At 44.8% G+C, this 72,089-nt stretch overlaps 2 protein-coding genes across 11 annotated transcripts; both read left to right on the top strand.

Annotated features, from left to right (window-relative positions):
- The first annotated feature begins 28,374 nt into the window (after positions 1-28,374).
- On the top strand, positions 28,375-37,425 carry LOC123093259 (pentatricopeptide repeat-containing protein At5g01110). Of its 10 annotated transcripts, none has more exons than XM_044515171.1 (6): positions 28,377-30,561; positions 30,912-31,116; positions 31,537-31,619; positions 31,757-32,062; positions 32,142-32,147; positions 36,709-37,425. In XM_044515171.1, the coding sequence occupies exon 1, from the start codon at positions 28,482-28,484 to the stop codon at positions 30,429-30,431; it is 1,950 nt and encodes a 649-aa protein (XP_044371106.1). In that variant the 5' UTR covers positions 28,377-28,481; the 3' UTR covers positions 30,432-30,561; positions 30,912-31,116; positions 31,537-31,619; positions 31,757-32,062; positions 32,142-32,147; positions 36,709-37,425. The 10 variants fall into 10 exon arrangements, with proteins under 10 accessions (XP_044371107.1, XP_044371105.1, XP_044371102.1 ...); XM_044515168.1 differs by having other exon boundaries at positions 32,142-32,215; XM_044515172.1 differs by lacking the exon at positions 32,142-32,147 and having other exon boundaries at positions 28,375-30,606.
- A 2,297-nt stretch (positions 37,426-39,722) lies between these two features.
- LOC123093258 (DNA topoisomerase 3-alpha) lies at positions 39,723-49,006 on the top strand. The gene is made up of 24 exons (XM_044515165.1): positions 39,723-40,078; positions 41,447-41,625; positions 41,728-41,800; positions 42,125-42,247; positions 42,331-42,452; positions 42,520-42,592; positions 42,701-42,817; positions 42,940-43,023; positions 43,488-43,667; positions 43,798-43,926; positions 44,648-44,722; positions 45,180-45,269; positions 45,364-45,468; positions 46,182-46,216; positions 46,328-46,457; positions 46,570-46,622; positions 46,700-46,796; positions 46,879-46,996; positions 47,110-47,181; positions 47,291-47,374; positions 47,666-47,800; positions 47,902-48,090; positions 48,167-48,281; positions 48,633-49,006. Exons 1-24 carry the CDS (start codon positions 39,785-39,787, stop codon positions 48,886-48,888), a joined length of 2,928 nt encoding a protein of 975 aa, XP_044371100.1. The 5' UTR covers positions 39,723-39,784; the 3' UTR covers positions 48,889-49,006.
- The last annotated feature ends 23,083 nt before the right edge of the window (positions 49,007-72,089 follow it).

Genomic DNA, 72,089 nt, shown 5'->3' with positions numbered 1-72,089 from the left:
TATCATGCTGACACTCTGCTGATGTCATATTTTCCTTTTCTGATAATTTATTTAATTTCAGAATATGTTTTAAACTTGCAAAAATCATAGTAATTAAACCGTAACTCCGATGAAAATGTTGTCTATATGAAAGTTGCTCAGAAAAATCCAACGAATCCGATTACGCGGTCCGTTCATCTGTCACATGCCCTTGGCATGCTGAACATGGAACATTCCCCCTCCGGTCATTTGTGTGACACAGGTCCGGAACCGGGAAAAGATTCCCGGTTGAATTCCCCCTTCACTTTATCGTGTAGCCATACGATAGGTCACACCCGGCACATCATATTGCCATGTTATGCCTTGTGATGCATTGTTTGCTCTGTATTTACTGTTTCTTCCCCCTCTTCTCTCCGGTAGACCCCGAGACTGATGTTGCCCCTATGATCGACTACGTCGACGATGACCCCTCCTTGCCAGAGCAACCAGGCAAGCCCCCCCTTTGATCATCCCAATATCGCCCATTCCATTCTCTTATGCTTGCATTAGATTTTGCTACTGTTATTGATTGCTCCTATTCTGGTGCATAGCCTGCTTTTGTATCTGCTGCTGTACCTTACATGCTTATCCTAAACTGCTTAGTATAGGTTGGTTAGTAATCCATCAGTGACCCCCACCTTGTCCCTGTTGCCCCTGCTTCATCATTGAAGACCCGATCAACGAGATCGAAGACCAGGCCCTGGCACCTCACATCACTTTCCCCTTAGTTGCTCGACACTGCTGGGTTACTATCGAGTGCTGAGGGTGAGACCTCTACAACACTTCTGATGTTAACCCTGTAGTGTAGCTATTCGGTCATGGTCATCGAGGGTGATTCCGCCTTAACCACTTCTGATACGACTCTGTCGTGCAACCCCTCAAGTGTGAACCTCGGGGGTGATTCCTCTTACGTTCACCTTGATGATTACATCGACTGGAATTCACCGGGGGTGATTCCTCGGGTTTTCCCCTTGATGTTTGGACACACGGTTACTATGGTTACTATGACTTGACACTGAACCATGTTACTAAAGACGGGTCGACCATGAGGGGTACCCGCGCGAGCATAATTGCGAGTGATGTGGAGTCGGGTTGACCTGGAAGGTGCCCGTGAGATAATTACGAGGCGTGGCCGGGCATTCTTAGCCCTTGCCGCAAGTCCTCGAGACGGGGCAACGGGGTCACATCTTTCGTGAGTCTCTGTTTGTTACGCGCATTCCTAATCCACTACGATTTGGATATTTGACCCGAGGGGCCTCTGGCCTGATAGCACTAACCATCACGTGGGCATAGTATGGGCGTTCTGCGTCGTATGCATCAGCCGAAGCTTATTAGACGTCAGCGACTGAGCGCGCGCGCCGGGTTGGACTGGTAAGCTCCTACCTTTTTAAGGAGGTAGCTAGGTCTGCTCACCGACCGCCCACGCAACGTGCAGGAGTTCCCGGGGAGATGGCCCATGACCCTGGGGGCATAGGTTTAGTCCGGCGTGCTGACCTCTCTATTAAGCCTAGGTCGGGTTGCGGCGTATTGTTTGGTCGAGGCCAGGCATGACCCAGGACAGTGTGTCCGACCGGAGTTAATCAAGCATGGTGGGTAAGTTGGTGCACCCCTGCAGGGAAGAAAACATCTATCGAAAGCATGTCCTACGGTAACGGACACTTGGAGTTGTATCTCGATCGATACAACTAGAACTGGATACTTGTGATGAGAATTTAATGGTGATGATAACTGGATAGTATGGCTCTGGGATTTCTTTCTCGCAGGGAGTCGAGAAAGGATCTCTGGCCGAGGTTGATAACACTACTACTGCTTTACTTTATGCTACTCTACTCCCTCATGTTTGCTGCAAGAAGGTGGTTTCTAGAAGATGCTAGTCTTCAATAGGGCTTGGCCTTCTCTCTATTCTGGCATTTCTGCAGCCCAGTCCACATATACAGCCTTCCTTTGATAATGTTGCATTTGTAGTGTAGATCCTTGCTTGCGAGTACTTTGGATGAGTACTCACGGTTGCTTTGCTCCCTCTTTCCCCCCATTTCTTTTTCTTTCCGGTTGATGCAACCAGATGTCGGAGCCCAGGAGACAGATGCCACCGTCGATGCCTACTACTACGTGGAGACCGTCAACGACCAGGAGTAGTTAGGAGGATCCCAGGCAGGAGGCCTTGCCTTTTCGATTGTTTCGACTTTTGTGCTAGCCTTCTTAAGGCAAACTTGTTTAACTTATGTTTGTACTCAGATATTGTTGCTTCCGCTGACTCGTTTGTACTCAAGTTGATGTATTCGAGCCCTCGAGGCCCCTGGCTTGTAATATAAAGCTTGTATTATTTTAATTTGTGTCTAGAGTTGTGTTGTGATATCTTCCCTGAGTCCTTGATCTTGATCGTACACATTTGCGTGTATCATTAGTGTACGATTGAATCGAGGGTGTCACATAGTGTCAGGACCCCGATCCTAAGTCACACCGATCTAGCATGTAACACATCATATCACTTTGCGGCCTCACGCACGGTATTCCCACGGGTGCCACCTTACCTGGCCCGGGACCGTTTGCGCCTTTTGGCTCACGTATATGATAGTGCCGCTAGCATCCATATGACAAAGAACCCGGGCTGACATGGCTAGTCGTGAACCCAAAGTGGCACTAACTTACAGGGACAGGCATACATGACCCAACAACGAACGTGTCGGTCATCAGCGAGTGAATCCAGGCTGTAGCACTGGGCTAGCAGGACTCCGGTGAACCGGGCTGTAGCGGGCTAACAGGACTCCGGAATTCATCGCGTGACATTTCCCCGAGGGGACAGACACAGGAACAAAGAAGGACACATGCCGGCCAGCCTAAGTGTTCCGGAGCAGTAGCAAGCTACCATGGCTCAGTGGAAACACTAGGAGACATTTCCCGGTAAGAGAGGCTACTAAGGATAAACAACTAGATAGTCAGATCCCACACATACCAAGCATTTCAATAACATACACACAATATGCTCGATATGTGCAAATACAACATGGCATCACAACATGACCCTACAACTCAAGTATTTTATTCAATAGGCTCCAAGGAGCGAGATATTACAAACATGGGTCTCATGACCCAACAATCAGAGCATACAAGTCAAAGCACATGCGGAAGCTTAACATGTCTGAGTACAGACATCTACAAATGAAAAAGGCTGAGAAGCCTGACTATCTACCAGATCCTGCCGAGGGCACAAGATTGTAGCTGAGGTAACAAGCTAAACGTCGAAGTCCACGCGGTACTACTAGCGAGACTGAAGTCTCTCTGCAAAAACATAAATTAAGCAACGTGAGTACAAATGTACCCAGCAAGACTTACATCAAATCTAACTACATATGCATCATTATCAACAAGGGGTGGTGGGGTTTAACTGCAGCAAGCCAGCTTTGACTCGGTGGCTATCCTGAACTACGACTGCAAGTAACTCTTTTGAGGTGGCGCACACGAGTCCACATATTCACCATATCAATACACCACTATGGATCCGCTCCCGTCTCCCTACGAGAACGCCATCCATAGCACTCACGCTTATCTTGCGTATTTTAGAGTATCCACTTTCACTTGTCTATGAACTGTACAGCCAACCCAGAAGTCCTTTACCGCGGACACGGCTATTCGAATAGATCATATTAACCCTGCAGGGGTGTACTTCTTCACACACGCTCTCACCACTTACCGCCGTTTACACGACATGTACTCGGCAACCTTCAAGCGGAAGCCCAGCGAGGGTGTCGGCCACGACCTGACTAACCACACAAGTCTCTCGTCCAGGTTTATCGCCTATTCGGGTTCCATCCGCAAGGAGATCCGGCCGGGGTGTCGCTCACGGCCCCAAACGATGTGTGCAGGGTTCCCAAGCCCACCATCCGGGTGCCACTTGGTACACCGGGCCACTGTGCCTAGTCTGTCCCAAGCCCACCTGTACCGGGTACCACTTGGTAGACTACTAACACTACATACAAACACCAGAAACTAGTTGCAACTCCTGGACAGAGATCATGTTGATTAATAAGTCGAGAGAGTCAATTAAGGATCCCAATGTGTGGTAGTAGCTCTTCATGGATCACAAACACAGAACTCAGTTCCTGAGGACGGCTACAATAAGACAACCCACCATGTACTCCTACATGGCCTCTCACCGCTACCTTTACCAAATCGTGTTCACACACTTAGCTCACACACAGTAGGACATGTTCACACACCTCCGATTCATCCCGATGAATCAGACCTGACTCAACTCTAAGCAGTAGCAGGCATGACAAATAAGCATGAATGAGTAGGCACATCAGGGCTCAAACAACTCCTACTCATGCTAGTGGGTTTCATCTATTTACTGTGGCAATGACAGGTCATGCAGAGGATAAAGGGGTTCAGCTACCGCAGCAAGTAACAGATGAATCTTTGTTGTCCTAATTCAGTAAAAGAGAGCAGGAGCGAGAGAGTGGGATTTTATCAGAATGAACAAGGGGGTTTTGCTTGCCTGGCACTTCTGAAGATAGTATAGCTCTTCATCGGTGTCATCGAGCTCATCATTGGAACACGTCTACTGAGAGGGGACAAACACCGGCAACAGAGAAAGAACACAATCAATGCAATGCAACAATATGATGCATGCTCATGACATGGCAATATGATGTGGTTTGAGCTAATGCAACTAGCAACAGATTAAATGAAGTTGGTTTGAATACAAGATTCAAATTCAAACTCCATATGTGATTATTCAAATGCCATTTAATTGATTTGACCTAACAGTGAACAAAAATTGTTCTAACATGCATGAAAATGGTACAGATGGATAGATTGGATTTTTCTGATCATTTTTCATATATAATTTATTTCATTTGGAGTTATGGTTGAATTTATAAGTTTTTTAGAAGTTTAGGGCATTTTCTGGAATTTCCTAAAATAAAATAAATCTAGAAAATACATATTGCGTCAGCATGACATCACCCTGATGTCAGCAGGTCAACTGGGCGCCTCCAGGTCAACCCTGACGGCTGGGACCCACATGTCAGTGTCTAACTAATTAACCTGAGTTAATTAGCTCTAAACTAATACTAAACTAAACCAGTTAAGGCCCTGGTCCCACATGTCAGTATTAACAGGGCTAATTAGCACTAACCTAAATCTAACTAAAGGTTAACAGAGACGGGCCCGCACGTCAGTGACCATGGGGGGGTCAAACCCCAGGTCAAACGGGGCTAATACGCCGGCGGCTCGTCGCCGGCGACAGCAGGCGCGGCGGAGGGCTCGGGTTTGGCCCTCCGACGACCAAACTGACGGCCAAGGCCACCTACGAGACGAGGAGGCCCGGCCGCATCGACTGGTGCACGTGGAGCAACGGCGGCGATGGCAAGTGTGACGGTCGGCGTTCGGGCATCGATCGAATCGACGCTGCAGGGCACAGCATGAGCTGCGGGTGGGCGCATTGGACTCGTGGGGGTGCAGTGAGCTCAGTGGTAAGCTCGGACGCGTGCTTGCACGGCCGTAGCCGCGGTAGCGACATGGCCGGCGGCGAGGAGCAATCGGCTCCGATGGAGACGGTGGTTAGAGGACGGGGACGAGCACGGGGATATAGGGGAAAAGGGCAGGGGCTCACAAGGGGTCGGGAGAGAAGCTCGGCAGGCTCGGGGAAGCTTTTGTGACAACGAATTGACGGCGGCGATCTCCAGGCACCGAAGATGAAGACGACGACGATGGCAACGTTCCAGGCCCTCCCGGCTTGCGTGGCTCATCGAGGACGAAGAAGACAACGTGGCGGAGCTTCTGGGCGCGTCGGGATTGCGTGGGGTGGCCAATGGCCGCGGAAACGGCGAGCGGCGCAACGGGCGGGTTCGGGCGGCGGTGCGTGAGAGAGACAGAGGAGGGGAGAAGCACGGGGAGAGTGAGAGAGGGCCTGTGGGGGGTGCGTGGCCTGTGGGGGGTGCGTGGCCGTCTCCGTGGCGCTGGAAGGGCCTCGAGGGCGTGAGGCAGACAGGGAGGAGGACACGGCATCGCCAGCGCTCGCCACCGAGCTGCTTCGGGGCGAGGGGAGGAAGACGACAGGAGGAGGTGGGCTGGGCCAGGTGGCTGGGCTGGTCGACTGGGCCGGCCAAGTGGGCTGCGGTAAGTCAGGTGAGGTTTTCTTTCTCTCTCTTTCTTTTTATTTCCATATTCTATTTTCTGTAAATGTGTTTGGCTTTAATAAAAATGCCAGGGCATTTCCAAAAATCATAAAACTAAACATGACTACTTTTTGGAATATATCCAACAGTAAACATTTTAGTTTATGATTATTTGAGCATTTAAAATGTTTAATAGCATTTAAATGCCCAAATGCAAATACTATAGGATTTAATTCAGAGCCCAAATATGTCATGGAAAAATGTGCAACACCTCTGGTTATTGCTTCTAGCATTTTCCAGAAATGATGAACATTTTTGAAAGCCATTTGGATTCACTGAAATTATTTAAATTGAACCTAGTGAATTTCTTTAATGCTAGGGTTTAGGCAATCCCCATTTCAAGTTCATTTGAAAAGTTAAACATGATGCACACATGAAGGGCTAGCCTACTACATACCAGGACCAGGGATGTGACAACTCGCCCCCACTAAACAAGAATCTCGTCCCGAGATTCAAGACGTGGGGTAAGATGAAGGGGAACACAAACTAGCACAATCTTCACGATCCAGGTTGCACCTCATAGGGGCGTTGATTCGATCACCATCTTTGTCTTGCCGTCTTGTTCTGAGAACTCCAACTGACATGACAAGAAGAGAAGAAGGAGACTCTAGAAGGATCGATCTTCTCGAAGATCGAACAACTCAGGATTAACTCACGGAATGAGACATAGAACCATCTCTCAGACTGAGACACGAAGCACACATCTAGAGGGATGGAGTGGAACATATGATGAGGGTTCACTAGGTAGACAACAATTCCACACCTAAGAGGGTGGTGAACGGTTGTCAACGTAGCGAGGAGTTGAGTTGCCATGATACCATATCGAGACACCTTAGGGATGGTGACTCGTAGATATATCCCCTTAAGTGGCAAAAAGAATTACCTTTGATTCAGAGATCATTGAGATTCTTTATACCAGCCTAAGGCAATTCTCAAGCGATCATTTGGAGGGGGTCAGTAGAATGGCATGCTTGGATTAGAATGGATGATGTGGATTACCTTGTTGAAAACAACACAAGGGATGACTTTAGTAACTGAGGAGAAGCTCAACAGTAGAGAGTGAGTCCACTGTTTGAGAAGTTATAGCATAACCGAGGAAGCTGAGAGCAAACCCAGTTGGTGCCGATGATAACACCTAGCGCTTGCGCGTGCTCTCAAGAACTTGAGCATTCCCACATTCATCAAGGTTTTACCAATATCCGTGTCAAGGGTCCTGGCAACACAACGTACTACCATAATGAACAGCTATGGACGATGCAGAGGCAAAGGAAGATAACCTTCTCAGATTTCACCTTAGCGGGGCCAAGGGAACAAAATCTGGATGATCGACCGAGAGACATTTAGCACTCCGCTTCTAATGTTCTCCTTGATGTGCTAGCATAACCCATTCATTGAAATGGTTTGGTATCTAGAAAATCAAGTAACAGGTCAGACTTCGGGAGCTCAAGAATCCATAAGGAATAACTACGGAGGTAAATCCTGCGAAATCCTTATGGGGAGGTGGCCAACTTCTTCAATCAAGATACTGCAATAGTAGGTCTTCCGGCTGGGTGTATTGGCCACGACTTCCACTTTACCGGTTATCGGGAGACCAATATTATAGTTCTTGAGAAATGTTCCAACCATCATATCTACCTGAGATTCAGATCTGGTTGGTGTCAGAATATTCCATACTCATCAAGTCTAGAAAGAAAAATGAAAGTTTGCAACACAAATCGACGAGATGATGTTGCGAGATTCTCAGGGAATGAACTACGATAGCAAGCTCCAAAACATGAGCTGGTTCTGCTACATACATGTGAACACATTGTCCAAGACAAGCATGACCACGTAGTAGTCTTATAATGAAACGCTACCGAGTTCAGGTGGGGAACCATCATCAAGGATTTCGAAGTCTTTACGCGCGCTAGACTTCTCTTCCTTGAACAAATCAATCAGTGGCTTGGCGTGCTAGGGACACATATAGAATGGAGGTAGCGAGCCTATCAAACCATAGCATACTTCGCACATGCATGACTGACTTGAGATGATTCCAGAGTAAGCAAAAATATACTTTCTCGAATTCACGGCGGCAACTTGCACCAAATGCACGTGAATCATAGGAAGTCACTTCTTTCTTCAACATATGCTTCATGAACGGAACACGAAAGCATTGCTCACAGAGTTTCCAACACTAGCTGGATGTTCAACACGAATCATGGGAAAGATAAAAATGTTGTTGATGGGTTCAATAACAATTCATCTAGGTTTCCATATAAATGGAATTCCACGATTATGTGAACAAGGTGGTAGTATTGGTCAGACCAAAAGATATAATGGTGTATGCTCAAGGGATCAACCACGAGTAAGACAACATTACGGATATCGTTGGTTCTGATTTGATTTGGCGATGGCCCACACTCAAATCAAGGTTTGGGCAAGGCGATAGGTTCAACAACTGATCACGAGGACCAATCGATGAAGAAATCATCTTTCTACAACAAACAGACAAACACAAGATATCCCTTTGGAAATGAACTAAGTCAGACAAACTCTTATCTTCCAACTCTCCAAGTTGTTGTTTAGCTTAACCAACTAGTTCAGGGGTATCCAACACAGACTCTTGGAGAATGGGTGGTTTGGAGGAAAACCAACATGATCACAAACTCAACATAGCGGTCAGGTGACGACCTGGTGATACTTCCGAGAAGATATACAGAAAATCACGAACCACCGGTATGTTGCTAAGCTCGAGAGCAATCTTGCTTTCCAGGCAAGATGATATGATCAAATGAGTGAGGGATTGGCACAATCCTAACTCATTGATCGAAGAGTGCACCTTGGAAGATGGACCAGGTAGAACGATAAACCCTAGGGTGATGATTCAATAATCAACACGCTAAGGATAATTATTGTCCATTAACTACCAAGCAACACAGTTGCTAGGAGTATTGATTTCACACATCACGATTCACTTGTCGGCATTCCGGTTGCGACAACACGACACTGAGGAATGAATAATGATGGCGAGAAGTATCACTACATCAAGAACTCATAAGAGAAGGTGCAATTCTCATGACATCCCTGACATAAAGTGGGTAATACTTCAGGGTAGAACAGACCAAAAGCTTGATTGCATTTGATCTGCGGAATACAGCTGCTTTGACCCAATCCTGGATATGGATGAGGTACTGGAGTTTGTTTCTCCTACTCACTCTGGAATAGAATGGCTTGACGGACCACAAGAATAATAGGCATCGATAAACGAATGCACGCACACTCTTGACTATCAATTGATAGACGAACGTCAGAAAACAACTAAAGAGGGACAACTCAAAGGAACATATATCTTTCTGAGTTGTGGATGCATAGGTTAGTATGTCGAACAAGTTCAACATATTTCTTCCGGATAACCCATGCTGAAGAGGAAGGACTAGCAGATTCACAACTATGAATGGAGGACTCATCAAGAGCACTCTGGTTGTGATCTTTTGGTTCAAGGAACTTCTGCCATAAGCGGTTCATAGAATTTGGAAGAAGGAAATACCATGGACCTCGAGGACTAACACAAAGGTTACTAGTATCCTAAAGGAACTAGCAATCACTATTAACATGAGGTAAGTAGGGTAAATCTCGGGTTCAAAACCCAGAAGTAGAATACCTACTAACTAGTTGGCATCACGGGATGCTTTCGAGAATGATGGCCAGAGTCATCGCACTGGGACCACAAAACGTGGCTAGACTACTAGATGATCCCCTGAGACACCTAGGTCATAATAATAACTCCAACATATATGTCGAGGTAATAGAATACCTCAACTCACCGGTTAGTGTGGTTAATCTGGCCCAAAGGAACATCAAATCAGAGGGAAAGGATTTTGCAATTGCATCAGATTATTTAGAAACCTGGGATGACTCGGACAGCATAACGGCTGTAAATGCTCAAAAAGATTTGGGACATGCTACAAAAATGGTGGCATAACCACTCAGAAGCACAATATCAAGGTTTCGAGGCCAACTATGAATACACGGAAGTAGTAGGAACCGAACCGAGGCTTAAGTCCAACAATTCTATAAGTCTACAGATTAGTAACACGTGATCCTGATAGAAAGAAGAGAAAGCCTAGTTTCTTAGACCAGTAGGAAAGATAAGATGACTCAGATCAGAAGGCATAAGGTATAAGGAGTAAAAAGAGCCTTACGTTCCATCCCACAATCAATTCCCTTATATAAGTAAAGAATTTCTAGACTCAACTTCGACCAGTTTGGCTTGGTAATCCTACAGGCAGTCAAGCTCTAATACCAAAGCTGTCAGGACCCCGATCCTAAGTCACACCAATCTAGCATGTAACACATCATATCACTTTGCGGCCTCACGCACGGTATTCCCACGGGTGCCACCTTACCTGGCCCGGGACCGTTTGCGCCTTTTGGCTCATGTATATGATAGTGCCGCTAGCATCCATATACAAAGAACCCGGGCTGACATGGCTAGTCGTGAACCCAAAGTGGCACTAACTTACAGGGACAGGCATACATGACCCAACAACGAACGTGTCGGTCATCAGCGAGTGAATCCAGGCTGTAGCACTGGGCTAGCAGGACTCCGGTGAACCGGGCTGTAGCGGGCTAACAGGACTCCGGAATTCATCGCGTGACATTTCCCCGAGGGGACAGACACAGGAACGAAGAAGGACACATGCCGGCCAGCCTAAGTGTTCCGGAGCAGTAGCAAGCTACCATGGCTCGGTGGAAACACTAGGAGACATTTCCCGGTAAGAGACGCTACTAAGGATAAACAACTAGATAGTCAGATCCCACACATACCAAGCATTTCAATAACATACACACAATATGCTCGATATGTGCAAATACAACATGGCATCACAACATGACTCTACAACTCAAGTATTTTATTCAATAGGCTCCGAAGGAGCGAGATATTACAAACATGGGTCTCATGACCCAACAATCAGAGCATACAAGTCAAAGCACATGCGGAAGCTTAACATGTCTGAGTACAGACATCTACAAAAGAAAAAGGCTGAGAAGCCTGACTGTCTATCAGATCCTGCCGAGGGCACAAGATCGTAGCTGAGGTAACAAGCTAAACGTCGAAGTCCACGCGGTACTACTAGCGAGACTGAAGTCTCTCTGCAAAAACATAAATTAAGCAACGTGAGTACAAATGTACCCAGCAAGACTTACATCAGATCTAACTACATATGCATCATTATCAACAAGGGGTGGTGGGGTTTAACTGCAGCAAGCCAGCTTTGACTCGGTGGCTATCCTGAACTACGACTGCAAGTAACTCTTTTGAGGTGGCGCACACGAGTCCACATATTCACCATATCAATACACCACTATGGATCCGCTCCCGTCTCCCTACGAGAACGCCATCCATAGCACTCACGCTTATCTTGCGTATTTTAGAGTATCCACTTTCACTTGTCTATGAACTGTACAGGCAACCCAGAAGTCCTTTACCGCGGACACGGCTATTCGAATAGATCATATTAACCCTGCAGGGGTGTACTTCTTCACACACGCTCTCACCACTTACCGCCGTTTACACGACATGTACTCGGCAACCTTCAAGCGGAAGCCCAGCGAGGGTGTCGGCCACGACCTGACTAACCACACAAGTCTCTCGTCCAGGTTTATCGCCTATTCGGGTTCCATCCGCAAGGAGATCCGGCCGGGGTGTCGCTCACGGCCCCAAACGATGTGTGCAGGGTTCCCAAGTCCACCATCCGGGTGCCACTTGGTACACCGGGCCACTGTGCCTAGCCTGTCCCAAGCCCACCTGTACCGGGTGCCACTTGGTAGACTACTAACACTACCTACAAACACCAGAAACTAGTTGCAACTCCTGGACAGAGATCATGTTGATTAATAAGTCGAGAGAGTCAATTAAGGATCCCAATGTGTGGTAGTAGCTGTTCATGGATCACAAACACAGAACTCAGTTCCTGAGGACGGCTGCAATGAGACAACCCACCATGTACTCCTACATGGCCTCTAACCGCTACCTTTACCAAATCGTGTTCACACACTTAGTTCACACACAGTAGGACATGTTCACACACCTCTGATTCATTCCCGATGAATCAGACCTGACTCAACTCTAAGCAATAGCAGGCATGACAAACAAGCATGAATGAGTAGGCACATCAGGGCTCAAACAACTCCTACTCATGCTAGTGGGTTTCATCTATTTACTGTGGCAATGACAGGTCATGTAGAGGATAAAGGGGTTCAGCTACCGCAGCAAGTAACAGATGAATCGTTGTTGTCCTAATGCAGTAAAAGAGAGCAGGAGCGAGAGAGTGGGATTTTATCGGAATGAACAAGGGGGTTTTGCTTGCCTGGCACTTCTGAAGATAGTATAGCTCTTCATCGGTGTCATCGAGCTCATCGTCGGAACACGTCTACTGAGAGGGGACAAACACCGGCAATAGAGAAAGAACACAATCAATGCAATGCAACAATATGATGCATGCTCACGACATGGCAATATGATGTGGTTTGAGCTAATGCAACTAGCAACAGATTAAATGAAGTTGGTTTGAATACAAGATTCAAATTCAAACTCCATATGTGATTATTCAAATGCCATTTAATTGATTTGACCTAACAGTGAACAAAAATTGCTCTAACATGCATGAAAATGGTACAGATGGATAGATTGGATTTTTCTGATCATTTTTCATATATAATTTATTTCATTTGGAGTTACGGTTGAATTTATATGATTTTTAGAAGTTTAGGGCATTTTCTGGAATTTCCTGAAATAAAATAAATCCAGAAAATACATATTGCGTCAGCATGACATCACCTTGATGTCAGCAGGTCAACTGGGCACCTCCAGGTCAAACCTGACGGCTGGGACCCACATGTCAGTGTCTAACTAATTAACCTGAGTTAATTAGCTCTAAACTAATACTAAACTAAACCTGTTAAGGCCCTGGTCCCACATGTCAGTATTAACAGGGCTAATTAGCACTAACCTAAATCTAACTAAAGGTTAACAGAGACGGGCCCGCATGTCAGTGACCATGGGGGGGTCAAACCCCAGGTCAAACGGGGCTAATACGCCGGCGGCTCATCGCCGGCGACAGCAAGCGCGGCGGAGGGCTCGGGTTTGGCCCTCCGACGACCAAACTGATGGCCAAGGCCACCTACGAGACGAGGAGGCCCGGCCGCATCGACTGGTGCACGTGGTTTTGTCGGAGGGGGCCTAGAGCGACGGCGGCGATGGCAAGTGCGACGGCCGGTGTTCGGGCATCGATCGAATCGATGCTGCAGGGCACAGCATGAGCCGCGGGTGGGCGCATTGGACTCGTGGGGGTGCAGTGAGCTCAGTGATAATCTCGGACGCGTGCTTGCACGGCCATAGCCGCGGTAGTGACATGGCCGGTGGCGAGGAGCAATCGGCTCCGATGGAGACGGTGGTTAGAGGACGGGGACGAGCGCGGGGATATAGGGGAAAAGGGCAGGGCTCACAAGGGGTTGGGAGAGAAGCTCGGCAGGCTCGGGGAAGCTTCTGTGACAACGAATTGACGGCAGCGATCTCCAGGCACCGGAGATGAAGACGACGACGATGGCGAAGTTCCAGGCCCTCCCGGCTTGCGTGGCTCATCAAGGACGAAGAAGACAACATGGCGGAGCTTCTGGGCGCGTCGGGATTGCGTGAGGTGGCCAGTGGCCACGGAAACGGCGAGCGGCACAACGGGCGGGTTCGGGCGGCGGTGCGTGAGAGAGATAGAGGAGGGGAGAAGCACGGGGAGAGTGAGAGAGGGCCTGTGGGGGGTGCGTGGCCGTCTCCGTGGCGCTGGAAGGGCCTCGAGGGCGTGAGGCAGACAGGGAGGAGGCCACGGCATCGCCAGCACTCGCCACCGAGCTGCTTCGGGGCGAGGGGAGGAAGACGACAGGAGGAGGTGGGCTGGGCCAGGTGGCTGGGCTGGTCGACTGGGCCAGCCAGGTGGGCTGCGGTAAGTCAGGTGGGGTTTTCTTTCTCTCTCTTTCTTTTTATTTCCATTTTCTATTTTCTGTAAATGTGTTTGGCTTTAATAAAAATGCCAGGGCATTTCCAAAAATCATAAAACTAAACATGACTACTTTTTGGAATATATCCAACAGTAAACATTTTAGTTTATGATTATTTGAGCATTTAAAATGTTTAATAGCATTTAAATGCCCAAATGCAAATACTATAGGATTTAATTCAGAGCCCAAATATGTCATGGAAAAATGTGCAACACCTCTGGTTATTGCTTCTAGCATTTTCCAGAAATGATGAACATTTTTGAAAGCCATTTGGATTCACTGAAATTATTTTAATTGAACCTAGTGAATTTCTTTAATGCTAGGGTTTAGTCAATCCCCATTTCAAGTTCATTTGAAAAGTTAAACATGATGCACACATGAAGGGCTAGCCTACTACATACCAGGACCAGGGATGTGACACATAGTCATACCCAATATAAATTAATAGTGATGCATGCAAATGACAACAGTGCTCTCCAGCGGGTGCCTTTTAATAAGAGGGTGATAATTCAACGTAAAAGTAAACAGATAGGCCCTTCGCAGAGGGAGCGGGGATTTGTAGAGGTGCCAGAGCTCGATTTTTAAAAACAAAGATAATAACATTTTGGGTGGTATACTTTCACTGTCAACATAACAACTATGAGATCTCCATATCTTCCATGCTACACACATTATAGGCGGTTCCCAAATAGAATGGTAAAGTTTTATACTCCCCCTCCACCAACAAGCATCAATCCATGGCTTGCCCGAAACAACGGGTGCCTCCAACTAACAACAATCCTGGGGGAGTTTTGTTTAATTATTTTGTTTTGATTTGAGCATGGGATTGGGCATCCCGGTGACCAGCCATTTTCTCATGAATGAGGAGCGGAGTCCATTCCTCTTGAGAATAACCCGCCTAGCATGGAAGATACAGACAACCCTAGTTGATACATGAGTTGTTCGAGCATACAAAACAGAATTTCATTTGAAGGTTTGGAGTTTGGCACATACAAATTTACTTGGAACGGCAGGTAGATACCGCATATAGGAAGATATGGTGGACTCATATGGAATAACTTTGGGGTTTATGGAATTTGGATGCACAAGCAGTATTCCCGCTTAGTACAAGTGAAGGCTAGAAAGAGACTGGGAAGTGACCAACTGAGAGAGCGACAACAGTCATGAACATGCATTAAAATTAATAGACACTGAGTGCAAGCATGAGTAGGATATAATCCACCATGAACATAAATATCGTGAAGGCTATGTTGATTTTGTTTCAACTACATGCGTGAACATGTGCCAAGTCGAGTCACTCAATTCATTCAAAGGAGGATACCACCCTATTATACCACATCACAACCATTTTAATAGCATGTTGGCACGCAAGGTAAACCATTATAACTCATAGCTAATTAAGCATGGCATAAGCAACTATAATCTCTAGTTGTCATTGCAAACATATTTATTCATAATAGGCTGAATCAGGAACAGTTAGCTAATCATATTTACGAAAACAAGAGAGGTCGAGTTCATACCAGCTCCTCTTATCTCAATCATTTCATCATATATAATCATCATTGCCTTTCACTTGCACAACCGAACAGTGTGGATAATAATAATAGTGCACGTGCATTGGACTAAGCTGAAATCTGCAAGCATCCATTTCAAGAGAGAAGACAAAGTAATATGGGCTCTTGATTAAAGTAAATCAATTATGCATATGAGAGCCACTTAGACATTTTCATTATAGTCTTCTTCTCTCGACCCCCAAAGGAAAAGAAATAAAACTATTTACACGGGAAAGCTCCCAACAAGCAAAAAGAAGAACGAGAAATCTTTTTGAGTTTCTCTTTTAATTATTACTACTACATGCATGGAAATTAAACTAACTAATTTTTTTGGTTTTTCTTAAGTTTTATCTAACATACAAGAAGAAAGTAGGAAAAAGAAATTAAACTAGCATGGATAGTATAATGAAAGAGTATGAGCACCGACACTAGAATGAGTGTGTGAACATGAATGTAAAGTCAGTGAGGAATACGTACTCCCCCAAGCTTAGGCTTTTGGCCTAAGTTGGTCTATGGCCATGGGTCAGAGCTACTCCCTCCAATGTACCGAGGTGCATCATCTGGGTACCACTGGCTGGCAAACTCCTCGGGATTCCACTGATAAAAGGATGGTCGATAAGGGTCAAGTTGTGGTTCCGGCTCAGGCTCCGGGGCTGAAGCCTGGCCTTGGTAAGCACGAGTGGCCTCCGGTAAGACGAGAAACGTGCCTGAAGATAAATCAAACAAAGAGGGTGCAGGCAGGATAATAGTTTCACTGTGTTTCTTATGATATCTCAAATTATACTTAAGCACATTCTCATCATTTGCAACAATAAACTCGTGTGCTACCATGCTCTTGTAATCTAGAAAAGTAGGGGGCAACAGTTTTTCTTCTTCCTCATAGTGCCTAATAGGTATCTCGAAGTGTTTAGCAAGGCGTGCGACATAGATACCTCCAAAAATGGGGCCCTTAATACGGTTCATGCTTAACCTTCTAGAAATGATAGCGCCCATATTAAAAGTGTTATCACAAAACAAGGCATGGAACAAGATGGTAATATCAGGAATACTAAGGTTTCCACAGTTTCCGCGACCAATCAAGCATCGACTAGCAAATATTGCAAAGTAGCGTAATACAGGAAAATGAACGCTAGTTATTCGTGCGTCGGAAACTTTCCTCGTTTCCCCTACAGTGATAGTGTCAATAAATCCTTCCACATCTCTATGATGTGGTTCCTCTAGGCTGCCCCCGAAGGGTATCTTGCAAACCGTGCAAAATTCATAGAGTGGCATCTCCCTATCAACATCATATAATTTAAACTCTACTGAAGGAGGTGACTTCTTAGGATAAAAGTAGAAGTTTTGCACAAAAGTATTGGTGAGTAAGAGATACTGTTCAAGTTGGTTGTGGAGGAAGTCGGTGAGGTCCGCATTATCAACCAAAGAATAGAAATCATCATATATCCTGGCTGCTCTCGAGAAATTATCACAAGGCCATTCACATGGCCGTACTTCCGCCACACGAGGCAGATTATACTTGGGCTTTTCATTCTCCTTAGCTTGTTTATCCTTAGAACCTTGGTTAGAAGAGCCCCTCAAGAAGAATCTCTTAATCATTTTCTGAAAATATCTGAAATTTTTAGTGACTTCAAATAAAAGTGAAACAAACTTAATGAAATTGATAGCAACTACTCCCACAAGTGCCTAGAGCCTCTATCATGCATTAGAATTACTTGGGACCTCATAAATTTAACATGCAAGCTCAAGAACAGGGTCACCTAAGCAGCAAGAATTTGCAATGAATAAAGCACTAGAACAAAAACTAATTGGATCATTGGAGGAGTCACATACCAAAGAACAATCCTCCAAAGCAGTTTTGTGAATGGAGCTTTGAGCAAGGAGATCGAAAATGGCAGCAAAACAAGCTGAAACTCGTGCTTAAGCTAGGTAGTGATTTTTCTGGGAGGAATATGGAGTGTGTGGGTGCATGAATAAGTGGAGGGGAGCCACCATGGGCCCACAAGGCAGGGGGCACGCCCTGTAGGGGTGGGCGCGCCCTGGACCCTCGTGGCCAGGTGCTTGCTCCCCTGCTGTGTTCTCAGTGCCAAATATTCTCAAATATTTCAGAAAAAATCATATTAAATTGGCATGGCATTTGGAGAACTTTTATTTTCGGGATATTTTTATTGCATGGATAATTCAGAAAACAGACAAAATATACTATTTCTACTTTATTTATTCTAAGTAACAGAAAGTAAAGAGAGGGTACAGAAGGTTGTGCCTTATAACTTCATCCATCTCATGCTCATCAAAAGGAATCCACTAACAAGGTTGATCAAGTCTTGTTAACAAACTCATTCCGAATCACATGAAACCGGAGAAATTTAGAAGTGACACTAGGTTACCTTAACGGGGATATGAACATCCGCAATAATAAGAATATCATACTTTTTCTTTGTAGTAGGAAGAGGAAACTCAAAGCCTCCAATAATTATTGATGGAATTTTTCCAATAGAATTTATTCTATGAACTTGAGGTTGTTTCCTCGGAAAATGTACCGTATGCTCATTACCATTAACATGAAAGGTGACATTGCCTTTGTTGCAATCAATAACAGCACCTGCAGTATTTAGAAAGGGTCTACCAAGGATAATCGACATACTGTCGTCCTCAGGAATATCAAGAATGATAACGTCTGTTAAGATAGTAACATTCGCAACAACAACAGGCACGTCCTCACAAATGCCGACAGGTATAGCAGTTGATTTATCACCCATTTGCAAGGATATCTCAGTAGATGTCAACTTACTTAATTCAAGTCTACGGTATAAGGAAAGAGGCATAACACTGACACTGGCTCCTAGATCACATAAGGCAGTTTTAACATAATTCCTTTTGATGGAGCATGGTATAGTGGGTACTTCGGGATCACCAAGTTTCTTAGGTTTTCCACATTTAAAGGTATAGTTGGCAAGCATGGTGGAGATTTCAGCTTTAGGTATTTTTCTTTTATTTGTAATGATATCTTTCATGTACTTAGCATAAGGGTTCGTTTTAAGCATATCGGTTAAGCGCATTGTCGGATTTCGGGTTCCAGCAGACCCTCTAGGTTCGAACTCTGGGGTGCACGCGGAGATCGCACCTCCTACCTACCTATGTCTCATCGCCTCGCAAGGATCTAAACTACACGAAGAACAACACAGGGGACACAAGGTTTATACTAGTTCGGGCCACCATTGTGGTGTAATACCCTACTCTAGTTTGTGGTGTGGTGGATTGCCTCAGGGGCTGATGATGAACAATACAAGGAAGAACTACCTCGCGAGGGGTGTTCTTGTGTTGGTGGTTCTGGCTAGGGTTCAACTGCTCGATCTGCAGATGCCCCCGATACCTAGATGGCTAGATGCCCAGATGGCTCAGATGGCTCTATACTATGGTGGCTAGCCCTATTTATAGAGCGAGGCCCTAGGCCTCTTCCCAAATATTGAGCGGGAAGGGCGCCAACAATTGGCCATTTTGAAGGGGAACATCTAGTACACTTATCCTGACTAAAGTCGGTCCTCGCTTGCCAAAGACTCTGGCAGTGACGCCGGCTTGGGCTCCACGATGACCTCCATCCTGCCGTTCTGCTGGTCTTGGTCTTGTTGCACCGAAATGGTTGCCTTTGCTTGATACTCTTGCCTGCGCTTGCTCGCTTTCCACCAAAGAGGAAACAAGGACTCTACACAGGCCGGCGCCCGCCTGGCTGGGGTCGTCATGGCTTGCATCACGGGCACCTCGTGAGGTACCCCGCCTTGATCTCTCCGCCTCCTCGCGAACCAGCCTGATGAGGCCATGCCTAAGGAAGCTTCCTGTCGTCCGCCCCGCGAGGCTTGGCCCCTCGCGAGGGTCTTGAGCTTGTGTTGATGAAGATGGGCCGTACTGGGCCACTCCTTGAGCCACGCCGCAGGCCGCAGGCACGCAAGTCTGGGTACCCCCGTTCCCAGAACGCCAACACGCATGCGTAAGAAAATAGTTCTAATCATTTTAGCAAAGCACTCAAAGTCCTCATCATCCTTTTTCTTGGATGGTTTAGGAGGAAAAGGCATGGGTTTCTGAACCCATGGTTCTCTTTCCCTACCATGTTTCCTAGCAACGAAGTCTCTCTTATCATAACGTTGATTTCTTGATTGTGGGTTATCAAGATCAATAGCAGGTTCAATTTATGTATCTTTGTTATTGCTAGGTTGAGCGTCTACATGAACATCATTATTAGCATTATCATTAGGTTCATGTTCATCTCTAGATTATGTTTCAGCATCAGAGATAGAAGTATCATTAGGATTCTCAGGTGTTTCTACATTAGATTCACTAGAAGCATGCAAAGTCCTATCATTTTCTTCTTCTTTTTAGAAGGACTAGGAGCATCTAAATTATTTCTCTGAGAATCTTGTTCAATTCTCTTAGGGTGGCCTTCAGGATACAAAGGTTCCCGAGTCATTTTACCAGTTCTAGTAGCCACTCTAACAACAAAATCATGTTTATTATTTAATTCATTCTGAGCCTTAAGTACTTGTTCGGCTTGAGTAGTGAACATAGAAACATGTTTACTAGTGAGTTTAAGTTCACCCTTAACTCTAGACATATAATCACTCAAGATCCCAATCATATAAGCATTATTTTTCAATTGTCTACTAACATAATCATTGAAATTTGCTTGTTTGTCCATAAAATCATCAAATTCATCTAAACATTGTTTAGCAAACTTAGTAGACGGGATTTCAACTTTATCATATCTATAAAGAGAGTTTACCTTCACTACCTGTGTTGGGTTATCAAGACCTTGTATTTCTTTAGGTGGTATATTGAGGCCATGAATTTCTTCAACAAGAGGTAAATTTTTAACATCTTCAGCTTTAATACCTTTCTCTTTCATAGATTTCTTTGCCTCTTGCATATCTTCAGGACCAAGAAATAGAACACCTCTTTTCTTCGGAGTTGGCTTAGGAGTTGGTTCAGGAGGTGCCCAATTATTTTCATTTGCCAACATATTATTTAATAGCAATTCAGCTTGGTCGACTGTCCTTTCCCTGAAAACACAACTAGTACAACTATCCAAGTGGTCCTTGGAAGCATCGGTTAGTCCATTATAGAAGATATCAAGTATTTCATTTTTCTTAAGAGGATGATCAGGCAAAGCATTAAGCAATCGGAGAAGCCTCCCCCAAGCTTGTGGGAGACTCTCTTCTTTGATTTGCACAAAATTATATATTTCCCTTAAGGCAGCTTGTTTCTTATGAGCGGGGAAATATTTAGCAGAGAAGTAGTAAATCATATCCTGGGGACTACGCACACAACCAGGATCAAGATAATTAAACCATGTCTTAGAATCACCCTTTAATGAGAAAGGAAATATTTTAAGGATATAGTAATAGCAAGATTTCTCATCATTAGTAAACATGGTGGCTATATCATTTAACTTAGTAAGATGTGCCACTACAGTTTCAGATTCAGTGCCATAGAAAGGATCAGATTCAACTAAAGTAATTATCTCAGGATCAACAGAGAATTCATAATCCTTATCAATAACAAAGATAGGTGAAGTAGCAAAAGCAGGGTCATGTTTCATTCTAGCATTCAAAGTCTTTTATTTCAGCTTAGCTAATAATTTCTTAAGATCTGATCTATCATTGCAAGCAAGAAAATCTCTAGCAGTTTCTTCATCCATAACATAACCCTCAAGAACAACAGGCAATTCATATTTAGGGGGATAACCTTCATCATCACTATCATCAATATTATCAGTTTCAATAATTTCATTCTCCCTAGCTCTAGCAAGTTGTTCATCAAGAAATTCACCTAATGGCACAGTAGTATCAAGCATAGAAGTAGTTTCATCACAAGTATCATGCATAGCAGAAGTGGCATCATCAATAACATGCGACATATTAGAATTAATAGTAGAAGCAGGTTTAGGTGTCGCAAGTTTACTCATAACAGAAGGAGAATCAAGTGCAAAGGTAGATGGCAGTTCCTTACCTCCCCTCGTAGTTGAGGGATATATTTTAGTTCCTTGATCTTTCAAGTTCTTCATAGTGATCAGCAGATATAAATCCCAGGTGACTCAAAGAATAGAGCTATGCTCCCCGGCAACGGCGCCAGAAAATAGTCTTAATAACCCGCAAGTATAGGGGATCACAACAGTTTTCGAGGGTAGAGTATTCAACCCAAATTTATTGATTCGACACAAGGGGAGCCAAAGAATATTCTCAAGTATTAGCAGTTGAGTTGTCAATTCAACCACACCTAGATAACTTAGTATCTGCAGCAAAGTATTTAGTAGCAAAGTAGTATGGAAGTAACGGTAACAGTAGCAAAAGTAACAGTAGCAATTTTGTAGCAATGGTAACAGTGGCAATGGCAAAGCAACTAAGCAAAGCACAATATGTGAAAAGCTCGTAGGCATTGGATAGGTGATGGATAATTATGTCGGATGTGATTCCTCATGTAATAGTTATAACATAGGGTGACATAGAACTAGCTCCAGTTCATCAATGTAATGTAGGCATGTATTCTGAATATAGTCATATGTGCTTATGGAAAAGAACTTGCATGACATCTTTTGTCCTACCCTCCCGTGGCAGCGGGGTCCTAATGGAAACTAATTAAGGGATATTAAGGCCTCCTTTTAATAGAGTACCGGACCAAAGCATTAACATTTAGTGAATACATGAACTCCTCAAACTACGGTCATCACCGGTAAGTATCATGTCATTTCGGGGTTAACGAATCATAACACATAATAGGTGACTATAGACTTGCAAGATAGGATCAAGAACTCACATATATTTGTGAAAACATAATAGGTTCAGATCTGAAATCATGGCACTCGGGCCCTAGTGACAAGCATTAAGCATAGCAAAGTCATAGCAACATCAATCTCAGAACATAGTGGATACTAGGGATCAAACCCTAACAAAACTAACTTAATTACATGGTAAATCTCATCCAACCCATCACCGTCCAGCAAGCCTATGATGGAATTACTCACGCACGGCGGTGAGCATCATGAAATTGGTGATGGAGGATGGTTGATGATGACGACGGCGACGGATTCCCCTCTCTGGAGCCCCGAACGGACTCCAGATCAGCCCTCCCGAGAGGTTTTAGGGCTTGGCGGCGGCTCCGTATCGTAAAACGCGATGAACCCTTCTTCACTTATTTTTTTTCTTCACGAAAGCAAATATATGGAGTTGGAGTTGAGGTCGGTGGACGTCCAGGGGGCCCACGAGGCAGGGGGCGCGCCCCCCACCCTCGTGACCAGGGTGTGGCCCCCCTCACATTAATTATTTCGCCAGTATTTTTATTAATTCTGAAAAGTGCCTCCGTGGATTTGCAGGTCATTCCGAGAACTTTTATTTCTGCACAAAAATAACACCATGGCAGTTCTGCTGAAAACAGCGTCAGACCGGGTTAGTTCCATTCAAATCATGCAAGTTAGAGTCCAAAACAAGGGCAAAAGTGTTTGGAAAAGTAGATACGACGGAGACGTATCAAGGCGTATCAATTATGAGCATGTAACTTAAAGGATGAAAGAAACAAACGCTGGCCTGATACCCGCAATGAGATGTTTGTAGGCTGTCGGGCTAGTTGGTTGGTGGAGTTTGCTTGGGTGTTGTTTCAATAGACAGATGCGTGCCTATGTCACTACTGGAATCTGGTATTTTGCCGTCTGCCACCTCTTTGCCGTCTGCCAGCTGACGGCAAAGAGGTTCTTTGCCGTCCACTTTGAGGAAGCCGACGACAAAGAAAGTGCAGATGGCAAAAAGGGTATTTTTTGTTAGCTGCTTCTTTGCCGTCAGCCCAACAAAGAGATAAAAGGCAGACGACAAAGAGCCAGCTGGGCCCCACAGGGCACGGCGTGGCTAGGTCAGCTTCTTTGTCGTCTGCTAGCGGACGATAAAGAGGTGACTACTTTGCCGTCTGCTAGCAGACGGCAAAGAGGAGACGTGGGCCAGCCCTAACGGAAGGCCCACTTAACGGGCCGTGGCCGTCTCCCTCTATCTCTTTCTCTCTCCCTCACGCGCGCCCGCCTCTCTCCTCCTGTCGCCGCCGCCGCAGTCGCCGCCGTAGTCGTCGTCGCCCCGCTGCCGCCGCAGTCGCCGCCACCTCGCCGCCAGACCCCTCCCCACGGCCCATGCGCCGCCCCCCGCGCGAACAGGAGCAAGGCCGCGGCGGCTGCCCTGCCGCGCCTCGTCGTCGGAGAGGCCTGCGCCGGCCCGCCCCGGTGCCGGACCCCTCCGCGCGGCCACTACGCCGCCCCGCCTTGCTGCCGGACTCCTCCCCACGACCCCTGCACCGCCCCGCCCCGCCCCACCGGACCCCTTCACCTTCGTCTGCCACTGGCGCAGCCCCGATCGTTCCTTCACCTCCGTGGTAACGGTATTTTTCTTCTTATTTAGCCTATTTAGTCCATTTATGACATCATTTAGCCTATTTAGTCCACAAATGACATAATAAGATGAAGAAAATCAAGGAAGAGGAAGAAAAGAAGGAATAGAAAGAAAAGAAGAAGAAGAAGAAGAAGAAGAGGCATAATAACCTTGCTAACCTCATAAATGTCATACACTTAGCTTGTTGTCCTCTAAAATGACACAATAAGCTTAGTTAGGAAAAAAATGGCATAATTAGCTAGGTTAGCTAAAAAATGACCAAGTTTACCTAGGTTAGCTCCAATATGATCCATTTAACCTACATTAGCTCCAAAATGATCCATTTAACCTACGTTAGATCCAAAATGACCTATTTACCTAGCTTAGCTCTAAATTGACCTACACACTTAGCATTTTTACCTACCTTAGCCCAAAAATGACATTTTTACCTACATTAGTTAGAAAAGAAGAAGATAAAGAATAGGAGAGGAGAGAAAGAAAGAGAAGATAAATTCTTCTTCTTCTTCTTTTCCTCCTCTTCCTTTTCTTCTAGCTAGTCTTCTTCTTCTTCTTCTTCTTCTTCTTCTTCTTCTTCTTCTTCTTCTTCTTCTTCTTCTTCTTCTTCTTCTTCTTCTTCTTCTTATTCTTCTTCTAACTTTCATCTTTCCCAATTTGCAGATTTGCTTTCGACGAGGAAGCTTGCATTGATGGAGTGTCCTATTCTTCTGTTGAGTCCTTGTTGTTTATGAAAACTTGTTTGGATATGTATGTCTATATGGATATGTTGTTGGAAACTTGTTTCTGGATATGTATGTATATATGGATATGTTGGACTTTGTTGAACTATGTTGTTGGATATGCTGGATTTGATGAAATATGTTGTTGGACATGCTGTTATATGTTGTTGGATATGTTGGAGTTGTATGTATGTATATCTGTGTGTTTTCCTGTCAAATTAAATGGATTCAAATAAAAACAGGGGATATAGCCTCTTTGCCGTCCGCTAGCAGACGACAAAAAGGACACGTGGCAGCTACCTGTAGAAACTAGGAACACTGATTACCTATTTGGCCACTTTGCCGTCTTCCAGCAGACGGTAAACTGGCCAAATAGGACTGGCAAACAGGGCCAGCTATGCCGTCCGCCAGCGGATGACAAAGATTCAAAGCTCTTTGTCGTCCGCTGGCAGACGACATAGCTAGCCACGTGGCAGCTTCTTAGTGCTGGCCGAGCTGAGCACTTTGCCGTCTGTTGGCAGACGGCAAAGAACACGCTGTTAACCCCTAACGGCTCTCACCCCACCCCACTGTCGTCCATGATCTTTGCCGTCTGCTGGGCTCCGACGACGGACGACACAACCCTTTGCCGGCCCTAGTTCAGACGGACAGTTTGCCGTCCGCTGGCGGACGGCATAGGACTTTGACGTCTGCCATCCATGCCTTTGTCGTCCGCCATGACAGACGGCAAAGAAGCTGATTCCAGTAGTGTGTGTTGTGTGGTAGATTCTGATGGTTGAGGTCATTTGCCACGAACGAGGGATGTGGTCGGGCTTTCTATCAACCTAGTTGTTGCCCTAGCACCCAAAATTGTAACGACGTTGTATGTTTTTTGTGTCAAGGGTATAAAGGATCAACATTGTATATAAGAGTGTGCTATGCTGACAGTCCCATTTAAACTCACAGTTATTTTCACATTTCCAAAATGAATAAAAGCCAGAGCATGAGAAAGAATCTTATGATCCATTCACCCGCTCAAGCAAATTGCTTATGTGTCGCCAAAGAAAGCCATGTGTAATGTTTATCGTTATTTGTCATTGGTAAATACAAGGCTAATATAAATGTAACACAAACATAATCATTTCTATAAATTCCAAGAAAACATCTTTTAGATAGTTTTTGCAATCAATTAAGTAACAACAAAAGGCCGTGTTCAGGAAATGCATACGGTTCACATGTTTTATATCAAAAGTTTATGATCTGGATTTCCGAATATAGGCGCTACAGGTGCACTCTGTGCAAAACAGTGTGGATCAAACAAATTGACCGGGTTTAGGGATAAAAAAGTTTAGCACACCTTGTTGCTTGCTTCACATACCATGAACGTGGGCACCCTGCTACACCGCGGCGACACTAATTAAGCTAAAAACGGAAAGCATAAACATGGTAGGAATACTATAGCTAACATCGCCGAGAAACAGTTTGAGATAAATTATGCTTTTATTTCACCGTTCGATCAAGTCGTCTTTACACATTTTGTCATGCAAAAAACTGATTAAGGCATATGAGGAACTAGATTAATTCATGTTTCACTTGCAGTATGGCATCTCCATCCAAGTGCTGCCGCTGATGTTGTTGTTGATGCTGAATGTTCATCATCTGTTCTTGCTTCGGAATCACCATCTGCTGCTGCTGCTGCATCTGGACATATTGTTGTTGGTGTTGTTGCTTCTGAATCATCATCATCTGCTGCCGCTGCATCTGAATATGCTGTTGCTGCATCGGAATCTGCTGCTGCTTCTGAATATGGAGTTGTTGTTGCTGCATCTGAATCTGCTGCTGTTGTTGCTGCTGCTGCCTCTGAATCATCATGGCGTCCAGCTGCTGATGGTGCCTGCCTCGCCACGACGGGCACAGGGCCATGTTCCTGTACATCTCCACGAACCTGTCCATGAGCACGTCGCCGCCTTCCCGGAGGGCCTTCTGCCCAATCTCGTTCGCCCGATCGATGAAGAACTCTAAAATGACTTCCCAGAACAGCTCCGCGTCGACACAGTTGGTGATCTGCGGCTCGTCACCCTCGTCCCCCGCCTCTATGCTTAGCGCGACCTTGTACCCGGCCTTGAGGTACTTGGCGTAGGGCTCCTCGTACCCGCCCTTCTCGACGGCGTCGCAGACGTCGCCCTCCCACCGGTGCAGGAACGCGGCCTCGATGCGGTAGAAGGCCGGCATGAAGTTGAGGCGCGCCTGGCCGCCGCCGCGGCCGGCGCACGCTATGGCCACGCGGTCGTGCGCGAGCGCGGCCTGGTGATCGTCGTCGAAGGGGCCGATGTCGCGGCCCCCTCGCTTCGGGTCCATGACGTGGGCCATCCATCCCTTGCCTGGGTCGTGGTGCACCCCGAAGTACCTAAACCTCGGTGCCGGTGCCGGTGCCGATTGCGGCGTGGCGTTCCCGGGCGCGCCCTGCGCGTGCCGGGGCGGCGTGGGAGCAGGGGCGGCGACCGCGACGGCTGCGGGGTTTGTTGGCAGTGGCGTGCCACCCGTAGGCGCTCCCTGCGTCGGTGCGTGGCGCTTGGCTGGCGGAATGGCCGTCCCCATCGTCGTTGGCGGTCGTTTGCGTGGGGAAGGCGTGGCGGGGTTCGCCACCGCCAGCGCTGGCTGCGTGGGCGGCACTGGCATTCGAGGCTTCGCCGACGGGACGGCGGCGCCGACTGGACGGGTGTTCGCCGGGACGGCGGCGCCGACTGGACGGGTGTTCGCCGGGACGCCGGGTCTCGCTGCCTGCATACGTGGCATCGGTGAGGGAGCTGCTGGTATGGGGGCACCGCCGAGGTTACCGCGGCTCATCGGACGTGGCAGCACGGCAGCGCCCGGCGCTCCCTGCGTGTGTGGCAGTGGCATGGGAGACCCCGCGGTCGGGACCGCACGAGGGTGCGCCTGAATGCCGGGCGCTCTTGGCGCCGCCGCGGCCTGCATCTTCATCTGCGGCGTCGGGGCTGCTCTCACGGCAGTGCCGAGGTTAACGTAGGTGCTCATCACCGGCCGCGGCACGCCGGCCCCCTGCGCGCGTGGAGTTGCAGCGGGAGGCCTCGGCGTCGGGGCGCCGGCGCCGGGGTTGGAGCACGGCGTCATGCTGTCGAAGCGTGGGTGAGTGGGTGTGTGCGCAGTAGTCGGCTGCTGTGAAGATCTGGGTGGGTGCTCAGACGAGTTGGCAGAGCTGCGTTCGTCAGCTGCTGCTTAAATAGAAGCCGCAGGCCAAGCGAGAGGCCGGGTCGGTTTCGCCACGGCTGCTCCTACACAGCACGCGTCGTGGAGTCGGGGCCGGAGTCGGATTCCAGTGTGGAGTCGGATTCTCGGTCTCGGAACAGCACGGCGCGGCAGGCCGTGGAGTTTAATTACCCGGCCGGGAAAACCGCGTCTAAACCGAAGGCGTATTTCTGACGAACAAAGAAAATGGCTGGAAAGCGGGTTCTCAGTGTTTACGAAATACTTGGCAGAAGGTGGGTTTGTCGGTTTCGCAATTCCAGCTTGAAGGCGGCAGTTCCAAACCTCCAACTCCAACACACTCGAATCCACCACCGCTCGCCGTCGGTAATGCCGATTCCGCGCCGCCTGCCCTGCCTTCCCGCTGTCGCCGTAGCCGCCAGACGCTCGACCGCGAGCCTCGCCGTCTCCCATGGTGGGACCGGCGGGAGGCCCTCGACGGCCATCCTGGCCGCCGCCGCGACGGCAGCCGCGGCGGCGGGCCGCGCCTCCGAGTGCCAGTCGCTCCTCCTCCGCATGTCGCGCCGCCGCGGGGCCTCCCGCCTCGACATCGTGTCCTCCCTCCTCGCCTCCTCCCCGACCCCGCAGCCGCAGGTGTTCGACCTCCTCATCCGCACCTACACCCAGTCCCGCAAACCCCGGGAGGCATTCGAGGCCTTCCGCCTCCTGCTCGACCGCCGCGTCCCCATCCCCGCCGCCGCCTCCAACGCGCTCCTGGCCGCGCTCTCCCGCGCCGGATGGCCCCACCTCACCGCGGACGCCTACCGCCTCGTCCTGTCCTCCGACTCCGAGGTAAACACCTATACGCTTAACATCATGGTCCACAGCTACTGTAAAGCCCTACAGTTCGATAAGGTTGATGCCGTAATCTCCGAGATGGAGAAGAGATGCGTGTTTCCGGATGTGGTAACCCATAATGTGATGATTGATGCTAGATTTCGTGCTGGGGATGTTGAGGCGGCGATGGCAGTGGTCGATTCGATGGTTAGTCAGGGGATAAAGCCAGGAATCTTGACGTATAATGCGGTGTTGAAGGGGTTGTGTAGGAATGGAAGGTGGGATAAAGCGAGGGAGGTGTTCAGGGCAATGGGCGAGTGTGGGGTGGCTCCCGATGTTCGGAGCTCCAACATGTTGATTGGGGGATTTTGTAGAGTTAAGGAGGCTGATGAGGCAATGAAGTTTTATAAGGAGATGCGACGTCGTGGAGTCACACCAGATATTGTGAGCTTTAGTTGCCTGATTGGGTTGTTTGCAAGGAGGGGGAAGATGGACCATGCGGCGGCCTACTTGAGGGAGATGAGAGAGTTCGGATTGATGCCTGATGGTGTGATTTACACAATGGTCATTGGTGGATATTGCAGGGCTGGGTCAATGTTGGAGGCACTGAGAGTCAGGGATGAGATGGTTGGCCGTGGATGTTTGCCAGATGTGGTAACTTACAATACCTTGCTGAATGGGCTTTGTAAAGAGCGTAGGTTGTCTGATGCAGAGGAGCTTTTGACTGAGATGAGGGAGAGAGGGGTTCCACCAGATTTATGCACCTTCACAACTTTAATTCATGGGTATTGTAGGGAGGGTAACATAGAGAAGGCATTGCAACTATTTGAAACAATGCTGCATGAGCGTTTGACGCCAGACATTGTGACATACAACACTTTGATTGATGGAATGTGCAGACAAGGTGATCTGGGCAAAGCTAATGAGCTATGGGATGATATGCATTCTCGAGAAATCTTCCCCAACCACATTACCTACAGCATCCTGATAGACAGCCACTGTGAGAAGGGACAAGTGGACGATGCATTTGGGTTTTTGGATGAAATGATAAACAAGGGGATTGTGCCAAACATCATGACCTATAATTCCATCATTAAGGGTTACTGCCGGTCTGGAAATGTACTGAAGGGGCAACAATTTTTGCAGAAGATGAGGGATGCCAAGGTGTTGCCTGATTTAATTACTTACAACACCCTAATCCATGGTTATGTTAAAGAAGAGAAGATGCATGAAGCCTTTAATTTGCTTAACATGATGGAGAATGAAAAGGTTCAACCAGACACTGTGACGTATAATATGATTATAAATGGGTTTTCTGTACATGGTAATATGCAAGAAGCTGATTGGGTTTACAAGAAAATGGGTGCTAAAGGAATTGAACCAGATAGATATACATACATGTCCATGATAAATGGTCATGTTGCAGCTGGGAACTCGAAGGAGTCATTTCAACTTCATGATGAGATGCTTCAGAAAGGGTTTGCTCCTGATGACAAATTCTGAGGGTATTATTTTCCTCCATACTGGAATCTAATTGATGCTATGGTTAATTCAACGATGAGAAAGGAAGGCAATTTGCAGTTTGTTTAGATCGTCAGGATTTTTGCTCCAACAAGTATTTATAGACTTGAAGGTGAGCATGAGAAATTCTGCAGTTCAGCATTAAAATATCGGTAAGGTTGTGCGCACTGCCCTTCTACAATGCCATAGTGAAATCAGCAATGGTATATGTTTCCTACTTTACTAACTTCGTAAGATGCAATATTGTTCTGTACAAGTATCTGTTCTTCTGAATTCTGTTAGAGAATTCTGTTTGACCGACATTCTTTTGCATTCTACTCCCTCCGTTCCAAAATAGATGACCCAACTTTGTACTAATTTTAGTAAAAAGTTAGTACAAGGTTGAGTCATCTATTTTGGAACGGGGAGAGTATCACTCTAGGTGGTTTGTGATTTGGTATTGACCGTTGTAATTTTCTGCAGGCATCTGATTAAATTTTGGAGTGAATTCCATGGAAATTTTCATTATTGGGTGGTCCAAGGGTAGCAAAAATTTCCACACAAGTGGCCTCTCTAGATGTGCTTTCTTCACCAACGTGCAGAAATATTCTTCAAGGGCTCAGGACTCGGGAGGTGTGCTTTTGTTTTCTGAACATCGGAGGAATCTAGCATGCTCTAAATTTCTCAGGTACTTTATTTCTTACCCAGAATTCCTTTTTTAGATGAAATATTAGTGTAATGCACTAATGCCTGATATACAACTACATTTTGCAAATTGGTAATTTAGTAACATATTGCCAGGTTATTCCCTGTTTCCTGTTGCTTAGTTGACCCTATCACCTCTAATAGCCCTGCTTGAGCAGTTCAACCTACCAATCTACTCCCTATGTCCCATAATGCAAGACATTATGGGACGGAGTATATTTTAGGGCACACAAATAGCAATACAGGCAGCACTTTCTTTCTTAGCAGTCACAACTTAACACAAAAACATTGTAAAATTTAACAATTGCTCCTAAAAATATCATGAGTTAAGATCAAGTCCTCTTGATCAGATGCTGCTGAACTGAGTAAGACTGCAAACTACTTTTTTCTTCCCTTTTTTCAGGGTGAATGCAAATCACTTTTAGCATGAACTATTAACATCACACGAAACTGATCAAAAGGGAAGAACCAGGCGTCCATAAAAAGGTATCACTATCCGAAAGTCCTATTCTGAGCTCGAGCTCAGATGGACCTGTTATCCCAGCCGTTATCTGGCGCTAAGATTCGTATCAGGAGATGTATTTTACTGCGTATTCTGAGTAGTATGAGATGCTTTTCCACAGACTATGGCCCACTCACCAACCGCATTTATTGGGACGTCCATCATCCAGCACTAGCCGGCTCAGATGGACACTAGCGTAGTGGTCCACGGCTCAGCCGTTACACACCCAACGGTGTCTTCCAGCGAACATTTTTTAATATATACATGCACTGTATTGACCGCACACACCCTTGCTCCTGAAGATTCACTTTTCTTCCTCGCAGCCTGAAGAAGTGCTGCCACCCATCCCTTGCCCCGACTATCTCGACAAGGTGGTCACCTTCGCCTGCGCGCCGGAGCTCGCTTCTACAAATGCGTCAGGAAAGATGTAAGTGCCCATCTACCATGAAGAACAATCTTTTGGAGCTTGGATCCCCACTCCGTGTCTGAAGTTAGAATCCATGCAGGCTGAGGTATGCAGGTTCATTAGATCCACGGACACGTACCTGCCGGAGCTGACTCGCGCAGGGCTGACGCAGCCGTACGTGCTGCAACCCCCCTTGCTATGCACCCGTTGGCTCCCCTTTAGCAGAGATACAGGCTTGACCACAACTTCGACCATGGCAGCCAGGCGGAGATTCAGCTAGCACATGTGCGCATGCAGCAGCCGAGCCTCCCCCGTGTCGCGCCTCCACGCTGCTCCGCCAACAGCCAGCGCACGGCGCTACTCTTGGCCGGAACCAGTGATTACGAGTCGAACGACTAGTCTAGACTAGTCGCTCGACTAGTCTACGAGTCGCAGAGTGGATGTCGACTCATTTTCTCGTGTAGACTACAAATACGAGTCGAGCCGTGGATGGACTAGTCGACGACTAGTCTGGACTAGTCGACATATATGAGTCGAGCGACTCAAAAAAGAGAGCTGCCTCAGCTGGGACGAGGCGCCGCCAGCACCCACTGCCCTGCCGCCGCCGCCGCCACCCACCGCAGGGACGGCGGATGGCGCAGCCAGGTGCGGCGGCCGGCTGGAGCTTGTGCTCAGGCGGCGGCCATGGCCGTGACCCGTAGGGGCACGCGGCCTTGAGACGGGAGAGAAGGAAGAGAGAGAGAGGAGAGGAAAGGAGGAGGCATGGTGGTGGTCGGCGGGCTCGCGGCGGCAGCGGCCGGGACCGGCGGAAGGCGGCAGGAGGCGCGGGTCGCGTGCTCTCGTGCGTGATGGCGCTGGCGGCGGCGATTGGAGAGGTCGGGAGCTAGGGTTCCAGTGGCTGGGGGCTAAGTAGGCTGGCCATTTGGGCCCAAATGGGCCAGCTGGGGGGTGATGCGTGGTGCTGGGCTAGTATTTAGACAGTGGCTGGTCCTATTCCATACCCACTTGGGCCCAGAACACTGCATAGCTCAATGATTTAGACAGTGGCTGGTTTTATTGCATACTGTACTGTTAGTAACTTAGTATATACTACATACTACCACTAGGTATTAGTAGCTGAGTACTACAGTACCATGTCGACTAGTCTAGCACTAGTCTAGACTAGTCTCGATTAGTCTATGAGTCTCTACCTCGGAACGACTCGTCGACTTGTCGACTCGTAAACCTTGGCCGGAACCAACTTCCTCCTCGTCCTGTCAGCTAATCCAACCCTAGTCCTGCATGACAAATCAGCAAACTGATTACACATCCTGGCCGAGACTGTTCGTTTGTAGTGGAGCACATATACTTAACACATTTCTTTCATCATACTTCTGCACAGTCATGAAGATTTCAAAACATACTCTGGAAACATTACAATTAAACCTATTTTTTGGGCAAATGACTCCTGAAAAGCTCACCGGATATTCTTCACACAAAATGTAACTATCACTAGTGCCTAATCATAATTTGAACAGTTTTTTTTACAAACACTTGATCTCTGGCTATGGTGATGGGTCACAACTTTATGAATTTTGCATAGTGCTACAGGGCCTAAGTTTGGATGAAACACAATCGCTGCTGTCTAGCCGCTACATACATTCAGGAAAAGTGGAAAACTCATGCCTTCGAACTTGTTTTGTCTTAGTAAGTTTAGACATTTCCAAAATCAGCAGCACTAATTTATATGGTCAATTACTTTGAACTTCTGTTCATAATAAGCATCAATTTTATAAAATCCAAGGGGCCCTACAGATTGCAATAAGCTGAATATTAACCGTAGACATTTCGAAAATTCAGGAGCACTAGTTTCCTAAAATTCAGCAGCAGTAGTCTGTCATATTAAACCTACACACTCCGAAATTCAGCAGCAGTAGTTGTCCTCCCGTAGTCTTAGTCAATTTCTTAAAATCCAAGGCTAAGGGTTTTACCTTCAAAAGCATGCACACAAATTCATGAAAACCTGGGGACAAGCCAACATTTGAAACTAAACCAGACATGCCAAGCTGGAACACAGTTCGACTTATTACATTACCTAGCCACTGGCCAAAATGCAGAGTTACAAAAAGCATGTCAACACCTAAAAATTAACCATGGTCTAGATTACGCCGAAGCTAAAACATGTCACCTACAGGCATATGCCTCAATAGAAAATAAGATAACTGAAAAGACATCATGAGCCCATCAGCTCCTACCCAGTGCATTCCCCAAACTGCATTCTACTTGCCAGCCTTAGTTCCATTGCTTTATTACAATTATTTTGCTGGTGCCCCTCAAACTGCATTCTACTTGCAAGTGCAAAACCTAGTCCTCTTGCTTAGACCTTCATATGGAGCCTTCTCCGTACTTGTCGTTGGCCGTCCCATATCTTTCTTTTTCGCTGGAGCCAGCAGTCCTTCCAACCTGTTGCTTGTCCTCGAAACCGAATCATTGTCAGATAAAACAACAGTAGCTGCTTTGACGTTCATGTTTTGTTCCGCCGAAACCAGCTCCATGGGGGTCTGATTCACCACAGCCCCTGTCTGCCAGTCTATCCTCGAGGCCAAGACCATCCCTAACTTCTGTATAGGGTAACATCACTGTCAAATTCGACTTGAACAACTCCATCAATCGATTGTAGGCTTCAAAACTAGTGTCGCCCAGCCTGACTAGTTCCATTGCGTGCATGTACATCGTGAAGTTTCTGTACGAAAAAGGGTTGTTCTGCATGCTGTCCTTCTGGTATTGTATCAGATGAGGTGGCAAAATGTCGCGAGCATCCCTCGTCCATGTCTTCACTATATGCTTAGCTGGTATTTTTTAGCCCTAATGAAACCAAGCATCTCTTCATTATGTGCACGCTTTTCATGAGCTTCTCAGATAAAAATTGTACTCCACTGTATATAATTTACTAACAACAAATCAGTGAGAGCATCACCAGAAGCCTCGCCCAAGGAGTCGAATGTAATGCCGAGAACAGGTGTGATCACATTTTTAGCTGGTTTCTTTGCAAAACATCTGACAGCCGTGTCGATCGCACTGATTCGATTTGGGCTGGTGTCTTGCTTGGTGCAGCAACACCAAGCCTTAGCCTGCAAACACCAGGCAGTAGGCATGATTTATCCAAATGCATTGTACCAACTGCTCTGAATCCACAAAGCTATAGCTGACTGATTTCTTTTCTGCAATCCAATTTTCTATAATAAAAATCCTTGCATCTCTCATATCAAATGGTTTCATTTTAATACAGTTTGCTAACTACTCTAAACCCATACATCTCTAGCTGCCTGATTTCTTTAGTGTTGTCAATTTTTATTTAATAAAATAATTTCCATCTGTGATCACATAATTAAGCTTTTCATTATCTGACTGTCAATAATCAGACTGCAGTGTACTTACTCCTCTGAACTCAGCAAACAGCAGCTGCCTGATTTCTTTACCGCACTCAATTTTTCTTTACTAAAATCTTTGCATCTCGCATATCAATGAGTTACAACTGAATGCAGTGCACAAACTACTCTGTTTTACTGGAATCTTTCCTTATCTGATGACATAAGGAAGTTTTTCTTATCTGAATTTCAACTACGTGAATGCAATGGAGTTAACCCGCTGAACCCGGTAAATTACAGCTGCCTGATTTCATTAGTGCTACCAATTTGTCTCCACTAATTTCTTTGCATCTCTCATATTAGGAGGGTTCAGCTAAATGCATTGTACTAAACACTCTGAATCTAGAAAGATATAGCTGCCTGATTTCTTTACTGATGTCAATTTTTCTTTACTAAAATCTTTGCATCTCTGATGACATACGGAAGCTTTTCCACTGACCTCTTACTCCATCCGGACGCCTGTGGATTCGTCTTCCCTATTGAGAGCTTGGGCGTCGGAGGGGAGTTATCCCTTCTGCCTGCTGCGGCCTCTGCCCCTGATCTGTGCATTGCCGTTGTCCGCCGCCCTGTGATGCTGCCGCACCGCATGCTCCACCACCACTTCGCCATCGGCAACCAGAGGGGCAGGCACCAGGCTCTCTTCTATCTCCTCAAGCACAGCAGATCTAAACCAAGGGAAAAAACAAATCACTGTCAACAAGCTGACCCAGACGCCCGAAAAATGCAGACAACCTCGCGCGACGAAGAAAGGATCGACGTACCAGCCGATCGGCTGCATCAAGAACTCCATGTTGGATCGCCGCTGCCGCTCCTGACCTTTATCTCCCAGTCGTCGCCTTCAAATCTCCAGTCGCTTTGCAAGAGAAGACGGCTGGACTCTGGATTCAACTCGACTCGTGCGGCGAGACGGTAAAGCGAATTTCCTGATCCAAGGATCAGACGACGGCTCTGATTCTGATCCATGGAACACCTCCCCGGCGGCAAACTGCCGTCCTCCCCAGCGTTAAATCTGGCCCACTGGACACCGCTGCCGGGGATGTATTTTGGAACAGTAACTGATTTCTGGATGACCACCAATGCTAGGATAAATTAATGGCACACATCCAGAGGGGCTAACCAACGACGTGGATAACGAGCTCATTTGAGCTCGCGCTCAATTACTCCACGTCACTATCTTTTATCTGCTGCGTGTAGAATAATTCTGAAGAGAAAGCCTTATATATGAGAAACTTACACAGTTACACTTTCACTTTACTGCAGGGCAATCAAAACTGGTGTGCAAAAGAAGAAATAAAACCGACTAGAGAGTGTGAATGTGTGCCCCTTCAGCCTTTACCTCCAAACGAGCAATGGAAAAGAACTAAAAGGACAAAGAGAAAAATATTGCTCATTTGAATATCTCAAACCTCACAAGGTGGATGAGGCAGGCTTTGATGAAGTTATGGATTTTTTGTTTAAAAGGACCACCTGCCGTGTCGAATTGACGAGAAAGACCATCTTTGAAAAGAATGGACAAAAGAGACCAGCTGGGGCGTGGCGGCAGGCGCGCGAGCCGACACGTGGCACCTGCCGCCATGTCCGGAGGCGGCAGGGCCTGCCGCCACGACAGCAGGTGGCAGCGCTCGAATTACCAAATACCAGGCGAGGCCAGCTGCTGCGACGGAATTTGGATGGGCTGGTAGGCCCTGCCGCCACACCCTGTGGCGGCACGTCTCCAGCAGGAGCACTGCTTGCTCTCTGTTCTACTCGATGTTAGCAGGTGTGAAAATAGGCACATTTGACTGAGATTTAAGTCAATTTGAAGGCCGATTTTAAAGATGTTGCAGTTGAAGAAAAGATAGATCAAGTTAAGATCTATCCATTTTTATGTTTTTTGCTTACATGCACGGTCGTTTTGTACTTTCTAAATGCTCCAAACCACTCCCAAAGTTATTATCAAATGCCAAATACAACAGCGAATAGAAAGTTAGAGACTAATCCTACAGTGCAAAACCACCATGGATGTGAGCAAAAGATACAAAAATGGATACATCTTATCGTGATCTATCTTTTCTTCAACTGCAATATCTTCAAAATCCGCCTTCAAATTGATTCAAATCTCAGTCAAACATGCCTATTTCACACTTGCTAACAACACTGGAAGAACACAGAGCAGAACGGGAGAGAGGATTTTTCGTCAAAAGAGACCATCTACCTGATCGATTTAACAAAAAAGACCATTTCTGAATCAAAGTGACAAAAGAGACCCTTTTACCGTGGCGGCAGACGCGTCGGGCGACACGTGGCGCCTGCCGCCATAGGGTGAGGCGGCTGGATTGGTGCCACAGGATTCCGGGCCGGGGTCGAAACGGAAACAGAATGGTGGGCCATGCCGCCACCATATGAGGCGGCCTGCACTGTAGCTGCAAAGGGTGGGCCATGCCGCCACGGCTTGTGGCGGCCGCACTGCGCTCTCGCCGACAACCTCATATGCCGTTAATTGGTGTTTATACATGCGATTTGATGCATGTGTGTGGCCGTGTAACAAGCAAGTTCATTTTACTTTAGTACATCATGTTATCACGGCCGAACAATCATAAGCGTACGATACAGGTGCTGCCCAAACTTTTCTCGATAAAAAACTGAGAAGAAAAAGGAGGCGCCGGAAAGAAAAGGGACGTAGGCTGGCCAGCGCGTGTCCTTGTCGGCGAGCACGCAGTGCGGCCGCCACAAGCCATGGCGGCATGGCCCACCCTTTGCAGCGGCAGAAGCGCGTCGCTGTCGAGCTACAGTGCAGGCCGCCTCATATGCTAGCGGCATGGCCACCATTCCCGTTTCCGTTTCGGTCCCGACCCGGAATCCCGTGGCAGCGACTGGCAGACTGGCAACGGGATCGGCCGCCTCACCTCGTGGCAGCAGGCGCCACGTGTCGCCCGACGCGCCCGCCGCCACGGCGAGGGGGTCTTTTTTGTCACTCTGAGCCAGGGATGGTCCTTTTTGTCATTTCAACTCGGCAGGTGGTCTCTTTTGACGAAAAATCCGGGAGAGAGGAGTTGCTGCTGCTCGAGACATGCCGCCGCAGGGTGTGGCGGCAGGGCCCACCAGCCCATCCAAACTCCGTTGCAGTAGCTGGACTCGCCTGGTAGCTGGTAATTCCAGCGTTGCCGCCTGCTGTCGTGGCGGCAGGGCCCACCAGCCCATCCAAACTCCGTTGCAGCAGCTGGACTCGCCTGGTAGCTGGTAATTCCAGCGTTGCCGCCTGCTGTCGTGGCGGCAGGTCCGGCCGCCTCCGCGCGTGGCGGCAGGGGCCACGTGTCGGCTGGTGCGCCTGCCGCCACGGCACAACTGGTCCTTTCTGTCAATTATTTTTAGAGATGGTCTTTTTCGTCAATTCAACTCGGCAGATGGTTCTTTTGGACAAAAATTCGAAGTTATGAGGACCGACTTTCTCTGCCGTGGCCGTGTTTGTATGGATTATCCATGAAGATTTAGCACTTTGGACACAAATCATTTGTCTCCACTCCACCATCTCAACAGAGAAACAGAGGTGATAAACTGATGTGCGGAGACCTGGAGCTGGAGGTGGAAGGGTGCGTACAAACGGAACAAGCTTCTTACCTGCTGAGCACAATTAGAATTGATAAAAGAAGATCGTAGTCTCAGTTTACGAAGACCCTTACATCATGTGTTTGCCAAGTTCGTATTCGTAAAATTGAAACATGTTTTTTGCATGTCCAAAGCAGCAGCGGATTTCGTGCTGTTACAAGGTTCGATGAATTGATATCAAAGATCTCTTGTACTTGTCGCAAATGCATCATGAGAAGTGTAGCAAAATTCTCTTCTGGAATGTATGCCTCTGAAAAAACCACTCATGTTTCCTCTTTAGGTGGAGAAAACAAATCCTTAAATTGGAGACAACACTTCTTGCAATAAATAAAGAAATAGCGAGAACACTGTTTTTATAGGGCAGCAAAATCTCAGGTTGACTGCAACTCAACCAAAGCAAATAAATTCGGATTCAGCTCAAAAATAAATAAATTCGGATTGCATTTTTTTAGGGAAATAAATTCGGATTGATTGCGTGGTGCGTGCAGGCACGCAAATTGCTCACTGGACTATTTATTTTTAGACAAGCTCACTGGACTAAATGAAAACCCCCCATGGGCCCTGAAACTTCACAGCCCAGCCCGCTTAGAAAAACGCCCAACGCTGCTAGTAGTAATTTCCACCCCCCTCGAGCGGGTGAATCCCCTCCGAACCAAAAAAATTCGAAAAGGGCCGAAAGCCCGAAACCTCCCGCCCTTTCCCCATTCCCCCCACCCCCGAGCGGCGGAGCCCCCTCCCCCCTCCTCCCGCGATGCCTCCCGGCGGCGGCGCGATCCGCGTGCTGAACGTGGCGGAGAAGCCGTCGGTGGCCAAGTCCGTGGCGGAGATCCTGTCGCGCGGGGGGATGCAGTCGCGGGCGGGCCGGTCCCGCTACAACCGCGTCTTCGAGTTCAACTACGCCATCGGCGCCCAGGCCTGCCACATGCTCGTCACCTCCGTCACGGGCCACCTCATGGAGCTCGACTTCGACGACCGCTACCGCCGCTGGTACTCCTGCGACCCCGCCGAGCTCTTCCACGCCCCCGTCCGCAAGGCCGTCCCCCAGGTACCCCTCCCTCTCTGCCCCCCTGCTCGCGCATTCCGCCGAACAGTTGGTGCGCGCGGGTACCGCGGCCTGTGAACGGTGGCCTATCGCGTTGCCTTTGATTGGTTCAGGCATTATGTTGGGGGTGTTTCGTGCCATCTATGTGCCCGCGTCTGTGGGGTTGGTTGCGTTCAGCACATAGGAAGTATATGCCTTACGGGAATTTTGTCGAGCAATGAATGTGCGGAGTGTTGTGGTGTGCTCTACCTTATTCCCTTAAGGATTTTTTGGGTATGCTGCTACTGAGGGTGCCTGATTGGTAGTGTCAACGGATGCCAATGCTGTTTTTGTTCATGCCACATTGCTACTCTTTGCAAGTAAATTTGTTAAATCCCACATCAGGAGCAATTTTTTCGGAGTTGAATGGATGTGGCTTGGTATCAATCACCTTTTGTCATTTGCTCAACCGCAAACTGTTTATGGTCACACACATGTATGCGATGCACCATAGGGATGTGGTACTAGGAGGGGAACACTGCAGGCTAAACTTGTGAATTGTTATTGCGGACATATTCGTGTACTTGTACTGTTGTTACTGGAAACTGCGATCAACCCCCTTTGGCAGAAATAGTGCTCATAGGAAACAGTTTATAATGGAATAAAAGTTTACCTACAGCTTCATTTAATTTCTAGCCCTTATAGGCTTTGGAGCAATATTTTCATACATTAAAATGTAAAAAAAACTTCAACTCTGAAGCTCATGCAGCAAAATGCGGAAGCCAAGCAAAGTACCGAAAGACCTGAGAAGAAACATGAGTACCAATGGTTTACACCAGTCATGTGGGTGTCCTCTCCTCCAGGCTCCAGCTTGATCTTTATTCTCCCATTCCAGCACCAGACAAATTTATACTGCCTCCTAGTTGCTTGAAACAGCCATAACAATGCTTAAGCTTGCTGGCTGATATTGTTTGACATTGCTTCATGTCCAAAAAGGGAAAGTGCGTTATGTCTAATGAAAGCTGGATGCGGAGGACCTGAGAGCATGTATTGTTTGGTGCTCTCCGTTCATCAGCTGCATTATTTGTTTTACTTTTGGTTCACTCTTGCGTTTTTTCGAGACACAAGGCTATTGCGTTTTCTTCAAAAAACTTTTGGTTTGCTCTTGGTACATTCTTCTCACTTCTGAGTTAATCGAGGAATACACAACCATGGTCAGGCTTCACTGTCAATATTCAGTTATCTATATTTGCTCAACACGTTGTGAACACACTGAGATTACCTTGTATTTTTGTTCAAAGCTATGATGGGCGTGGCATGATCATGACGTTAGTATAAGCTAAGTTTTTCTGAACTCGAGATCTATTGGTGAATTTTGTTTTTGAAGTGCAGGATAAACAGGACATAAAGAGAACATTGGAAGAGGAAGCTAGGACGTGTCAATGGCTTGTGTTATGGCTTGATTGTGATAGAGAGGGCGAGAATATCGCATATGAAGTGGTTGACATTTGTGCGGGCGCCAACCGTAATCTAAACATTTGGAGAGCTCGTTTCTCAGCTTTGATTCCCAGGTATTGATTGCTCCAGATTAATGGACCGTTTCCGTTAGTTTTTCTGTTATGGAAAGATGGCATATCCATTTCAGTTCAATTGTCTTACAAATTGAACTGCAGGGAAATACATGAAGCTGTGCAACATCTCGCCAGACCCAACAAGCTATTTGCTGATGCTGTGGATGCAAGACAGGTTACTTCAGTTTTGCATCTGATTGTCAAATTGTCATTGATGCTTAATATTCTTGTGTGCCAACTATCAACTCAAAACAAATACTACTACGATGCCAGCAAACAGAGAGCCATGAGAATATTCTGACGCTGTGCCTTTGTACTATTTTTGTACAAATAAACCTAAAACACACAAAGATGCTAGTACAAACTGTCCTGCTAATATTCTTCATTTTTCTCCAAAAGAATAGCATTAGTACTCCTCTTCTCATCAAACGAATAAACATTTGTTTGCGCCTTATTGCTGTCTTCAAAAGCACAGATAATGATAAGAATTTTTGTGCAGGAAATTGACCTTCGCATAGGTGCCTCCTTCACTAGGTTTCAAACAATGCTGCTAAAAGATGCATTTGTCCTTGATGTCAGTGGGGAAGAAAGGAATATGGTTCTGAGCTATGGTCCTTGCCAGGTACCTCACTATATAATATTAACTGAACATATTGAATGCATACGCATTATTATTCCCTGTCTAAGATTTTCATTTCATTCCAGTTTCCAACTCTAGGATTTATAGTTGAGCGTTTCTGGGAGATACAAGCTCACGAACCTGAAGAGTTCTGGACAATAAATTGTTCTCACACTTCAGATGAAGGCACCGCGTCGTTTATTTGGATGTAAGATTCGCTTCAGCCGTCCTGAACTTCAATCAGAAAAGTTGTGTGACATATTCTTGTTTGGCAGACGTGGCCATTTGTTTGATTACTCATCCGCTGTTGTGATCTATGAAATGTGTGTCCATGAACCAATGGCAACAGTGAGTCCTCACATCTTCTGTTTCACCACTGGTTACAATATTAACAATGATGGACAACTTTAATGACAGATCAGAGGTACCTATAGTTGTTTTATTTTATCTCTACAGGTACAGAATGTCAGGAATCAGGAGAAACTAAAATACCCTCCATACCCACTAAGTACCGTGGAGCTTCAGAAACGTGCTTCTAGGTGCTGCAGAATGAGTTCAGAGCACACAATGAAGGTATATTAGAAAACTAAATCCTTTTGGTGTCTTATTTTTTCTTAACAGTTTTGCTAGTAAAAAATGCATAGCTCTATTTCCTAATTGCTTCGTTTGCTGAACTCTTGTGCTATTCATACCAGGTGGCTGAAGAACTTTACCAAGCTGGATTCATTAGTTATCCCAGGACAGAGACTGATAGTTTCTCTCCAAACACTGATCTGCATGTCAGTTATGAATGCTAGTGTGCCTTGTCCATGTTTTTATTCATTGTCCTGATTCTGCTTACACATTCTTTCTAGATTTATATCTACAGTGTTGCACTTTTAACATATTTAACATGATATTATTTTGTTCCATGAAGGAAACCAAATTCTAAAGAACATGTAATCCTAAAAAAAGGAACATATTATAAAATAATTTTCTCTAGTGAATGTTAGTTTGGAAAAAAAGTAGCCATGGTCTCATAGGCATAGTTCTCCTGTTTCTTTCCGTTTGACCTGATGTAGATATATGTTACCACCTGATGATCTTCATTGCTGAATAACCATAAGAAAAATATAAAAGGCATCTCTACTGTCCAACTCATACTTGCGATGAATAAACATTTATTTACTCTCAAGTTGTTATTAATTTTCATTTGCTCATCCTGGCATGATTGCCCTGACATGGGTTGCTCCCTTTTACTTAGGCAATTGTACGTGAACAAGTGGATCATCCTGATTGGGGAACGTATGCCCAACGTCTTCTGAATCCTGAAGAAAGGCTCTGGAGAAATCCCAGCAATGGTGGTCATGATGACAAGGCACATCCTCCTATTCATCCAACAAAGTTTTCGACTGGTGAAAACAACTGGTCTCCAGACCACAAGGTACGTAGCACTACCAAATAGAAGAGAAATATCTATCAGCCTCACATCAGATTATAGTAATTTTTCAAATCTGTTGTTTTTATGCTCCACAAATCTAATAATGTTTTCCATATCTGTTTCTGCTGTCCAGAAAGTGTATGAGCTAGTCGTTCGCCATTTCCTTGCTTGTTGCTCCCAACCTGCAGTTGGAGCCGAGACAACTGTGGAAGTTGACATTGCCGGTGAACAGTTCAATGCATCAGGGCGTGTCGTACTTGCTGTGAGCATCCTCAAATGTTGCTATCATCTTCTATTGTTGCTTACGTCTATTAATCTACTACCCATATTTCAACAAACATGAAACTTGTCAGGTATCCTTATTCTCTGGCATGGAAATGTTATGATATCAGTAATAAAGTAACTTTACCCAATTTACAGAGACAATGTAGCTGTAATACCAGTTATACCAATATAGCTGAGAAACAAGCATAGAATAATGTATGTTATCTGCAATTACCTAATATTCAGAGGTGATGTAGCTTTAGCGGATTCCCTTATTTACTTAATGTTGACGTGGTGATATGTTTTGGTTGTTTTTAACATATGAGCTTAGAGCTGGGAAAGCTCATAGAAAATAACTTATTGCAATTTTGTTTATGATATAATATTTTCTGAAAAAGGGACACAAAGGGGAATTATATTTCTCAAAAATGAATCCGATAACCAACATGCAGTTTAACAATAAATGTGTGACAAATAATTGCTTCTCCTTGATGCTGATTGGTACTTAGGTGGCTTATTAGTAAACAGGGCCTTATGCTAGTACAGAGAAATGCTCTGCCCAGTGAACCCATGCAAGAAAAGTTATTTATCTTATTATTACTAGATTTATTAAACTGTCACCAAGGTTTTTTGGTCCAGCAAGAGTCATCCATTCTCTTATACATCTGGGATGTGTAAAAGTTCCTTTTTAATAAAAAACATTTATACTTTCTCTGTAGAAAAATTATTTGGACGTTTATCGTTATGACTCATGGGGTGGTTCATTACTTCCAACATACACCATCGGACAGCAGGTTTGCTACATTCTACCCTACTTCTATTCTACTCCCTCCGTTCCAAACTAAGTGTTGTGGTTTTAGTTCAAATTTGAACTAAAACCACGACACTACTTTGGAACCGAGGGAGTATTTGTTAAAACATTTCCTGTTAGTTTCTTCATGCCTCCTATGCAAGTTGAGATAAAAAAGAAGTCCCAGTATGGGAACATCTTCCAGAGGTCATATTTTGTGTTGAAATCTTGATACTTGTATGCTGTTGTAAATATTGGTGACACATAGGAAGGTTGCAATATATATTGTAGCATATCAGTCAGTATAATGGGTATGGATTAATTGCCTGATATCTGGCAACTCTAATATGTAGGGATCAATTGCTTGTCAATTCCTTCAAAAATGATTATGACCTTGAACATCTTTTTCCTTTTAATTTCAATGCAACAATATTTTTTAACGCCAATACAAAACCTTGCAGTTTGTTCCGACGTCTTTAACACTTGATTCAGGAGTAACTCGACCACCACCTCTTCTTGCTGAAGCTGACCTCCTTAGCTGCATGGATAAAGTACATGAATTCTTTTTGTCTTCTATGTTTACTCTTTATTACTCTAAAATGCTGAGTTGTGCAAATGTCTGACTCCCTTTGGTGCTATTTCCAGGCAGGAATCGGCACCGATGCAACCATGCATGAACACATAAAAAAGCTACTTGACCGTTGTTATGCAACCAAAGATGCAAATTCACGTTTCTCCCCAACAAATCTTGTGCGTTTCATGCCATACGAAAGCTCCATTATACCATTGCATGTAGATATATGCTATTTAAATGATTTTTATGGCTATAATTGTGTTTGTTAATAGTGTGTTCACAATATAGCGCCTCGTGCACCTTAGCTTGTTTAGCAACCCAGAAGTGCACTTAAGAAGTCTTTGCCCGCACTTTGTGAAGCGCCTCCTTAGCCACACTACTAAGTGCAACCTTTTCTTGAATGATATATTCAAAACTCAGGAGAGAAAATACACATAATTCTCATCTTGAATACTCCCTCCGATCCATATTAGTTGTCGGCTTGTCGCTGATTTAGTACAACTTTGTACTAAATCAATGACAACTAATATGGAACGAAGGGAGTACTTTGCTGTGGAAACTCCATCTCTTCCGTACGGAAGCCACTCTTATCATCAGTAATCTATGTAATACTTTTGATATCTGAAAGTAAGGTGCGTTTACATTTTGCTTATGTAAAACCTGCTTAATTTCTGAGTAAATAGCAGAATCCAATTGACCAATTCATATTAATGCAAATGTGACGCCTTCTGTTAGATTTCCTTCCCAATTAGTACTCATCATGTTTTTTACAGTCAAATTTTTTTATTTAGATTTTTTAATTGGGAATGGATAGCATTTCTCCAGTGTGCAGAAAGTAACAGTTCTTCCATTGACATGTTTTCATTGTTTTTTGTGTGTGTAAATGTAGGGGGAGGCGTTGGTAATGGGTTATGATGAAATGGGGTAAGCTAATTCTTATATCTATACCTTAAAAAAAAAGGATTGAACACCTCTACCTTTCAACTTATATTGGATGAAATGTACCTAGTTCCTCAAAGAAACTCAAAATTTTAGGTATGAGCTTTGGAAACCTTATTTACGAGCAATGATGGAATCTGACATGAAATCAGTTAGTGTCGGTACAAAGAGTAAAGCGCAAGTACTTGAGGGTTGTTTGCAGCAGATGAAGGCTTGTTTTCTGGACGTAAGTTGTAGTTTACTGAGCATTCCATGGTTGTCACCAATTGAATTAATACAGTCCCACCCAGTTGCTCTAAATTTATTATTTGTAAGTTGACCACTTGGTGATCATGTAGGCAAGGGCAAACAAAGTGAAGCTCCTTGATGCAATGGGAACATTCTTTGCTAGGTTTGGTGGATCCCTTTGATTTCCTTCTTTTCTTGCTGCACGTTTATAGCTTCACTTTGACTATTTTTCTTTTCTAGGTCAAATAGACCTATCAACGAGACACAAAATACCATTGAAGTTGTAAGACCCTGTGGTGCATGCAACGACTCTGAAATGTTGCTGAAGCGAAGGCCGGTAAATTGTCTTCCAGTGCTTCTTTTCATTTCTTCAGGGAATTGCGACGTGTCATGCTTGAGCTTTGCTTTTCTTGTCCCAGAATGGTGGTTTTATGGTTGGCTGTCGGGGCTTTCCTCAGTGTAGAAATGTAGTATGGCTGCCCGGGTCCCTTGCAGAAGCTGCTGTGACGCAACAAATTTGTCCTACCTGCGTTCCAGGTGATCATTAGTTCCCCATTTTTTGCTACTGTGCTACCAGTCTGGCTTATGTTTGCATGGCCTGAATATTCTGTTGTTTCTCTCAGTGAAATGATAATCCACCGCATTTACAGGTCCTGTTTATAAGATCCAATTTAAGTTCAACCGAAGGGATATCCCACCAAGTTTCGATGTTGATCACCTGGGTATGTTATCTTAACTTAAATTGCAGTTTTATACCTATTTTAGTTAACGTGGTATGACTTACTAGTGCTTAAGGTCATATCATGACATATCTATCCTTTACTCTGATAGGTTGCATTGGTGGATGTGATGATGTACTCAAAGAGCTTACAGAGATGAGTAGATTTCAACATCATAACCAGACTACGACGCCAGGTATGGATGTTTGTCCTCGTTGTCTGTTTCATACATGGGCCGACTGTTGTGCTCGTCCGTTTACAGTTCTAAATAAAGGTATAGTGTGTGGCAGTGTGGGGCTGAAATGAACACAGTTTTATGCTTACTTTCTTAATAGGAGCTTCCAGTTTTCTCTCATAAAGATAAAATGCTAAGCATGCTTGTTTTCTGTTCTTGCTTCTGCTGTATCCATGTCTTACTTTTCTGGACACATGACTATAATGGCCACTCATAAAAGCTTATTTTGTGACAAATTATATTACTTCACAGCAAGAAGCCAAAGCCAGACTCAGACTACATCTACGAGTGGTGTAAGGCAGGGGGCTCCAAGGCAGGATTTACCTACTGGTTCTCATTCAACGGGGCAATTTGCTAACCAGCACACACCTGCTGTGAACCCCCAAGGTTTCTGTTCATCCCCCAAGTGTCTCCATGGTTTGTTTTTCCAAATACATGACAAACATTCATTTCATTGACGCTTATTTTATCATCACATGACTTTGCAGGGAGAGGTCAAAGCCAGACTCCGAGTGGTGTCGGAGTAAGGCAGGGGACTCCAAGGCAGGATTTGCATACTGTTTTTCGTACGGCCAGCCAGTTTGCTAATGAGCAGCAGACACCTGGTGTGAATCCACAAGGCTTTCGTTCGACCCACACGGGCCTCACCCAAAACTCAAGAAATGCATCATCATCAGGTATGTAAAGTGCTACGTACTTCTCTATTCTTATCCAGAGCTGGTGCCTTAATCTTCAGTGACTTTTCAAATGCAGGTGAAGTACTCTGCACTACATGTGGAGAGGCCTGCATAAATCGAACGGCTAATACAGAGGCGAACAGAGGGAGGAAGTTCTATAAATGTCAAAATCCTGGATGCGGCTTTTTTGTGTATGCTGTTTTAACCCCTTATTGTGCAATATTTTTTATTGTGCAATATTTTGTCTGTGGCATGCATAAGTACCTGATACAAACTAATAGTCACAACAAAATTACTTGATCTTACTACCTGAAAGGCTGAAACCGTGGATGCATGTAGCACCACACTGCATATGTAACTGGCTCAATTAGGGCAATCACTACTTATGTAGAATTTCTTTGCATATATGATTGCTGAAAGCTTGCATCAAGTTAATAGTTGGCTTAATAGTTATGCTCGCCTGCTTGCTTTTGTTAATGGAATGCTTGCACCAAGCTTAATAGCCCAGTTCTCTTGCCTGACGCTCTGTACATACAATGCAGATGGGAAGACGAGCTGGATAACGTGGCGCCCAGGGGCCGTGGGCGCGGCAGCCGCGGTGGCGGCAGGCAAGCATCCGCGTCCGCATCTGCATCGGCAGGTCGTAGAGGCGGCGGGCGAGGCAGGAGGGGCCGGGGGAACGCCGACGCCGACGGCATGACGTTCGTCTCGGCGACCGGCGACACCGTGCACGGCTGCTGCTTCACCTGCGGCGACCCTTCCCACTTCGCCAACGCATGCCCAAACCGTGGGAGATAGCACGGATTGGCAGCATACATTTGCATGCACGAAGCAAATCTAGTACATCTATTATTTGTACTAAGTGTATCATAGGCATGTTAGTGATGTGGCAGTGCTGCTGCTCGTAAGCTGTCAAGTGAAGATGGATGCGTGAGCCTGTGTCAACTCACACACGAGACCTGCAAACACGCACGTGCCGGGGGGGAAGATCATCATACGCGAGAGGGAAAAGGCACACTTGCTCAAACTTAACGCTTACAAATGTCACAGAGAAACCAACGCTTCTTCCATGACATGAAGATCGGAATGATGGAGATGCACCCGTGCGTGGTGAGCTGCGTTGCACGTATGGTATGCAATCCATCCAGGTGAAGCTCTTTCCGACGGTTCCAACCCTCAGGAATTCCATCGTCCATTCCGCCCCCAAAGTCTTAGTCAAAAAAGTGGAGCGGAAAAAATGGATCATGTCACCACCTTTTCTCCCTCGCCCTATTACCATCGGTAAGCAACCACTGTTTTCGTCAGGTCGCTTTCGTGATGCGTGACCACAGCATTCACCGGACGCTAATAGCCTTTTGGCTGATCAGACCGCTGATGAATGATGGGTGAGGTCGTTAGGTGTGACCGTTTGTTTCCCTCGGTGACTTGTCAATCATGCACTCTGATGTAGCCCATCTCACCTGCAGCTCGACTGCTCGACGACTTTGAATGCGCAGCAGTTCCTCTTAAAAAAACATTAGATTTGCCCTAATCATGTGCAATTGACCAGCCTTTTTTACTTTACCAAGTGATGAGTGAGACCAGAATATATATATATATATATATATACACACACACGAGAGGGGAGGAGAGGAGGCATTGAAATGTATGCCCAGGTAGGTAGGTTCCACACAAACGGTGTCGGCAGGCGGCATATCTACAGCTTTGCAGAGATGCTTCAGCAGGAGTACATTACCTTGATCGATCGGAAAGATTCGTAAAGACAGGCTTATTATACGTATGTACGTACCTGGAAAACCTTGGAAGCGATGTTTCCATGATCAGAAAGACTCGTAACGAGGACGACACACAACCGATCCATCCATCAAAGTAGCCTAGCCTAGCTCAGCTTGCTAGCTTTTGTGGCCCGATCATTACCCACGTACGCCCACCGCTTAGCATATATGCTGCAGCAGCAGTGCAGCTAGACTGCCTGCATGTGTTGCTACTGTACGTACATTCCTCTGCATATGTTGCTACTACAAGCTGCTATCATTACGTATTTATGCTTGCTATAAAGGAAAGGAGGCTTTAAGCTTCTTATTATGCCCTAATCTCTCTCTCTCTCTCTCTCTCTCTCTCTCTCTCTCTCTCTCTAACACGCAGACAGAATTGTATTAACAAGGAAGGCTTCAAGTTCAAGATTCTAAAAACAGCAATATGCTAAGAGAAAGATGGTACTGCTTAATAAATAAATTGCTCTGCAGAATATCTGAAACCTTGTCAAATTATCGACCAAAAAAAAAACACTAAGGCAACTGATATCCACGACCAAAGAACTGGGTGTCGGATGGCTAAGAAACATGCCGTCCAAGCTATCAGAAGAATCATGGAGGATCGATCGATGATCGCCTGGGCCGACGTCCATCTGTGATCAATATGCGAGGGACAGACGTTTACCTCAAAGAAAACGCGGCGCCTGCTCCGATTCCCAGCTTGGCCAACAAAACAAGCTGCAGCTAGCCGCCGTCGTCTCCGATAGAAGAAGGGTTGAGTTGGGGGGAATGAAGCCTGGTCCGAAACCGCGCACGCACGCCGTCGATCGATCCGGGGTCCGGCCGTCGTGCGAGCCAGGTCTCCAACCAGACACATTCCCCTCAACTGCCATGCACCGGACCGGAGGTAAGAGAGATATGAGAGAGGGAGTAGGCGATCTAGAGAGAGATAGAGAGACAGAGATCATATATATGGCCTCATGTGCACGCTTGGTGGCGCCAGAGAGGGAGAGATGTAGCCATGAAGCACAGCTTGTTTCTTTTTCTGAATGTTGGCAGGAGAACTGCCAAATTCATTGATCAGAAGAAGGTGTTACAAGAGAAGCCACAGCTTGTGTCTTGCAAGCGCGCGAGGCAAATGGAAGGACGCTGGCCGCTACGCCGCTTTTCCAACCCTTATGGCAGACGAGCTGCCACATGCATGCTTCTTTGATTCGCCGCTTGTTGCTTTCACACACCACATCTCCCATAAACAACAAATGAACCTGATTAATTAAGCCCTACTTATTCTTAATCGTCGATCGACATAAACTAGGTACCGAGTGCATTCTGCTTCCTCCATCCCAAATTAGTTGTTTTAGATTGTCAAGGTACAGAACAGTAAAACGTGTCTAAGTTTAATGCAACTTTTACCTTTTTAAAAAAGGGTTTTTGGTAAGTATCAGCCGATTGAGATTTCCTTAAGACTCGGTCGATTCATAAAAAATGCAACTTCAGTTTGGTGAAAGGTATCGGGTTACAACTTTCACTAAACCGAGGTTGCACTTTTCTAAACCGATTGTGACATAAAAAATTCTCAGTTGATTGAGACACGAAACTTTTCTAAACTGATTGAGACTTAAAAATAATCTCTGTCGATTGAGACACGGACAGACGACCCTGGCCCTTCATTGTGAACTTAGAATATATTTTGCCTCATTTTGTTATTATCTTTTAGACATAAAGTTATACTCAATTGTTATGATTATGAGGCAGATGGCAGTGGACAACTCATGCATGTATTTTTCGGGGAGTAAAGAATCATATCCAATTGCTTGAAACTTCACTAGAAAATGTTGAATTTTATAAAATTGTGTTGAATTATGTCATACATATATGTGGGTTAGAATTGTCCGTCTAGTCAGTTTTTCTTTTAAACCTCATGCGAGGGTAGGGGGCTCCTACATTTCATTAAGAAGAATAAAGATGATCCAATTTATAAGGAAAACCGAACCAAAAACCTAACATTCTTGGTTAATCAGGAAAACCGAGTGAAAACCAAGAAAAAACAGAAAAAGACACTAGAGCTTGAGGATAGGGACAAAAGCCGTCTAGTCAGTTGCCATCATCCTTTTGACATGTCAATTTGGAAAACATAATAGCATAGGATAAAAGCCATCATAAGGTCGCAACTAAGGGTAAAATATAACAATTTTAAGTGAGATAAGAGAGCTATCACAAGATCCAAGGTTTGTGGTTAGCTTGAGAGTGCGGCCGTTACCATGTACTCCTCGTCTATATAGTTGGAATCTCCTCGGCGCTTTTTATATCGTGCGTTCTGATTTATTTCCCTTCCCTCATCTATCTCAGTTTTTTTTCAAAACCCACCGACGTATTAAATTTTTCTCAAAAACCTGTATTCACGTGAGACAAAAACGACCTGAAAGCAATATGAGGGATTAAATTTATCCGATATGAAAAGTTGAGGGACTAAGCTTTGCTGGTTTTGAGTTGAGGGACCATTTCTATACTTTTGAAAGAGTTGAGGGATGAAAAAATATACTTTTCCTTTTGGGTTAATTTGATAAATGTCACTCCAAGTTTGGCGATTCCGAGAAATGCCACTGCAATTTTCAAACTTAGAAAAATGCCATTTCATGCCATTTCCAGTGGCATTTTTTGAAGTCTGCAGTGGCATTTTTCAAAGTTTGAAAAAATTGCAGTGGCATTTTTCAAAATTTGAAAATTGCAGTGGCATTTTTATGAATCATCATAATTGGAGTGACATTTATCTAATTAACCCTTTCCTTTTTAGTTTAAATTTGAACTGAAACCACGACACTTATTATGGATCAGATGGAGTAATATATTTTTTTCTACAAACTTGATCAAAGTTTATAAAATGTGTCTTTAGACAAAGCTAATATGCGTCATGAGTAAAAAAGAGGGAGTATTTTGGAACATTGATGGTGCCACTTAGGCTTAGCTTACTGATTATCTGAGCCAGCATTAGCATCTGACATGGCAGCTAACACTTTGACATAGCATGCACGCGTGTGTACATGGTTTTATTCGCAAGCAAGGGATTGGCTTCTTTCGCTTTTGCAGGTCGACGCACAGCTAGCGCGCGAGTCTGTTGCGTTGTTCTGATTCCAGGCTTAACCCTTAAGAAACCGGCCAGCGTGCACGTCTGCAGCAACATAGCTGGGACTCTTTTTCTGCATGCATGGGACGATGTGAAATGGGCGGTGGGGGAAGCTAGGCGGTGAAGAATCACAAGTAACTTGAGTGTTGGGTTTGTGTGTGAGGTGTAATGATCATTTTTACATGAGTGTTGGGAATCTGCACTAATCTTTTTTACTCAGCCTCCCAGCAGGCTACCATTTCCTTGTTGGTGGTGTTCTTTCTTGCTTTTAGCTTTTAGTTTTGCAGATGAGATGGGCGTGTGAACGATGAGAATGGAATGGTAGTATGGCAGGCTTTGGCTCCTCTTCCTTTGATGTGTAGAGTGTTTTTTTTTGAGAAACACCTGTAATTTATTTGTACTTATAACAATTACAGGTACACTGATTTGGATCTAAAATCTAAGAAAAAATAAGGTAACTCCTATTACTAAGAATTACAATGAAATCACTTGGAAACACCATCTTCACTGTATCAATCTCTGTTGAAAGAAATACTTCAAAGACTTCGGTAAAGAGACAACAATTGAACTGGAGCAACGATGTTGTCACCTTTTCACCCGCAGAAACATTATCAATAACGGTTTTTTAAAGCGCCTTGAGTCGCCCATCCAGAAAGATGGGAGGCCTTGATCGATGAACATACTTGTGCCGGGATGATCTCCTAGAAGTGCAGGACGTCGGATCACCATATCTTCACCATGGCATCTATGAAAGATTTCAACTTCACAAAGAATGAAAACAACAACAAAAGTTTGACACCACAACATAAACTCATCAGATGAGATTTGCATCTGCGAGGACAGAAAACTCTCTAATCTCATGGCACCGCCAAAAGAACGAGAGTAAATTTACCCTCACATAATACGATGACCACTAAACGATGATGAAGAATGTAGAACTTTTGAAGATGTGAGGTCTCCCAACCTTCCAGCGCCAGGATGGCAGCCGAATGCGAGGGGACCAAAAATTCCGTCGTGGCGGTGGCGCCGACTGCAGCTAATGAAACTGAAAGCACAAGTGCTCCCTGGGTGATTTTGGTAGTTAATGTCAACATATCTCTTGTTAGACTAATACTTTTGTTAGGAAATATGCAATTTGTATTTCCAGGAGGCCATATGCCAGTATATATACATGTACATTATGGAATATATGCAGGAAACCCTTGTATAATAGGGTAAATACGAAAGGTTACGTGGCTATAAATATAATACTCTAACACCCCCTCCCCCCCTCAAACTCATGATGGATTAACAACACTGAGTTTCGAGAGATAGAAGCCATGTTGCACTCTAGTCTGGGCCTTCGTCAGAAAATCCGCCAACTGTAACTCGGAAGGCACATACTAAAGAGCAATAACCTGATCCCGCACATTAATGCACACATAGAAAGCATCAACACCAATATGCTTGGTGAGCTCGTGCTTCACAGGATCGCACGCAATGCTAATAGCACCTGTACTGTTAGATAAGAGCAGAGTAGGTGTAGTAACAGAAACACCAAAATCCTGAAGTAACCACCATAACCAAGTCACCTCTGCCGTTGAAAGAGCCATAGCTCGTAACTCAGCCTCTGCACTCGAACGGGAAACTGCAGTCTATTTCTTCGTCTTCCAGGCAATGAGAGAACCACCAAGAAAAACACAGTAAGCAGAAAGTGAACGACGATCCGAGGGATCACTAGACCATGTAGCATCCGAATAGGCCTGAAGCTGTAAAGAACTGGAGCAAGGAAAGAATAGACGGTGAGAAATCATGCCCCAAAGATATCGAAGAACATGAAGGCGGTGACTATAGTGAACCGAAGTGGGAGCAGAGACAAACTGACTCAGAATATGAACCGGATAAGAGATATCCTGACGAGTGACAACTAGTTAGACAAGACTCCCAACAAGATGACAATAATGCATTGGGTCCGGCAAGGGGTCACCATCAGTATCACGGAGGTGAGAATTGAGCTCCATGGGAGTCTCAACAATGCGCTCATCGGTAAGAGCAACACGAGCAAGAAGATCCTGTATATACTTTTCCTGGGATATAAAAAAGCCATCAGAGGTAGAAGAGACTTCAATCCCAAGAAAGTAGTGAAGAGGTCCAAGATCGGACATAAGAAACTGCTCACTAAGACGGGCCTTTACAAAGGCAATATACTCAGGGTCGTCGCTAGTGATGATCATGTCATCAACATAGAGAAGAAGAAGAGTCCGCCCACGAGGAGAAAGGTGGACAAACAATGTTGGATCATGAGCACTCGTTGAAAAACCAACGACAGTCACCACAGAGGCAAAAATCTCAAACCAGGCGCGGGGGGCTTGCTTAAGGCCATAGAGAGAGCGACGAAGACGACATACCATGCCATCAGGAATAGAATACCCAGGTGGTCGCTACATGTATACCTCTTCACGCAGGTCACCGTTAAGAAAGGCATTCTTAACATCAAGCTGAGATACAGACCAGTGGCGTGCAGAGGCCACGACAAGAAGTGTACGAATAGTGGTCATATGGGCCACATGAGCAAAAGTCTCGTCGTAATCACGACCACGCTCCTGCTGAAAGCCACGAGCCACAAGACAAGCTTTGTAACGCTCAAGAGAACCATCAGAGCGAGTCTTAACCTTGTAGACCCACGTACAAATGATTGGACGGACACCCGGAGGAAGAGAAACAAGATCCCATGTATCATTGCATTCAAGAGCAGCAATCTCCTCTGCCATCACAAACTGCCATTCAGGATGAACAACAACCTCATGATAAGAAGTCGGCTCAAGAACAGCAGCACCAACGATTGAAAAACCAAGGCGATCAACAGGCGGAAGCGGACGAGGACACAAGCCATAGGTAGGTTGAGACAAGGAGGACGACACATCAACATATGCATCCACATTACGTGAACGACGAGTGTAATACTGAGGAAAATATGGAATAATACGAGGAGGAGTAACCGAGGTAGAATCAGGAGGTGGAGACGAAGAAATCACCGGGGATGAAGGTGCAACATCTGGTGACATGTGAGGTGAGGAAACCGTGGGAGATGGTGGCGGCAAATCAACAAGATGTGGAGAAGTAGAGTGAGTAGGACGGAGAGACAAGGGCTCAACTGGAGTGATAGGTGTGTCAGGGAAAGTGAGGAAAGAGATATCCTCCACTGAAAAGGTCGAGGAAGATGGACGCGGATAGAAGGGACGAGACTCATTAAAAGTCACATCCCGAGAAATACGCATCCGACGAACGATAGCATCCCAACAACGATAGCCCTTATGCTTATCACTATAGCCTAAGAAAACACACTAAACAGACTGAGTAGTCAGTTTTGTGCGTTCATGAGGGGCAAGAATAACATAGCAAACACAAGAAACAAGAGAAGCATTGAATAATCAGGAGAACGATCAAAGAGACACTCAAAAGGAGCACCACCCTAGAGAGTAGGGGACAGCTGAAGGTTGATGAGATAGGTGGAGGTGAAGATAGCATCGGCCCAAAAATGAGGTGGAAGAGAAGTGGCGATCATCAAAGCACGAGCCGTCTCAAGAAGGTGACGATGCTTTTGCTCAGTCATGCTATTCTGAACATGAGCACCAGGACAAGAGAACTGAGGAAGAGTGCCCTGCTCAGCAAGAACACCACGCAACATCTTGGAAATATACTCGCCAGCGGAGTCAGCACAGAACACACGAATAGGCGAAGAGAACTAAGTGTGAACCATGGCAGCAAAACACATGAATATGAGAAGTCATAAAATAAAGCCAAGTGTAACGAGAGAAATCATCTATGAAAATAATATAGTAAAGATGGCCCCCTTTCAAACCGAAGGGAGCTGGACCCCATACATCAAAATGGACTAAATCAAAAGGACACTGAGACACCGACTCACTAGTAGGATAAGGTAACTAAATCTGTTTTCCTAGTCTACAACCCTGACACTCTAAAGAGACATCTCCCAAGACAGACCCCAGAAGACCTCGACAAACTAATTAAGTTCGGGGTGCCGCACTCATGAGAGTGTTCGGTCTTCTCACACCATGTTATGGGTGCTTAAGCCCCTGGTGTATTGGCCGTACCAAAGTGTACGGTTGCATAATGTCATGACTGAACATATTTGTATGAAAACAGATGAACATAATAATAGATAAGAGCTATGTATTGTTTATTAAAAAAGGGCTGCTATGAAAGCAGAACAATACAAATAGAGCGATAAACAAGAGATGGGATTATTTGACATATCCCCCTCCAGGGGTAAGCTCCGGGACTTTAAGTAAAACAGGCATTAAGCTTGTTATAGAGACCACCTGGACATTTGACGCGGCTTGTTCTCTCCCTGGCTATTGCATCGTGAAGGAAATATGCCCTAGAGGCAATAATAAAGTTATTATTTATTTCCTTATAATCATGATAAATGTTTATTATTCATGCTAGAATTGTATTAACCGGAAACATAATACATGTGTGAATACATAGACAAACAAAGTGTCACTAGTATGCCTCTACTTGACTAGCTCGTTAATCAAAGATGGTTATGTTTCCTGACCATGAACAATGAGTTGTTATTTGATTAACGAGGTCACATCATTAGTTGAATGATCTGATTGACATGACCCATTCCATTAGCTTAGCACACGATCGTTTAGTATGTTGCTATTGCTTTCTTCATGACTTATACATGTTCCTATGACTATGAGATTATGCAACTCCCGTTTGCCGGAGGAACACCTTGGGTGCTACCAAACGTCACAACGTAACTGGGTGATTATAAAGGAGCATTACAGGTGTCTCCAAAGGTAGATGTTGGGTTGGCGTATTTCGAGATTAGGATTTGTCACTCCGATTATCGGAGAGGTATCTCTGGGCCCTCTCGGTAATACACATCACATAAGCCTTGCAAGCATTACAACTAATATGTTAGTTGTGAGATGATGTATTACGGAACGAGTAAAGAGACTTGCCGGTAACGAGATTGAACTAGGTATTGGATACCGACGATCGAATCTCGGGCAAGTAACATACCGATGACAAAGGGAACAACGTATGTTGTTATGCGATCTGACCGATAAAGATCTTCGTAGAATATGTAGGAGCCAATATGGGCATCCAGGTCCTGCTATTGGTTATTGACCAGAGACGTGTCTCGGTCATGTCTACATTGTTCTCGAACCCGTAGGGTCCGCACGCTTAAGGTTACGATGACAGTTATATTATGAGTTTATACATTTTGATGTACCGAAGGTTGTTCGGAGTCCCGGATGTGATCACGGACATGACGAGGAGTCTCGAAATGGTCGAGACGTAAAGATTGATATATTGGAAGCCTATATTTGGATATCGGAAGTGTTCCGGGTGAAATCGGGATTTTACCGGAATACCGGGAGGGTTACCGGAACCCCCCGGGAGCTATTTGGGCCATAGTGGGCCTTAGTGGAAAAGAGAAGGGGCTGCCCTAGATGGGCTGCGCGCCCCCCTTCCCCTAGTCCTATTAGGACTAGGAGAGGTGGCCGGCCCCCTCCTCCTCTTTTCCCCTCCGAGGAATCCTAGTTGGACTAGGATTGGAGGGGGAATCCTACTCCCAGAGGGAGTAGGACTCTCCTGCGCCTCCCCCCTTGGCCGGCCAGCCTCCCCTCCTCTCCTCCTTTATATACGGAGGCAGGGGCACCTCTAAACACACAAGTTGACACAAGTTGATCCACGTGATCGATTCCTTAGCCGTGTGCGGTGCCCCCTGCCACCATATTCCTCGATAATACTGTAGCGGAGTTTAGGCGAAGCCCTGCTGCTGTAGTTCATCAAGATCGTCACCACGCCGTCGTGCTGACGAAACTCTTCCCCGACACTTTGCTGGATCGGAGTCCGGGGATCGTCATCGAGCTGAACGTGTGCTCGAACTCGGAGGTGCCGTAGTTTCGGTACTTGATCGGTTGGATCGAGAAGACGTACGACTACTTCCTCTACGTCGTGTCATCGCTTCCGCAGTCGGTCTACGTTGGGTACGTAGACAATACTCTCCCCTCGTTGCTATGCATCACATGATTTTGCGTGTGCGTAGGAAATTTTTTGAAATTACTACGAAACCCAACAATGGCATCCGAGCCTAGGTTATTGATGTTGATGTTATATGCACGAGTAGAACACAAGTGAGTTGTGGACGATACAAGTCATACTACCTACCAGCATGTCATATTTTGGTTCGGCGGTATTGTTGGACGAGACGACCCAGACCAACCTTACGCGTACGCTTACGCGAGACCGGTTCCCTCGACGTGCTTTGCACAGAGATGGCTTGCGGGCGACTGTCTCTCCAACTTTAGTTGAACCAAGTATGGCTACGCCCGGTCCTTGCGAAGGTTAAAACGGAGTCTATTTGACAAACTATCGTTGTGGTTTTGATGCGTAGGTGAGATTGGTTCTTACTTAAGCCCGTAGCAGCCACGTAAAACAAGCAACACCAAAGTAGAGGACGTCTAACTTGTTTTTGCAGGGCATGTTGTGATGTGATATGGTCAAAGCATGATGCTGAATTTTATTGTATGAGATGATCATGTTTTGTAACCGAGTTATCGGCAACTGGCAGGAGCCATATGGTTGTCGCTTTATTGTATGCAATGCAATCGCGATGTAATGCTTTACTTTATTACTAAACGGTAGTGATAGTCGTGGAAGCATAAGATTGGCGAGACGACAACGATGCTACGATGGAGATCAAGGTGTCGCGCCGGTGACGATGGTGATCATGACGGTGCTTCGGAGATGGAGATCACAGGCACAAGATGATGATGGCCATATCATATCACTTATATTGATTGCATGTGATGTTTATCTTTTATGCATCTTATCTTGCTTTGATTGACGGTAGCATTATAAGATGATCTCTCACTAAATTATCAAGAAGTGTTCTCCCTGAGTATGCACCGTTGCCAAAGTTCGTCGTGCCCAGACACCACGTGATGATCGGGTGTGATAAGCTCTACGTCCATCTACAACGGGTGCAAGCCAGTTTTTGCACACGCAAAATACTCAGGTTAAACTTGACGAGCCTAGCATATACAGATATGGCCTCGGGACACGGAGACCGAAAGGTCGAGCGTGAATCATATAGTAGATATGATCAACATAGTGATGTTCACCATTGAAACTACTCCATCTCACGTGATGATCGGACATGGTTTAGTTGATATGGATCACGTGATCACTTAGATGACTAGAGAGATGTCTGTCTAAGTGGGAGTTCTTAAGTAATATGATTAATTGAACTTAAATTTATCATGAACTTAGTCCTGGTAGTATTTTGCAAATTATGTTGTAGATCAATAGCTTGCGTTGTTGCTTTCATATGTTTATTTTGATATGTTCCTAGAGAATATTGTGTTGAAAAATGTTAGTAGCAATGATGCGGATTCGATCCGTGATCTGAGGTTTATCCTCATTGCTGCACAGAAGAATTATGTCCTTAATGCACCGCTAGGTGACAGACCTATTGCAGGAGCAGATGCAGAAGTTATGAACGTCTGGCTAGCTCAATATGATGACTACTTAATAGTTTAGTGCACCATGCTTAACGGCTTAGAATCGGGACTTCAAAGACGTTTTGAACGTCATGGACCATATGAGATGTTCTAGGAATTGAAGTTAATATTTCAAGCAAATACCCGAGTTGAGAGATATGAAGTCTCCAACAAGTTCTATAGCTAAAAGATGGAGGAGAATCGCTCAACTAGTGAGCATGTGCTCAGATTGTCTGGGTACTTCAATCGCTTGAATCAAGTGGGAGTTAATCTTCCAGATAAGATAGTGATTGACAGAATTCTCTAGTCACCATCATCAAGTTAGTAGAACTTCGTGATGAACTATAGTATGCAAGGGATGATGAAAATGATTCCCGAGCTCTTCGTGATGTTGAAATCAACGAAGGTAGAAATCAAGAAAGAGCATCAAGTCTTGATGGTTGACAAGATCACTAGTTTCAAGAAAAGGGCAAAGGGAAAGAAAGGGGAACTTCAAGTAGATTGACAAGCAAGTTGTCACTCCCACGAAGAAGCCCAAAGCTGAACCAAAGCCTGAAACTGAGTGCTTACACTGCAAAGGAAATGGTCACTGGAAGCGGAACTGCCCTAAATATTTGGTGGATGGCAAAGTGAAAAAGGGTATATTTGATATACAGATGTTTGATGTGTGCTTTACTAGTGTTTATAGCAACCCCTCGGTATTTGGTACTGGTTCAGTTGCTAATATAGTAACTCGAAACGGGAGTTGCAGAATAAACAGAAACTAGTTAAGGGTGAAGTGATGATGTGTGTTGAAAGTAGTTTCAAGATTGAAATGATCATCATCGCACACTCCCTATACTTTCAGGATTAGTGTTGAACCTAAATAAGTGTTATTTGGTGTTTGCGTTGAGCATGAATATGATTTGATCATGTTTATTGCAATACGGTTATTCATTTAAGTAAGAGAATAAACTGTTGTTCTGTTTACATGAATAAAACCTTATATGGTTACACACCCAATGAAAATGGTTCATTGGATCTCGATCGTAGTGATACACATATTCATAATATTGAAACCAAAAGATGCAAAGTTAATAATGATAGTGCAACTTATTTGTGGCACTGCCGTTTGGGTCATATCGGTGTAAAGCGCATGAAGAAACTCCATAAAGATGGATTTTCGAAATCACTTGGTTATGAATCATTTGATGCTTGCGAACCGTGCCTTTTGGGCAAGATGACTAAAACTCCGTTCTTCGGAACAATGGAACGAGTTACTGACTTGTTGGAAATAATACATACTGATGTATGCAGACCAATGAGTATGAAGGCTCGTGGCAAGTATCATTATTTTCTGACCTTCACAAGATGATTTGAGCAGATATGGGTATATCTACTTGATGAAATATAAGTCTGAAATAGTTGAAAGGTTCAAAGAATTTCAGAGTGAAGTTGAAAATCATCGTAACAAGAAAATAAAGTTTCTGCGATCTGATTGTAGAGATGAATATTTGAGTTACGAGTTTGGTCTTCAATTAAAACAATGTGGAATAGTTTCACAGCTCACGCCACCTGGAACACCACAACGTTATGGTGTGTCCGAACGTCGTAACCGCACTTTATTGGATATGGTGCAATCTATGATGTCTCTTACTGATTTACCAATATTGTTTTGGGGTTATGCATTAGAGACAGCTGCATTCACGTTAAATAGGGCACCATCTAAATCCGTTGAGACGACACTATATGAACTGTGGTTTAGCAAGAAACCAAAGTTGTCGTTTCTTAAAGTTTGGGGCTGCGATGCTTATGTGAAAAAGTTTCATCCTGATAAGCTCAAACCCAAATCGGAGAAGTGCGTCTTCATAGAATACCCAAAGGAAATTGTTGGGTACACCTTCTATCACAGATCCAAAGGCAAAACATTCGTTGCTAATAATGGATCCTTTCTAGAGAAGGAGTTTCTCTCGAAAGAAGTGAGTGGGAGGAAAGTAGAACTTGATGAGGTAATTGTACCTTCTCCCTTATTGGAAAGTAGTTCATCACAGAAATCTGTTCCTGTGACTACTACACCAATTAGTGAGGAAGCTAATGATGATGATCATGTAACTTCAGATCAAGTTACTACCGAATATCGTAGCTAAACCAGAGTGAGATCCGCACCAGAGTGTTACGGTAATCCTGTTCTGGAAGTCATGTTACTAGACCATGATAAACCTACGAACTATGAGGAAGCGATGATGAGCCCAGATTCCGCGAAATGGCTTGAGGCCGTGAAATCTGAGATTGGATCCATGTATGAAAACAAAGTGTGGACTTTGGTGGAGTTGCCCGTTGATCGGCAAGCCATATTGTATAAATGGATCTTTAAGAGGAAGACGGACGTTGATAGTAGTGTTACTATCTACAAAGCTCGACTTGTCGCAGAAGAGTTTTCGACAAGTTCAAGGTGTTGACTACAAAGAGATTTTCTCAACTGTAGCGATGCTTAAGTCTGTCCGAATCATGTTAGCAATTGCCACATTTTATGAAAACTGGCAAATGGATGTCAAAACTGCATTCCTTAATGGTTTCTTAAAGAAGAGTTGTATATGATGCAACCAGAAGGTTTTGTCAATCCTAAAGGTGTTAACAAAATGTGCAAGCTCCAGCGATCCATCTATGGACTGGTGCAAGCATCTCAGAGTTGGAATATACGTTTTGATATGTTGATCAAAGCATATAGTTTTGTACAGACTTATGATGAAGCCTGTATTTACAAGAAAGTGAGTGGGAGCACTACAACATTTCTGATAAGTATATGTGAATAACATATTTTTGATCGGAAATAATGTAGAATTATTCTGCAAAGCATGAAAGGATACTTGAATAAGAGTTTTTCAAAGAAAGACCTCGGTGAAGCTACTTACATATTGAGCATCAAGATCTATTGAGATAGATCAAGACGCTTGATAAGATTTTCAATGAGTACATACCTTGGCAAGATTTTGAAATAGTTCAAAATGGAACAGTCAAAGAAAGAGTTCTTGCCTGTGTTGCAAAGGTATGAAATTGAGTAAGACTCAAATCCCGACCACAGCAGAAAATAGAAAGAGAATGAAAAGTCATTCCCTGTGCCTCAGTCATAGGTTCTATAAAGTATGCTATGCTATGTACCAGACCTATTGTATACCTTGCTCTGAATTTGGCAAGAGAGTACAATAGTGATCTAGGAGTAGATCACTGGACATTGGTCAAGAATATCCTTAGTAAGGACTAAGGAGATGTTCCTCGATTATGGAGGTGATAAAAGAGTTTGTTGTAAAAGTTACATCAGTGCAAACTTTTACACTGATCCAGATGACACTAAGTCTCAACCTGGATACATATTGAAAGTGGGAGCAATTAGCTAGAGTAGCTTCGTGCAGAGCATTGTTGACATAAATATTTGCAAAATACTTACGGATCTGAATGTGACAGACCCGTTGACTAAGATTCTCTCACAAGCAAAACATGATCGCACCTTAGTACTCCTTGGGTGTTAATCACATAGCGATGTGAACTAGATGACTGAATCTAGTAAAACCCTTTGGGTGTTGATCACATATCGATGTGAACTATGGGTGTTAATCACATGGTGATGTGAACTATTGCTGTTAAATCACATGGCGATGTGAACTAGATTATTGACTCTAGTGCAAGTGGGAGACTGAAGGAAATATGCCCTAGAGGCAATAATAAAGTTATTATTTAATTCCTTATAATCATGATAAATTTTTATTATTCATGCTAGAATTGTATTAACCGGAAACATAATACATGTGTGAATACATAGACAAACAAAGTGTCACTAGTATGCCTCTACTTGACTAGCTCGTTAATCAAAGATGGTTATGTTTCCTGACCATGAACAATGAGTTGTTATTTGATTAACGAGGTCACATCATTAGTTGAATGATCTGATTGACATGACCCATTCCATTAGCTTAGCACCCGATCGTTTAGTATGTTGCTATTGCTTTCTTCATGACTTATACATGTTCCTATGACTATGAGATTATGCAACTCCCGTTTGCCGGAGGAACACTTTGGGTACTACCAAACGTCACAACGTAACTGGGTGATTATAAAGGAGCATTACAGGTGTCTCCAAAGGTCGATGTTGGGTTGGCGTATTTCGAGATTAGGATTTGTCACTCCGATTGTCGGAGAGGTATCTCTGGGCCCTCTCGGTAATACACATCACATAAGCCTTGCAAGCATTACAACTAATATGTTAGTTGTGAGATGATGTATTACGGAACGAGTAAAGAGACTTGCCGGTAACGAGATTGAACTAGGTATTGGATACCGACGATCGAATCTCGGGCAAGTAACATACCGATGACAAAGGGAACAACGTATGTTGTTATGCGGTCTGACCGATAAAGATCTTCGTAGAATATGTAGGAGCCAATATGGGCATCCAGGTCCCGCTATTGGTTATTGACCAGAGACGTGTCTCGGTCATGTCTACATTGTTCTCGAACCCGTAGGGTCCGCACGCTTAAGGTTACGATGACAGTTATATTATGAGTTTATGCATTTTGATGTACCGAAGGTTGTTCGGAGTCCCGGATGTGATCACGGACATGACGAGGAGTCTCGAAATGGTCGAGACATAAAGATTGATATATTGGAAGCCTATATTTGGATATCGGAAGTGTTCCGGGTGAAATCGGGATTTTACCGGAATACCGGGAGGGTTACCGGAACCCCCCGGGAGCTATTTGGGCCATAGTGGGCCTTAGTGGAAAAGAGAAGGGGCTGCCCTAGATGGGCTGCGCGCCCCCCCTTCCCCTAGTCCTATTAGGACTAGGAGAGGTGGCCGGCCCCCTCCTCCTCTTTTCCCCTCCGAGGAATCCTAGTTGGACTAGGATTGGAGGGGGAATCCTACTCCGAGAGGGAGTAGGACTCTCCTGCGCCTCCCCCCTTGGCCGGCCAGCCTCCCCTCCTCTCCTCCTTTATATACGGAGGCAGGGGCACCTCTAAACACACAAGTTGACACAAGTTGATCCACGTGATCGATTCCTTAGCCGTGTGCGGTGCCCCCTGCCACCATATTCCTCGATAATACTGTAGCGGAGTTTAGGCGAAGCCCTGCTGCTGTAGTTCATCAAGATCGTCACCACGCCGTCGTGCTGACGAAACTCTTCCCCGACACTTTGCTGGATCGGAGTCCGGGGATCGTCATCGAGCTGAACGTGTGCTCGAACTCGGAGGTGCCGTAGTTTCGGTACTTGATCGGTTGGATCGAGAAGACGTACGACTACTTCCTCTACGTCGTGTCATCGCTTCCGCAGTCGGTCTGCGTTGGGTACGTAGACAATACTCTCCCCTCGTTGCTATGCATCACATGATCTTGCGTGTGCGTAGGAAATTTTTTTGAAATTACTACGAAACCCAACAGTGGCATCCGAGCCTAGGTTATTGATGTTGATGTTATATGCACGAGTAGAACACAAGTGAGTTGTGGACGATACAAGTCATACTGCCTACCAGCATGTCATATTTTGGTTCGGCGGTATTGTTGGACGAGACGACCCAGACCAACCTTACGCGTACGCTTACGCGAGACCGGTTCCCTCGACGTGCTTTGCACAGAGATGGCTTGCGGGCGACTGTCTCTCCAACTTTAGTTGAACCAAGTATGGCTACGCCCGGTCCTTGCGAAGGTTAAAACGGAGTCTATTTGACAAACTATCGTTGTGGTTTTGATGCGTAGGTGAGATTGGTTCTTACTTAAGCCCGTAGCAGCCACGTAAAACATGCAACAACAAAGTAGAGGACGTCTAACTTGTTTTTGCAGGGCATGTTGTGATGTGATATGGTCAAAGCATGATGCTGAATTTTATTGTATGAGATGATCATGTTTTGTAACCGAGTTATCGGCAACTGGCAGGAGCCATATGGTTGTCGCTTTATTGTATGCAATGCAATCGCGATGTAATGCTTTACTTTATTACTAAACGGTAGTGATAGTCGTGGAAGCATAAGATTGGCGAGACGACAACGATGCTACGATGGAGATCAAGGTGTCGCGCCGGTGACGATGGTGATCATGACGGTGCTTCGGAGATGGAGATCACAAGCACAAGATGATGATGGCCATATCATATCACTTATATTGATTGCATGTGATGTTTATCTTTTTATGCATCTTATCTTGCTTTGATTGACGGTAGCATTATAAGATGATCTCTCACTAAATTATCAAGAAGTGTTCTCCCTGAGTATGCACCGTTGCCAAAGTTCGTCGTGCCCAGACACCACGTGATGATCGGGTGTGATAAGCTCTACGTCCATCTACAACGGGTGCAAGCCAGTTTTTGCACACGCAGAATACTCAGGTTAAACTTGACGAGCCTAGCATATACAGATATGGCCTCGGAACACGGAGACCGAAAGGTCGAGCGTGAATCATATAGTAGATATGATCAACATAGTGATGTTCACCATTGAAAACTACTCCATCTCACGTGATGATCGGACATGGTTTAGTTGATATGGATCACGTGATCACTTAGATGACTAGAGAGATGTCTGTCTAAGTGGGAGTTCTTAAGTAATATGATTAATTGAACTTAAATTTATCATGAACTTAGTCCTGGTAGTATTTTGCAAATTATGTTGTAGATCAATAGCTTGCGTTGTTGCTTTCATATGTTTATTTTGATATGTTCCTAGAGAATATTGTGTTGAAAAATGTTAGTAGCAATGATGCGGATTCGATCCGTGATCTGAGGTTTATCCTCATTGCTGCACAGAAGAATTATGTCCTTAATGCACCGCTAGGTGACAGACCTATTGCAGGAGCAGATGCAGAAGTTATGAACGTCTGGCTAGCTCAATATGATGACTACTTGATAGTTTAGTGCACCATGCTTAACGGCTTAGAATCGGGACTTCAAAGACGTTTTGAACGTCATGGACCATATGAGATGTTCCAGGAATTGAAGTTAATATTTCAAGCAAATACCCGAGTTGAGAGATATGAAGTCTCCAACAAGTTCTATAGCTAAAAGATGGAGGAGAATCGCTCAACTAGTGAGCATGTGCTCAGATTGTCTGGGTACTTCAATCGCTTGAATCAAGTGGGAGTTAATCTTCCAGATAAGATAGTGATTGACAGAATTCTCTAGTCACCATCACCAAGTTAGTAGAACTTCGTGATGAACTATAGTATGCAAGGGATGATGAAAATGATTCCCGAGCTCTTCGTGATGTTGAAATCAACGAAGGTAGAAATCAAGAAAGAGCATCAAGTGTTGATGGTTGACAAGATCACTAGTTTCAAGAAAAGGGCAAAGGGAAAGAAAGGGGAACTTCAAGTAGATTGACAAGCAAGTTGTCACTCCCACGAAGAAGCCCAAAGCTGAACCAAAGCCTGAAACTGAGTGCTTACACTGCAAAGGAAATGGTCACTGGAAGCGGAACTGCCCTAAATATTTGGTGGTAAGAAGGATGGCAAAGTGAAAAAGGGTATATTTGATATACAGGTGTTTGATGTGTGCTTTACTAGTGTTTATAGCAACCCCTCGGTATTTGGTACTGGTTCAGTTGCTAAGAGTAGTAACTCGAAACGGGAGTTGCAGAATAAACAGAAACTAGTTAAGGGTGAAGTGATGATGTGTGTTGAAAGTAGTTTCAAGATTGAAATGATCATCATCGCACACTCCCTATTCTTTCGGGATTAGTGTTGAACCTAAATAAATGTTATTTGGTGTTTGCGTTGAGCATGAATATGATTTGATCATGTTTATTGCAATACGGTTATTCATTTAAGTAAGAGAATAAACTGTTGTTCTGTTTACATGAATAAAACCTTATATGGTTACACACCCAATGAAAATGGTTCATTGGATCTCGATCGTAGTGATACACATATTCATAATATTGAACCAAAAGATGCAAAGTTAATAATGATAGTGCAACTTATTTGTGGCACTGCCGTTTGGGTCATATCGGTGTAAAGCGCATGAAGAAACTCCATAAAGATGGATTTTCGAAATCACTTGGTTATGAATCATTTGATGCTTGCGAACCGTGCCTTTTGGGCAAGATGACTAAAACTCCGTTCTTCGGAACAATGGAACGAGTTACTGACTTGTTGGAAATAATACATACTGATGTATGCAGACCAATGAGTATGAAGGCTCGTGGCAAGTATCATTATTTTCTGACCTTCACAAGATGATTTGAGCAGATATGGGTATATCTACTTGATGAAATATAAGTCTGAAATAGTTGAAAGGTTCAAAGAATTTCAGAGTGAAGTTGAAAATCATCGTAACAAGAAAATAAAGTTTCTGCGATCTGATCGTAGAGATGAATATTTGAGTTACGAGTTTGGTCTTCAATTAAAACAATGTGGAATAGTTTCACAGCTCACGCCACCTGGAACACCACAACGTTATGGTGTGTCCGAACGTCGTAACCGCACTTTATTGGATATGGTGCGATCTATGATGTCTCTTACTGATTTACCAATATTGTTTTGGGGTTATGCATTAGAGACAGCTGCATTCACGTTAAATAGGGCACCATCTAAATCCGTTGAGACGACACTATATGAACTGTGGTTTAGCAAGAAACCAAAGTTGTCGTTTCTTAAAGTTTGGGGCTGCGATGCTTATGTGAAAAAGTTTCATCCTGATAAGCTCAAACCCAAATCGGAGAAGTGCGTCTTCATAGAATACCCAAAGGAAATTGTTGGGTACACCTTCTATCACAGATCCGAAGGCAAACATTCGTTGCTAATAATGGATCCTTTCTAGAGAAGGAGTTTCTCTCGAAAGAAGTGAGTGGGAGGAAAGTAGAACTTGATGAGGTAATTGTACCTTCTCCCTTATTGGAAAGTAGTTCATCACAGAAATCTGTTCCTGTGACTACTACACCAATTAGTGAGGAAGCTAATGATGATGATCATGTAACTTCAGATCAAGTTACTACCGAATATCGTAGCTAAACCAGAGTGAGATCCGCACCAGAGTGTTACGGTAATCCTGTTCTGGAAGTCATGTTACTAGACCATGATAAACCTACGAACTATGAGGAAGCGATGATGAGCCCAGATTCCGCGAAATGGCTTGAGGCCGTGAAATCTGAGATTGGATCCATGTATGAAAACAAAGTGTGGACTTTGGTGGAGTTGCCGTTGATCGGCAAGCCATATTGTATAAATGGATCTTTAAGAGGAAGACGGACGTTGATAGTAGTGTTACTATCTACAAAGCTCGACTTGTCGCAGAAGAGTTTTCGACAAGTTCAAGGTGTTGACTACAAAGAGATTTTCTCAACTGTAGCGATGCTTAAGTCTGTCCGAATCATGTTAGCAATTGCCACATTTTATGAAAACTGGCAAATGGATGTCAAAACTGCATTCCTTAATGGTTTTCTTAAAGAAGAGTTGTATATGATGCAACCAGAAGGTTTTGTCAATCCTAAAGGTGTTAACAAAATGTGCAAGCTCCAGCGATCCATCTATGGACTGGTGCAAGCATCTCAGAGTTGGAATATACGTTTTGATATGTTGATCAAAGCATATAGTTTTGTACAGACTTATGATGAAGCCTGTATTTACAGGAAAGTGAGTGGGAGCACTACAGCATTTCTGATAAGTATATGTGAATAACATATTTTTTGATCGGAAATAATGTAGAATTATTCTGCAAAGCATGAAAGGATACTTGAATAAGAGTTTTTCAAAGAAAGACCTCGGTGAAGATACTTACATATTGAGCATCAAGATCTATTGAGATAGATCAAGACGGTTGATAAGATTTTCAATGAGTACATACCTTGGCAAGATTTTGAAATAGTTCAAAATGGAACAGTCAAAGAAAGAGTTCTTGCCTGTGTTGCAAAGGTATGAAATTGAGTAAGACTCAAATCCCGACCACAGCAGAAAATAGAAAGAGAATGAAAAGTCATTCCTTGTGCCTCAGTCATAGGTTCTATAAAGTATGCTATGCTATGTACCAGACCTATTGTATACCTTGCTCTGAATTTGGCAAGAGAGTACAATAGTGATCTAGGAGTAGATCACTGGACATTGGTCAAGAATATCCTTAGTAAGGACTAAGGAGATGTTTCTCGATTATGGAGGTGATAAAAGAGTTTGTTGTAAAAGTTACATCAGTGCAAACTTTTACACTGATCCAGATGACACTAAGTCTCAACCTGGATACATATTGAAAGTGGGAGCAATTAGCTAGAGTAGCTCCGTGCAGAGCATTGTTGACATAAATATTTGCAAAATACTTACGGATCTGAATGTGACAGACCCGTTGACTAAGATTCTCTCACAAGCAAAACATGATCGCACCTTAGTACTCCTTGGGTGTTAATCACATAGCGATGTGAACTAGATGACTGAATCTAGTAAAACCCTTTGGGTGTTGATCACATATCGATGTGAACTATGGGTGTTAATCACATGGTGATGTGAACTATTGCTGTTAAATCACATGGCGATGTGAACTAGATTATTGACTCTAGTGCAAGTGGGAGACTGAAGGAAATATGCCCTAGAGGCAATAATAAAGTTATTATTTATTTCCTTATAATCATGATAAATGTTTATTATTCATGCTAGAATTGTATTAACCGGAAACATAATACATGTGTGAATACATAGACAAACAAAGTGTCACTAGTATGCCTCTACTTGACTAGCTCGTTAATCAAAGATGGTTATGTTTCCTGACCATGAACAATGAGTTGTTATTTGATTAACGAGGTCACATCATTAGTTGAATGATCTGATTGACATGACCCATTCCATTAGCTTAGCACCCGATCGTTTAGTATGTTGCTATTGCTTTCTTCATGACTTATACATGTTCCTATGACTATGAGATTATGCAACTCCCGTTTACCGGAGGAACACTTTGGGTACTACCAAACGTCACAACGTAACTGGGTGATTATAAAGGAGTACTACAGGTGTCTCCAATGGTCGATGTTGGGTTGGCGTATTTCGAGATTAGGATTTGTCACTCCGATTGTCGGAGAGGTATCTCTGGGCCCTCTCGGTAATACACATCACATAAGCCTTGCAAGCATTACAACTAATATGTTAGTTGTGAGATGATGTATTACGGAACGAGTAAAGAGACTTGCCGGTAACGAGATTGAACTAGGTATTGGATACCGACGATCGAATCTCGGGCAAGTAACATACCGATGACAAAGGGAACAACGTATGTTGTTATGCGGTCTGACCGATAAAGATCTTCGTAGAATATGTAGGAGCCAATATGGGCATCCAGGTCCCGCTATTGGTTATTGACCAGAGACGTGTCTCGGTCATGTCTACATTGTTCTCGAACCCGTAGGGTCCGCACGCTTAAGGTTACGATGACAGTTATATTATGAGTTTATGCATTTTGATGTACCGAAGGTTGTTCGGAGTCCCGGATGTGATCACGGACATGACGAGGAGTCTCGAAATGGTCGAGACGTAAAGATTGATATATTGGAAGCCTATATTTGGATATCGGAAGTGTTCCGGGTGAAATCGGGATTTTACCGGAATACCGGGAGGGTTACCGGAACCCCCCGGGAGCTATTTGGGCCATAGTGGGCCTTAGT

This window comes from Triticum aestivum, chromosome 4B, assembly GCF_018294505.1.
Source record: "Triticum aestivum cultivar Chinese Spring chromosome 4B, IWGSC CS RefSeq v2.1, whole genome shotgun sequence".
NCBI lineage: Eukaryota > Viridiplantae > Streptophyta > Magnoliopsida > Poales > Poaceae > Triticum > Triticum aestivum.
The sequence above is the reverse complement of the archived record's forward strand: the minus strand, read 5'-3'. Positions and strand labels throughout refer to the sequence as shown.

Bases quoted from the DNA above. Each gene is read 5' to 3' on its own strand.
- LOC123093259 (XM_044515172.1), top strand. From the start codon at position 28,482: ATGCCGATTCCGCGCCGCCTGCCCTGCCTTCCCGCTGTCGCCGTAGCC.
- LOC123093258 (XM_044515165.1), top strand. From the start codon at position 39,785: ATGCCTCCCGGCGGCGGCGCGATCCGCGTGCTGAACGTGGCGGAGAAG. The intron at 42,818-42,939 runs GTATATTAGAAA...TATTCATACCAG, and splicing joins GTTCAGAGCACACAATGAAG to GTGGCTGAAGAACTTTACCA. The intron at 47,801-47,901 runs GTTTCTGTTCAT...ATGACTTTGCAG, and splicing joins ACCTGCTGTGAACCCCCAAG to GGAGAGGTCAAAGCCAGACT.